This window comes from Mustelus asterias, chromosome 18 (assembly GCF_964213995.1).
Source record: "Mustelus asterias chromosome 18, sMusAst1.hap1.1, whole genome shotgun sequence".
NCBI lineage: Eukaryota > Metazoa > Chordata > Chondrichthyes > Carcharhiniformes > Triakidae > Mustelus > Mustelus asterias.
This window is the reverse complement of record NC_135818.1, coordinates 51,073,855-51,141,031: the sequence shown is the minus strand read 5'-3', so window position 1 is coordinate 51,141,031 and position 67,177 is coordinate 51,073,855. Positions and strand designations below refer to the sequence as shown.

Genomic DNA, 67,177 nt, shown 5'->3' with positions numbered 1-67,177 from the left:
GGGATCCCCACAGTGCTGCCCCTTCACCGCCCCCCCCCTCCCCCCATGGCCCAATCGCGGCCCTCACAACCATTTCCAGGCCAGCCCTGACCACGTCCATCCCAGAGCACCCCGATCTCCCCCCTCCCCACAGGAGGCAGACCCCCCCCCCCCGGCAGACACCCCCATCCCCCAGCACCCGTCTGCAGACCCCCCCCCACAGGAAGCAGACTCCCCCGGCAGACCACTCCCCCCTGCCCCCCAGATCGTTGGCCTCACAATGCAGAACAGCGGTGGGGACCCCCCCCCCCCCCCACCTGCCCCCCACCTGCACCAATTGTCCTCTAGGCCCTGCCCCCAGCAGGCCGCACCCCTTTTGGTCCCACCCCCTTGGCACTGTGCCCTAGACCCCACAGTACCAGGGGGCACAGGCTGGCACTGCCAGGGTGTCCATGCCCAGGGGGTACCACCCTCCCACTGCCCGACCCCCTGGGGAGCCCCGATTGCCCCCTTCACTCTAGCGGGGCCTCCCGCTAGTTCCCCGAAAGTGGGGAGCTAGTCTAAACCCGGCCGGAGTGAAATTGCACTGACGGGGTGGGAGATGCGAGTGGGCCTGGAGACCTCAGTCCCGACCCGATAATGACATTTAAATTACAGGAAAAATAGATTAAAATCACTTACCTGCTGTTCCCGCCGGTTTCCACTGTGGTCCAGACTGCACAGGACATCCGGTGCTTGGAGATGCGCGCATGTCGGGAACGCATGCACAAATCGTGCAAAATGGCCGACATGCGATTCTCCCGGGCCGACGCACCATAAAATTAGTGGGTTGAGATGGGAGAATGGCCCCCTTATTCTTCAGTATCCAATCCAATTACTAATCCATTTTTGACTTGTAATTTGTATTTCCAGGCAGTAGAGGGACCCCTCTCCTTTGTTTCAGATGTTGTCCTCTGTCCTCTGGTGGTCACAGATCGAAATGTCTAAATTCAACCAAAATCCAATTTGCAAATTGAGAATGGCGTTACTCTTCATTGTGATGTTTGCCTGTCATTACTGGTCGCTACATCCGCTAGAATAAGTCATTTATATTCCAATCGCCACCCTTTAGTTACTTCAGCCCATGCTCTTGTTCAGTTGAATGAACTAGGAATGAATAAAAGTTCACCTGTGTACCATTTAACATTGAGAAGCTAAATAATTGAACTTTGAGTGAAAGGATAATTGGGCATGAATACAACTACAAGATTGAATTCTCCTTTTCACACTGAGAGCACCATTGATGAGATAAGCTCTTTGATGCGAGATAATTAGGGGTTTTCACAGAGTAGGTGTAGAAGCTGCCACACTTGGAGCACTTGAATCATCACACGGCCTGGAAGAAGATCCCAAATTCTTGCACCTCATTCATTAAAATAAAGTTGATGAGTTGCCAGTGCTCTTCGTCAGAAGTTGCACATTGAGTGAATACATTGTTGTACATTGGGCGGCACGGTAGCACAGTGGTTAGCACTGCTGCCTCACAGCACCAGGGACCCAGGTTCAATTCTGGCCTTGGGTCTATGTGGAGTTTGTACATTCTTCCTGTGTCTGCATGGGTTTCCTCTAGGTGCTCTGGTTTCCTCCCACAGTCCAAAGATGTGCAGGTTAGGTGGATTGGCCATGCTGAATTGCCCCTTTGTCTCAAGATGTGTAGATTAGATGGATTAGCCATGAGAAATGGGCGGGGTTACAGGGTTAGGGCAGGGGAGGGGGGCCTGAGCAGGATACTCTGTCAGAGAGTTGGTGCAGACTCAATGGGCCGAATGGCCTCTTCTGCACTGTGGGGATTCTATGATGAATGGAATCCCTTCCTGTTCAGAAACGGAGCTTGCCCCTGATAGGGAATAGGCAAGGCCATGTAGGCAATTTATGATGTATTATTAATTAAAATATATAGATTTATGATCATAGTTTATGATGCTATGCACTCTGCAGGAATTCAGCAATGCGGACAAATCACACCCTCTGTTTTTAAACTGCTTGTCAGCCTCCTCACGGTATACAATGAACTATTCACCCCTCATAGACATCAGTGGGTGCGGAGCAAACCGATTGATACGTTAATATCCCTAGAAGAAGTTCAGAAGGAGTCAGAGGGATAAAAGTTAAAGGTCACGGCGACCATTATTGCTATTTGAGTGCAGTGTAGTGCCTGGCCAGCCCACTTGGGTTCCAATTCTCACTGCAACAGGCGGCATGGCTATGTAACTACCTCCCTGTTGAAGTGCAGTCACTTTACAATCTGCTGCAGTGACGGGTTTCTGCAGACCCACATGCTGTATGACGTCCTGCTCCTTTACCGCTGTGCGAGTCTTTGCTGCCTTCCTCACTGCTGCTGCTCCTCCTCCTTCTCACCTAGCAGCACCGAGTGGAAATCCAGCAACTGTCCCACGCTGAGTGATTCTGAACCAGAAAATTCAGACAATTAGTTGTTGCCCATTGGAAATTGAAAACAGTGTAATCGCCAAGCAGCAGTGAACTGGGCCCAAAGGTTACCCAAAAGCTGCATAGAAAACTAACCAAAGACTTATTGGTCTTTGGTTAGACCATGATGAATGGAGTTGAAGATTCCTTTAAGTACTGTTTTGGTGTGTTTGTTCATACGGACACCAGTGTTAGAAAAGGGTCCTGATTCAGCCACCAAGGATGTCTATCGAGTGCCCAGACCAGTATGCTACTGGTGATTTTCGGGTGTGTAATGTTGCACTCCTGAATTCGGTTTTGTGATGTACAGTTTGGGTGATGACAATGCGTGAGATATTATTGCAATATTTTAGTATGCTGCATTTTTAAGCTCCCCTCAGTTTGGTCTATCACTTTCTTTTTCGATGTGATCAAACGACTGGAACCTGATTTCTAACTCGCTGAAAAGATGGCTAAAAAATAATCAAGTGACCATCAGCAGCATGATTTTCAGTTCATTCTATGTTTGCCTGTTCTGACTGAAGAATAGGGAGCATGTGAATGCTGTTCATTCCACTGTATATAATGGGTTTTGGGCCATACTTCATGCCTAATTATTAATTATATATATATATATAAAACAGCAATATTTCTCGTGAAGTCAATTTGGAACAGCTGTCCATCATTGTAACATTGGAGGAAGCTGTATACTTTGCTACTTGTGCAGATGAGATTATTTTATTTGTAAGGACCACTCAATTGTCAAAAATAAAACCAACTAGTTTCATAGTAGTAGTTCTGTTCAAGAAGGCCCATCACCATTGTCTCAAAGCACCTGGGGATTGGCAATAGTTGTGAAAATCACCCACACAATCAAATAAAAGTATTTGAAAGGAAATGCAAGTACAGCAAAGCTAGAGTAAGGCGGCACGGTGGCACAGGGGTTAGCACTGCTGCCCCACAGCGCCAAAGACCAGGGTTCGATTCCCGGCTTGGGTCACTGTCTGTGTGGAGTTTGCACATTCTCCCCGTGTCTGCGTGGGTTTCCTTTGGGTGCTCCGGTTTCCTCCCACAGTCCGAAGATTTGCAGGTTAGGTGAATTGGCCATGCTAAATTCTCACTCTGTGTACCCAAACAGGTGCCGGAGTGTGTTGACTAGGGGATTTTCACAGTAACTGCATTGCAGTGTTAATGTAAGCCTATTTGTGACTAATAAATAAACATTACTTTAGTATGCTGAAAAGAGAGCCATGCTGCCGTAGTGTTCTGCCTTGCAGTCATCAGGACGGCACAAGAATACCAACTTCAGAGGAAGCAACCATTTATACTTCTTTGAAATTTGGTATTCTTGTGCCTGTCCTGATAAGTACATGACGGAGAGCTTCGACAGCAAGTTTCTGTTATCAGCAAATCCCAGGTTCTGTAGTACCTCATAACAAAGCTCTTAGTTGTTAAATTTTTTGACTCTAATAGTTTATCAAAACAATTCGAAAGGCAGTATCAGGGATAAAACTTCTCAAGTTTCTCTGATGCTTCAGTGAATAAATACACCACAGGGTTTATTACTGAAGTTTGTAGAGCAAGGAAATCCCTGCATCAATCCTTTGTCTGTGCTGAGTTAACTGATCTGTAGGAGTGCTACAATTTGCTTCAGTGTCCCAGAGACAGTGGGAGGAAGATTCAGCCATCGTTCTATTTCCTGATCTTTAATCTATGGCGCCTTGCTGGAAATTGTTTTTCCTGGAACAGAACAGGATGATGTTAGGATCCCAATGAAATATCAATTTCAGAAGATTTATCTTTCCATCCACACCCAACGCTGTCTTCCTTTGCCTATAAAAATCAGAGTTGGAAAAGTCTTATTTGCAATACCAACAAAGTTGAATAGCATGGGTGGGATTCTCCCATCTGAAACTATGTCCCATGGTGGGGACGAGAACGGGGAGTGTTTCCCACAGCGGGGGCCCATGGAAACCCACACCACATCTTCTGGCCCACACCTCATTAATTATGCACCCGGAGGTTTAACGCCAAATTCCATGGTTGGGTGCTGTTCATTATGTGCATTCCGCCGTTATATCTGGCTGCCATGTTTAAAACGTCCCCAACATCACTGACCCATCATCGAAGAAAGGAGATGGACCTTCCGAAGAAAGAAGATGGAGCTCTAGGAACATTCTGAGGTTGGAAGATGGACCTTCTCAATGTTACTGAATCTGGGAGAGCCACCTGATAGATGCTTCCCTTCCCCACCCATTGCTGTGGTGTTCCGGGATTCAGGGTTGCTGGCGGCCGCCATCCTGAACTTCAGCGGCAGCTCCAGGCATTCTTCATGTAAGTCCCGACATCTGCACGCCACATTGGCCCAGACATGTTCTGGACCGGGTGTGTTTACCCATTGGCACCATGGAGATTCGGGCGTGGGTGGAAGGTTCTAGTTGGGCCTTCATCTGCATCTGGCACGATGCAAATCATTTCATGCTGGCCTCCAGCAGGTCTCCTGATCTGCCATGGTGGACACCAGCGGAGGATCTGGCGGGAAATTCATGTCGGTGTAAAACTGAATTCAGCTCCGGGTGCCCCGCCTGCCATTGAACCCGCTGGCGGGGGCATGGGAGAATTCCACCCCATGTGTTTTTTAAAATTAATTTGTGGAACATGGGCGTCGCTGGCTGGCCAGCATTTCTTGTCCATCCCTAGTTGCCCTTGGAGTACAGTTCAGAGTCAGCCACATTGAGTAGCTCTGGAATCACATGTAGACCAGACCAGATAAGGACGGCAGATTTCCTTCCCTAAAGGACATTAGTGAACCAGATGGGTTTTTCCAACAATCATCAGTAGATTCTTAATTCCAGATTTTTTAAAATTGAATTCGAATTCCACCATCTGCAATGGGGGGATTCGAACCTGTGTCCCCAGAACATTAGCTGAGTTTCTGGATTAAAGGTCTAGTGATAATACCACTAGGTCATCGCCTCCCCGTGTGTGCACTTACCGCCTGTGGTGACATATGAACAATGGTAAGGTGTTGGTAAGCTGCAAATGCCACAGGAACTTGGTGGATAACTGCTTGAAAAATGAGAAAGAGTCTGAAAGACAAGTGATGGTCTTGGAAAAAATGAATCGCCTCACTGGTATAAAATATTGGTAAGAAGTCTCACAACACCAGATTAAAGTCCAACAGGTTTATTTGGTAGCAAATACCATAAGCTTTCAGAGCACTGCTCCTTCATCAGATGGAGTGGAAATGTGCTCTCAAACAGTGCAAACAGACAAAATCAAGTTGCAGAATACTGATTAGAATGCGAATCCTACAGCCAGCCAGGTATTTGCTACCAAATAAACCTGTTGGACTTTAACCTGGTGTTGTGAGACTTCTTACCGTGTTCACCCCAGTCCAACGCCGGCACCTCCACATCATAAAATATTGGCTCAAGGAAGGACCACCAGAAAGGCAAGGTTATGCATACGTCTTTCAAATTCAGAAATAATCCACCACAAATAAACTACTGATATTAAATGCACAGCGTACAATATAAAAACAAATAAACTATGCTCCTGAATCCTGTCAGTTGGACCTATTTGTAAGCTTTGGCTATATTCCTGCTGACATTAATGGAAGGACACCAATTAGGAAGAAATGAGAAAGTGCTGTACAGACTGGATTTTTTTGGCACTGTAATCCTGTTAAATTGATTCAAACTGCTTTTGATTTTTATTCATGTGTAGTTGATTTAGAGGAAGAAAAGAGATTTGGAATACGACCTATTAATCAGATCTGTAACATGGAGGATATAATTAGGAGTTTGTAATTTGTGTGTCTTTGATTATAATAAGCATGGGGGTGGAGGATGTTGACAGAAATTATAAACATGGAAATTATTGCTTGATTTGTAAGGTGATGAAAGATTAGTGGGACATATTTTGAATGGGTACATCATGTACAGAACGTTTTCCCTGTTGAAGCTGCACTGTACCAATTCAGTCAAGTGTGACTGGGTATCACTGTGCTCTATCTCCCATGCACATACAACATTACTTTGGGAAGTCAGCAAAATGCCAGTCATGTAGTGTAATGTTTTACAAAACCGGGGATATGGCTTCACCTAACTCAAGTTCAAAGTGTACAATAGTGCAGATAAACTTCATAAATTTGGCCACAGTATATCCATTATATCATTTTTGTTATTGTGCAGTACATTATCATCTTAAATTGAGGGCAATTTTGGCCTTCACTACCACTGGTTGCCCATGCCAGAAGGTTGGGTCTGAATCCCTTTATCCACTGTTTCTCTGTGGTGGTGAATTCAACTCTGTAGCTAATACAACCATGCCATTTTGAATTCTCTGGGATGCTGGCACAGTGGTTAGCACTGCTGCTTCACAGCGCCAGGGACCTGGGTTCAATTCCAGCCTTGGGTCATTGTCTGTGTGGAGCTTGTACGTTCTTCTCGTCTCTGTGTGGGTTTCCTCCCACAGTCCAAAGATGTGCGGGTTAGATTGACTGGCCATGCCAAATTGCCCCTTAGTACCCCAAGATGTGCCGGTTAGGGAGATTAACGGGGTAAATATGTGGAGATACGGGGATAGGGTCTGGGTAAGATGCTATGTTGGGGAGTCGGCGCCGTCTCGATGGACCGAATAGCCTCCTGCGCTGTAGGGATTCTATGACTAGCTTACAATATACCATAAATTACATCTGCCCCTCTTACGCTAATGACACTATCCCCAGGATTTGTCACTCAGACTGTACCAGTCACTCAGGAAAAATGTAGATTGAGTTGTTGATCTGAATTTTTCAGAGAAAAATGATACATGGTGCAAAAACTCAGCACCGCCTTAACTCAAGAACTGGAATGTTTCCCTTTGCCCCATTCAAATTGTGTTGTGCATTGTGAATTTACAGCCTATCTGGTGTCCTAGGATGGAGTAGAGATTTATAAAACCTTTTTTAGGCAATCTACTAGTGACAAATAGGTATTACATTCCCAGACTTTGCAAAAGTAATAGCAATAGGGAGTCAATACTTTGTTTTATATCAATCCCGGTTTTTAGTTTCTTACATTTAATTTGATGACTCTCAAGATCCTCAAGCCTCTGCTACATCAACGCAGGATGTCATGAGAATCTTGCCTACTTTAATATGTCGTAAATGAAAATTTAGACTGCTATTTATAAACTGGTTTTAATTCAAAAGCAAGTTTTGAGGCAAGTACAATATTTTATTTTGTGGTACTCGATGTGAAAAGTGACCCACCCAATCCTTTGCCCCATCTGAGCCCCCACACCTCCACAACCCCATACCTGACCCCCCCCCACCTCATCCCCTCACCTACACACACTCACCTCATCTCACTATCATAGAATCATAGAATCCATACAGTGCAGGAGGAAGCTATTCGGCCCATCGAGCCTACACCCTATCCCTGTAACCCAATGGCTGTCAGATTGTCAAAGAGGTCAGTAAAGCTGCTGATGCTTGACACTCTTAATGAGGTGGGGGGGTCAGGTACGGGGTTGTGGAGGTGTGGGGGCTCGGATGGGGCAAAGGTTTGGGTGGGTCACTTTTCACATCTAGTACGACAAAATAAAATATTGTACTTGCCTCAAAACTTGCTCATCCTTCAACTTACCCCACCTCCTCGCCTTTTCCCTCCAGATGCCCCCATTCCACACACTTGCCCTATTCTCCATACCCCACACACTCCCCATCCCTTCACTTCACACCTCTCACTCACAGCCACTGACACTCCCATCCCCTCAACTCATGCCTCACCCCCTTCATCTCATTGCCTCACCTCACTATCATAACCCCCCACATACTGACCCTACCCTCCACCTCCCACACACTCCTCGCCCCCTTACCTCACCCTCTCAGCCCCACCCCGACTCTCGCACCTCACCCCCCCCAAACACCCTCACCCACCCCCTCGGCAAAACCCAATCCCCTCAGCTCACTCCACATCTCCCATCCCCTCATCCACCTCACCTCACCCGCACCTCCTTCACCTCAATTCACCCCCCTCCACAGACTCCCACCCCCTCATATTACTCTCCATCCCTACCTCATCCCCCACACACTCCACCCTCTCAACTCCTTCACCTCATTCCCCACCCTTTTACCTCGCCTCAACCTTACACACCCATGGCCCAATGTATCCCACCCTCCCAATCCCCTCATCCCATTCCCCACCCCTTTATCTCATCCCCCCCAACCTCGCCTCACACACCCATGGCCCAACTTACCCCACCCTCCCGATCCCCTCACCCCATCCCTTTACCTCACCCCCCTCCCAACCTCACCTCACCCCCCCACACACCCATGTCCCAACTTACCCCACCCTCTCATTCCCTCCCCCCCCCCCCCCCCCCCCCCCCGCCACCCCCACCCCCACACACATCCAGCTATCAATTAGCTCTAAAATGATCAAGGGATTTACCAGCTTTCGATCAGATTTTCGGTTAAGCACACACAGTTGATGCTTCTAACCTTTGGGTACCTTGTGGGTTTTTTTGGGTAGGTTTTTCAAGATGGGAACCATGGAAAGGTGCCGAGGATCACATGCAGCAATGCAGCCACTCACTAAACCTCAGCTGACAAACCGGGTTTTAAAAAATCAAAATTCTCAGGTTGACGGCTCCAATTTTTAAAAGTAAATAATCTCTCAGGTCTGGCTTCTCATTCTGGACTCAGTTACAACATGGTGCCTGCCTTCCCCAGCCCCCCTGGGCCTGCTGTTTGGCACTATCTGCACTCCCCCCTCTCCCGGGTCCTGCCCCTGACTTTGCTGTGGTTATAATTTGGAGAACTCTCCTTTCATGAACTCATTTATGCTCAAAATGCACATTATTTCATGATTTAATCGTGCAGCTGCAGAACAAATCACAAATTCATTGGCAATGACCTTAACAAGAACTTTTAATCTCATTTTTCGCTAATCTGCATAAATTCATTTATGGACAGAAAGTTATCTGCAGAGGGGTCCAAAACATAGGCAAGTGGACCTTTGAGGTGAAAGGACTGGGGGATGAGGCAGGGCTTTCCACCTACACTGCACTATTTTTAACCTATGTCTAATTGTTTGCTAAATTGGCTGAAGTTAAGAATGAAATCCTCAATATATTTCATAGAGATGGAAATTTGTTCTATACCCTCCCAACAATTCCACATCCGTGCCAGCTGTTAGCCTTTCAATCTGTGTCAGCTAAGCAAAATCAATCTTTTTCACAGGCATTGGATACTATCGGTAATAATTCAGACCATTTGATGGAGTTGTCAGAACCAGTTAAGTTAAAGGGTGGTGTCCATCAGATATTCACAGAATCCTACAGTGCAGAAGGAGACCATTCAGCCCATCGAGTCTGCACTGACCACAGTCCCACCCTGACGCCACCCCCCACAACCCCATGTATTTACCCTAGCTAGTCCCCCTGACACTAACGGGTAATTTAGCATGGCCAATCCACCTAACCCGCACATCTTTGGACAGTGGGAGGAAACCAGAGCACCCGGAGGAAACCCACACTGTCATGGGGAGAATGTGCAAACTCCACATAGACAGTGACCCAAGCTGGGAATCGAACCTGGGTCCCTGGTGCTGTGAGGCAGCAGTGCCAGTGTGCCGCTCCATATTAATTTCTCCTATTGTTTGATGCATACAAATGTTTCTTTTGAATGAGTTGTTTTGAGAGTTAAGTGTGTTTATTTAGGGGACAATTTTGGTGAAAGGACCAAAGCTTGTGTTATGTGACTGCTGTGCCAATCATGTCGGTGCTAATTTTGTTTGTTAATTGCTGACTATCACAATGTGAACTTGCCTGGATCTGCTAAAGCAGACGCCTGCGGGTTTAGCACTCAAAGGTGCATTAGGCACAACTCTCGTGTGGCAGTATTTATCAGCTCCTCACACCCACTTTGACTGAAGGTGTGGAGTATTTTGGCTGGCAAACAGCAGCAGGTTTCAGATTGGCTCAGGGACTGAGAAATGGTGCACTGGATTTCAAGCACAGCACCAGAGGTCCTGGTGGAGAAAGTCCGGACAGGAGGATTGTCCTGTACCCGCGATGGGGAATTAACCACCTCCCGCTCGAGGAGCTGGTGCTGCTCTGCCTGGGCCCATGTTTCATCACATTTTTCTTCCTGATCAAGAGAGATCCCGAGTAAGATTTTTAAAAATACTTTTCCAATTCAATCAAATCAAGTCCAATTCAGAGTCTCAACAAGTTGGGACATTTCCGATCAAAGCTGACAAGACAGGGCATGCAACCCTTTACCCTGTCTTTGGCCTGATTTACATGAGCCAAGCTGATTGGAGTAGGCAGACATCTCCGCCTCCAAGGCTTGATCTCATTTGCATCTTAGCCAAAAGGCCGAGATGCCGCTTTTAAAAATTGCTTCATATGAAAATGAAGCTTAAACGCAACCCAATGACCTCAACCAAGTGTAGCATCAGCAGACCACACTTGATCTTAGCCAAAAGGCTGAAAAGTGATCCCAAGTAAGATTTTTTTTTGTTACTTTTCCAATTCAATCAAATCAAATCCAATTCAAAGTCTCAACAAGTTGAGACATTTCAGATCCAGGCTGACAAGACAGGGCGAGCGACCAAATCACCCTGTCCTGGGCCCAATCTACATGAGCCAAGCTGATTGGAGAAGGGGGAAAGGTTCCTCCTCCAAGGCCCGAGCTCATCTGCATCTTAGCCAAAAGGCCGAGATGCCGCTTTTAAAAATTGCTTCATATGAAACATATGAAGCTTCAATGTAACCCAATGACCTCAACCAAGTGCAGGCAATCCATACTACACTTGATCTTAGCCAAAAGGCCAAGAAGCAATAAGTGATCCCGAGTAAGATGCCAATGACAAAAACACTCACATTTTCCTGGTGACTACTATAAGGTGTCCAACAGGGCAGAATAACACATCACTTACTCACATTTGGAGAAGCCTTAGAGAGAATATCTGAGAAAAATGTTGTTACGGTGTTGATGAAACTTTAACCATGTGTCTCAGATAGTCTCCTGATGTTTTTCAAAAGCCCTCTTCAAATTTCCAGTAGCAAGGGAAGAATAAAAGGTGTATTAGATTTAATTACCATTCAAATTCCTCAACAATGATTTGTTAACTCCCATTCAGCTGCTTGCTGTTAGGAAAGCACATTAGACCAAGTACTAGCCACCAAAATGCCATCCAGCCTTGTTATTGAGCGCTCACAGGCAATTTAAGTGGAAACCATGACTCAGTTTATATCCGTATCGCCTCCGAGTCAGGAGGTTGTGGGTTTTAAGTCCCGTTCCAGCTCTTCTGTTTAGAAATCTAGACTGATGCTCCAGTTCAGTACTGAGGGAGGGCTGCACTGTCAGAGATGCTGTCTTTCAGATGAGAACGTGGTGAAACCGAGGCCCTGTCTACTCTCTCAGGTGGCCATAAAAGATCCCAGGGCACTATTGAGAAGATGAGGGGCTGAGTTAACTCTGGTGTCCTGTCAATACTAATCTTTCAGCTAAGACTGAAAAAAGAGTTGAGCTGGTCATTAGCACATTGCTGTTGTGGGAGCTTACTGTGCACAGATTTCTTGCCATGTTTCCTATATTTGAGCAGTTACTATATTTCAAAAGCACATCATTGGCTGTAAAGTGCTTTGGGATGTCCAGACGTCATGGAAGGTGCTATAAAAATGTGAATCTTTCTTTTCAATCAGCACCTCAATGATTCTCTGGGTAATTATCGCGCTCCGAAAGCTAATGGTATTTGCTACCAAATAAACCTGTTGGACTTTAACCTGGTGTTGTTAAAACTGTTACTGTAATTATTCCTTGTGCAAACTTCCACGTCAAAATCTCACCAGCATTTACGCCAGCTGGATCTTATGGTCCCACCGATGGCGCATCCTGCCGCGGATTTCCTGATGGTGAGGAGTGTGTTCAACAGGAAACCCCGTTGACAATGGCAGGACCATAAGATCCCCGCCACCAGTGACTGGTGCACCGCCTCCCGCCGCCATGAAACACACCGCAGAGTGGGAGGAAAATCCCACTTCAACTCTTTTACCAAGATGTTTGACAAAGTGGTTAGAGTTCTTTGAGGATGTAACAAGCAGAGTGTGTAAAGAGAAACCAATAGATATATTTGAACTTTCAAAAGGCATTCAATAAGGTGCCACTAACGGTGTTGGGTGTGATGTCCTAGTCTGGATAGATTCTTTCAGGTTGTATCACAGCTTGGTATGGCTGCTGCTCTGTCCAAGACCACAAGAAACTAGGTCGTGAATGTAGCCCAATCCATCATGCAAACCAACTTCCCATCCATTGACTCTATCTAAACTTCCCACTGCCTTGACAAAGCAGCCAGCATAATTAAGGACTCCACGCACCCCGGACATTCTCTTCCACCTTCTTCCGTCAAGAAAAATATATAAAAGTCTGAGCTCACGTACCAACCGACTCAAGAACAGCTTCTTCCCTGCTGCCATCAGACTTTTGAATGGACCTACCTTGCATTAAGTTGATCTTTCTCTACACCCTAGCTATGACTGCGACATTACATTCTGCACTCTCTCATTTCCTACTCTATGAACTGTATGCTTTGTCTGTATAGCGTGCAAGAAACAATACTTTTAACTGTATGCCTAGGCATTTGGCAATAATCAAATCAGAGGGTTGGCTAACTAACAGGATACAGAGAGTCTGGATGAATGGTTCATTCTCAGGTTGGCAAACTCTTACTAGTGCCACAGGGATCAGTACTGGGGCCTCAACTACAATCTATATTCATTTATCGGATGAAGGGACAAATGTATTGCAGCCAAATTTGTTGAAGACACAAAGATAGGTAAGAAAGCAAATTGGGAGGAGGACATGAGAAGTCTGCAAAAGGAGATGGATAGTTAAATGGGTGGGCAAAAATTTGACCGAAGGAATAGAATGTAGATGTGAGGTTGTCCACCTTGGCAGGAAGAATAGAAAAGCAAATCATAGAATCCCTACGGTGTAGAAGGAGGCAATTCAGTCCATCGAGTCTGCACTGACCACAATCCCACACAGGCCCTATCCTTGTAACGTCAGACCTGTTCCCCATAACCCCAAGTATTTACCCCGCTAATCCCCATAACCTCACATCTTGGGACACTAAGGGGCAATTTAGCATGGCCAATCCACCTAACCTGCACACCTTTGGAGTGTGGGAGGAAACCGGAGCACCAGAGAAAACCCACACAGGCACAGGGAGAACATGCAGACTCCACACAGCCAATGACCCACAGCTGGAATTGAACCCGGGTCCGTAGCGCTGTGAGACAGCAGTGCTAACCACTGTGCCACCCCTAAAATTAAATTTAAATGGAGAGAAACTTATGCTGAAGGCAGTTCAGAGAATGCTCACTTGGTTGATTCCTGGCATGAAGGGATTGTCTTGTGAGGAAAGTTTGAACAGTTTGAGCCTGCACTGATTGGAGAATGAGAGGTGATCTTATTGAAACATGTAAGATTCTGAGGGGGCTTGACAGAGTAAATGCTGAGGGGGAGTTCCCTCTCTTGGGGTATCGAGAACTGGGGGACACAATTTCTTTCCTCACAGCTCTGCAAAGTTTCCCTTTTCAAGAATGTACAAGCCTCTGGTCAGCTTTTGCTAGTTTTCTAGGTTAGCATGTATACTTCTATTTTTATCGTACTCCTCACTTTCAAAGTACTTTACAATGAAAAGGTAAAACATTGGGTGCCAGACTTGAGGGGAAAAAGGAAAATAGACCAGAGGTGAGGCCAAAGATATAGTGCAAAAGATGTTCATGAGCTTTTTCAAAAGTAGGAGCTGCAAGGCATGGGATTTATTTATTTATTATTGTCACAAGTAGGCTTACATTAACACTGTAATTAAGTTACTGTGAAAATCCCCTCGTCACCACATTCCGGCACCTGTTCGGATACACTGAGGGAGAATTTAGCATGGCCAATGCACCAGACCAGCACGTCTTTGGACTATGGGAGGAAACTGGAGCACCTGAAGGAAACTCACACAGAGAAGGTGACGTCACAGGTGGAGAAGGTGGTGAAGAAGGCATATGGCATGCTTGCCTTTATAGGACGGGGCATAGAGTATAAAAGTTGGAGTCTGATGTTGCAGATGTATAGAACGTTGGTTCGGCCGCATTTGGAATACTGAGTCCAGTTCTGGTCGCCACACTACCAGAAGGACGTGGAGGCTTTGGAGAGAGTACAGAGGAGGTTTACCAGGATGTTGCCTGGTATAGAGGGGCTTAGTTATGAGGAGAGATTGGGTAAACTGGGGTTGTTCTCCCTGGAAAGACGGAGGATAAGGGGAGACTTAATAGAGGTGTACAAAATTATGAAAGGGTGAACGGTGGGAAGCTTTTCCCCAGGTCGGTGGTGACGTTCACGAGGGGTCATAGGTTCAAGGTGAAGGGGGGGAGGTTTAACATGGATATCAGAAGGACGTATTTTACACAGAGGGTGGTGGGGGCTGGAATGCGCTGCCGGGCAAGGTGGTGGAGGCGGACACACTGGGAACGTTTAAGACTTATCTAGATAGCCATATGAACGGAGTGGGAATGGAGGGATACAAAAGAATGGTCTAGTTTGGACCAGGGAGCGGCATGGGCTTGGAGGGCCGAAGGGCCTGTTCCTGTGCTGTATTGTTCTTTGTTCTTTGTTCTAGAACGTGTAGACTCCACACAGTCACTCAACCCAGGAATCGAACCTGAGTCCCTGGCGCTGTGAGGCAGCGATGCTAACCATTATGCTAATCACCGTGATGAAGGGATTGATTTTTAACTCCAGTTAAGGCCTGAAGCAGAAGCGGGCAGGCACTAAAAATAATGCCATTTGTCACAAAGGTGGAATTGGGAGTGGGGGCAGTGACCTGCTCACAAGTGCCAGCCAGCTGATTGGACTTGATAAGGGTCACTTAAGGTCAGTTAAAGGAGCCAGTTGTTTGCAGGCTGCTCTTTAAAGATCCAACCCCACCCTCCACCCTTGATCTGCAAAAGCAGAGGAAAGGAGAGAAGGCACCCTCTCCCTCACTTATCTTCTGGTGCATCCGGCTGCTGCTTTCAAGCTGGAAGACCACCTCTTGACCCTCCAGCTTCCAGAGACTGCCCAGTGCTCTCAATTGGACAGCAAGGCTGCCCCCTGGTGGTTAATTGGCTGCTCTGGGGAAAAAATCACACAGTGTGAGAATTTGTCCTGTTTGAACCTGACGGCAGGGGTCCCGACGCAGCCCACAGAGAAAAACCTGTCCCAAATCTCTGAGAGGAGCCTAGTGGCTGAGCGAACAGCCACTGATGCTGAAGTGGGGAAGGTGGGGAGGGCCAGAGGGAGCAGACAGTGCAGGTGGCAATGTATGGCTGAAGGAGATCACTGAGCTAGGACAAAACTTTGAGCAGAAGAATTTCAAATCAGAAGGAGTGACCAGACGACTTTTGGAAATACTGTACAGAATTACATAGGGATTTGAAAATCATATTTGACAGTGAAGCCGGGATATACTTTAAATTAAAACCTAATTTGTTTCTGATTCTTGCCAGTCATCTGCTACCTCACCCAAATTTCTTGCTTGAGCTAAATGATGAGTTTCCTTGGGCTGTTTCGCAGTGAGGCCATATCCTGTTCTTTCCCGATGTCGACACATGGGTATTCTCAAGAAAAGATCAGTAGACAATGATAGCAGGACACTGGTTGATTTAAAGCCCCCACCCTTCCCAGCTAAGCTCTGCTGTGACTAATTGCAGCAACCCAATTACTCATGTGCCTGTCAGCAAGGCTGGGATTTGCAAATTGTGTTTCTGGAGGGCATCACTGAATTCTGCTGCCCTCTGGGACGCGATACAATTTTCAAAGGAAGGGTAGGAGGTAGTGAAGGGGGAACCCTCTTGCCTCCAATCTATGGCTAATTAAGCTCCTTGAGGAGTTTGTTAATGGGTCAGAAGGGAAGTTTCAAGGTTGATGTCATTGAACGCCAACAGTCTGGTGCACATTACTGCACAGCCATTGGGTTCAAAGTGCGCAGAAGTTCATAGAATCATAGAATCTCAACAATGCAGAAAGAGGCTATTTGGCCCATCGAGCTTGCACCGACAACAATCCCACCCAGATCCTATCCCCGTCACCCCATGTATTTACCATGTTAGTCCCTCTGATACTAAGGGGCAATTTAACATGGCCAATCACCTAATCTGCACATCTTTGGAGTGTGAGAGGAAACCAGAGCACCTGGAGGAAACCCACGCAGACACGGGGAGAACGTGCAAACTCCTCACAGTTAGCCACAAGAGGCCGAATTGAACCCGGGTCCTTGGTGCTGTGAGGCAGTAGTGCTAACCTACCGTGTCACGTATTTTTTTTAATATTGAAAGATTTTGGGAGCTGGTGGATCTTGCACTGGATTGTGTGCCTGCTTTATCTTCCATTTGGCCACTTGTGTGCTTGATGAGGCTGCTGGCCCTTCGTGTTATGGCTCACTTTCTTCTCTAAGGCAGCAGAGTCCCCAACATGGCTACCATATGCCGTTGCCGCTCACACTCAGCAGACACATCCCACCTCCTGGTTATGCTTGGCATCACTAATTGGACAACAAGCTCACTTCTGCCCCAAATAAGGTATTTACATTTCAAGATGGAGTCACATAAGCAAGGCAGCTGCGGCATGGGTTTGGGACCCGGAGATTATCCGGGCATCAGATTCCTGACCCCGATTTTAAAATAAAGTTCCAAGTAACTGAGAACAGATCAGAATTTGCACTTTTGGGGATGGCGAGAATGATGTATGAGGAGAGATTGACTGGGTTAGGATTGTTTTCGCTGGAGTTCAGATGAATGAGGAGGGATCTCAGAGAGACTTAAAGAATTCTAACAGGACTAGACAGGATAGATACAGGGAGGATGTTCCCGATAGTGGGGGAGTCCAGAACCAGGGGTCACACTCTGAGGGTTCGGGATAGACCATTTAGGACGGAGGTGAGGAGACATTTCTCCACCCAAAGAGTGGTGAGCCTATGGAATTCATTACCTCAGGAAGTAGTTGATGCCAAAACATTGAATGTATTCAAGAGGCGGCTAGATATAGCACTTAGGGCAAATGGGATTAAAGGTTATGGGGTGAAAGCAGGATTAGGCTATTGAGTTGGACGATCAGCCATGATCGTAATGAATGGCGGAGCAGGCTCGAAGGGCCACATGGCCTCCTCCTGCTCCTATCTTCTTCTATGTTTTATAATGTAATTTTGTGGTGCCTTTATAATTAGGTGGTTGATGAATGCAGGAAGGCATGCCAGATGTAGCATCAGACATGCCTAAAAATGTCAACCTGTGAAGCTACAATACAGGACCACTTGCGTCCGAACAGTGGAAGCTGCATGTGATAGACAGAGCTAAACAATTCCACAAGCAAAGGTCTACACTCTGCAGTCTTGCCACATCCAGCCATGAATGGTGGTGAACAAATAAACAACTCACTGGAGGAAGAGGTCCCACAGATATTCCCATTCACAATGATGGGGAAGCACATCCGTGCAAAAGACAAAATTGTAGCATTTGCAACAATCTCCAGCCAGAGGTGTCGATGATGATCCATCTTGGCCTAGTCCTGAAATCCTCAGCCTCACAGGTGCTAGTCTTCAGCCGATTCAATTCGCTCCATGTGATATCGAGAAACAATTGAAGCACTGGATGCTACAAAGTCTATGGGCCCTGACAACATTCTGGCAATAGTACTGAAGACTTGTGCTCTTCACCTAACAGGATCTGTATCCAATCTGTCTCAGCACAGCCACACCACTGGCATCTAACCAGCAAAGTGGAACATTGCTCACGTATGCCCTGTCCAGAAAAGCAGGACAAATCCAACCTGGCCAATTACCATCCACCACTCTTCTCTCAATCATCAGCAAAGTGGCGCAAGGGCTCATTGATGTGCTTTCAGGTGACACTAAGGCAGTAATAACCTGCCCACTGATGCCCAGTTTGGGATTCCCCAGGATCTTAGCTCCTGGCCTCATTACAGCCTTGGTCCAAACATGGACAAAAGAACTGAACTACAGGGTTGAGATGAGAGTCACTGCTCTTGACATCAAGGCTATATTTGACAGAGTTTGACAATAAAAAGCCCTAGCAAAACTGAAATCAATGGGAATTAGGGGAAAACATTTCACTGGTGGGACTCACATGTAGCACAAACGAAGATAGATAGTTGTTGGAGTTCAGTCATCTCAGTCCCAAGATGGTGTTGCTGGAGTTCCTCAGGGCAGTGTCCTAGGCCCAACCACCTTGAGCTGTTTCATCAATGACCTTCCCTCCTTCATAGGGTCAGAAGAGGAGATATTTGCTGATCATTGCACAGCGTTCAACACTAATCAAAACTCCTCAGAGACTGATGCAGTCTGTCTATATGCTGCATGAGCTGGACAATATCCAGACTTGGGTTGATAAGTGGCAAGTAATATTCACACCACACAAGTGCCAGGCAATGAACATCTCCAATAACAGAAATTTTAATCATCACCCCATGACATTCAATCACATTACCATCACTGAATCTCCCACTATCAACATCTTGGGGGCCACCACTGACCAGAAACTGAACCAGACTGGCCATATAAACACTGTGGCTACAAGAGCAGATCAGAAGCTTGGAATTCTGCGGAGAGTTACTCACCTTCTGACTCCCCAAATCCTGTTCACCATCTACATGGCAGAAGTCAGGAGTGCAATAAAATTCTCTCCACTTGCCAGGATGAGTACAGCTCTAACAACATTCAAGAAGGTCAACATTGTCCAGAACAAAGCAACTCCCATCAGACAACTTAAACATTCCTTCAACATTGTTGAAATACTTTAACTATGGTCCCTGAATTTTACTTATACTGCTATTGTGAAAATTAAATAAATGCAAAAAGCCAACATTTTAGTGTTTGTACCGCATTTCTAGTAACAATTCCAACCCCCATTCCTGCATGGTCATCTCAAAAATATCCCAAGTTTCTAATCTTGGGGCCCCTTCTTACCCTTGTTGCCTTTCCGTAACATAATCAATACATGTAGCGTCAGTTTTGAAGCTGATATGTGATTGAACTCTTAGGAATTTTCCCCTTCCGCCCGTCACAGGAACTGTAGCGGGCAGGGGACGGACCATGCAAAGGTCCTTGGACCTCGGGCGGGATTTTCCGGTTTTGGGTCGAGCGTGGCTGGAAAATCCCGCCCTTCCTCTCTATCTCTGACCTTAGCTACACAACGTTCGCTGTCAGACTTTCCAATTTTCAATCATGAATGAGCCATAACCTCTTCAGTAGGCATTGGCAAGATGGAAATAACCCCAGTTTTCTCTCAGCAAAAATTAATCAGCTTGCCCCGACTCCGGTTTCCTCACCAACTGCTCGCCTGTGCTAAACCAGCTGGTGTGCAACTTTAGTGTCACCATACAGAGTCAAAGATGCTGCCAGACCTGCTGAGATTTTCCAGCGTTTTCTCTTTTGATTGGAACACTGAAGGATGTGGTGGTATGGTGGTGTTGTCACTGGGAGAGGGGAGAGATACAAAAGGGGCAATTTTTTCACACAGAGGGTGGTAAGCTGCCAGAGGTAGTAGTAAAGATGAGTACAATGTTGTCTTTTAAAAAGCATTTAGATAGTTACATGGATAAGATGGGTAGAGAGGGATATGGGCCAAATGCAGGCAATTGGGATTAGCTTCGGGGTTTAAAGAAAAGGGCGGCATGGACAAGTTGGGCCGAAGAGCCTGTTTGCATGCTGTAAACCTCTATGACTCTACTTGCTTTTTCTCAGTGCTGTTTTATTATTTTATTTATCTACATCCCTTTTAAAGGTTATTATGGATTCTGTATGTGTATGCAATTAAATATATATTTTATATATTTCTATTGATGAATAACTAGGCTGAATAAATTTACAAATCTCACCAAAATGTTAGATATATATAGATATATAATAGATATTTATGTATATGTGTATTGCCTAACATTTTGGTGGTATTTGTCTACTAATGTTCAGCTGCTCTGTAATTGGGAGAGGGAGAAGGGAACATGCAAGGGCTGAGGAGGATGTCTCCTTGCTCCATTATCCCTCTCGTGCTCACTGACAGATCCCTGTTAAAAGAGCTGGAGAGCTTTGCTGCACTTCAGCGAGATGCTGAACAACAGAGGCGAGGTTTTCTTCAATCCTGCTCAAGACATTTCGAGTGTATAGGTGGGTGCCTCACAGCGCCAGGGACCCAGGTTCAATTCCCGGCTTGGATCACTGTCTGTGTGGAGATTGCACATTCTCCCCGTATCTGCATGGGCTTCCTCTGGGTGCTCTGGTTTCCTCCCACAGTCCAAAAGATGTGCTTGTTAGGTGCATTGACCATGCTAGATTCTCCCTCAATGTAACTGAACAGGCGCCGGAGTGTGGTGACTAGGGGATTTTCACAGTAACTTCATTGCAGTGTTAACAGAAGCCTAGTTGTGACACTGATAAATTTTAAACTTCATTGGTGAGAGCTGGTTATCACATCTGAAGCTCCTTGCAGGTGGTGTGTTTCCATGTTGGCACTCCAGCTATCAGGTTCCTGGCTCTGTTCTGACACTTTAACAATGCTTCCATTCTGACGCTGGCAGGGTCCCTTTGAATAATGGAGCTGAAACAAACAGTAGCAGGTTGTCATCATGCCCACTCACACTAATTGCTTGTGAAATTCGGAAGTCAGGTGCAAATGCAGTGGCTGAGTTAAAAATCCAGTGGAAAATGCACTGCTGAAACTTCTGGGTTCCTGACATACTGTGGACTGGGGTGAACACAGTAAGAGTTTTAACAACACCAGGTTAAAGTCCAACAGGTTTATTTGGTAGCAAATACCATCCGAAAGCTAATGGTATTTGCTACCAAATAAACCTGTTGGACTTTAACCTGGTGTTGTTAAAACTCTTACTGGGTTCCTGACATACTGCCAGCCTCCCCTGTCATGAGTGGGTCTGAAAGCTAAAATTCAGCACGTGGTGACTTGTTGCACTGCACTACATTATCTGTAGGTAGTACACATTGCATTAAAATTATGAAGGGGTTTGATCAGGTAGCCATAAAGAAGATATTTTTATCTTCTGTGGGAAGTGGTGTTGCACTGCGATTGGCGCTGAGACCTCAGTTCACCATTTATCTAAATGGATTGGGACTCAGAATCGGAATTACAATGTGAAAACTTTTAGGTGCTATTAAATTGGGAGGTACGGAAGGAGATGGCAACAAAATACAAGAAGACTTAAAAATCTGGCAGATTGATTTTGATGTAGTTGATTGCGAGATGGTGCATTTTATCAGGAAGATTAAGGGGGGCCATATACAACTTGGAAAATTTGAATCTAAATGGAGGAGAAGACAAAGGAATCTAGGGAAACAGATGCACTAATCAGTAAAATAACAACACATGTTAACAAAGTCATAAAACGTGCAAACAAAGCACTGCACCTCACTTTTAGAAGAATCCAAAATCAGAGAATTTATTTTGAACTGACACGGAACCTGAGTTTCGACCACATTTGGAGTACAGTGCACTGTTCTGGTCTTTCCCTGTGTTTTATACAGCACTTGATTTTGTTTTGTGTGATTGTCCTAAACTTGCTATACAACAAGTTGCTTTCACATTGCACCTGAACCATGATAAAAAAATCTCAAGGTGTTTCACAAGAGCAGAATCAGACAAAATTTCACTCCAGGCTGCATAAGGAAATATTGGAACAGTTTATTCCAAGAGATGGGTTTCATGGAGCTTCTTAAAGGAGATAAGACAGGAAAAAAGGGCGGTCTGGTTTAGGCTGGGAATTCCAGAACTAGGGCCAAGACAGTTAAGACAGTTGAAGGTGTGAATGAAGGGAGAAAGGAAATCCGGCACGCACAAGATGCCAGTATTGGAGGAATTCAGAATTCTCAGGGGCTTGTTAAACTGGAGGAGGCTACAAAGATAGAAAGGGAAATGCTATGGAGGGGTTTCAACCGAAGACTTTTAAAATGGAGGTATTACTGGGCTGTGGCTCAATGTAGGTCAGTGATCACAAGAGGATGAATGGAATGCTGCTAATCAGGTTGGGCTCAAGTTTATGTAGGGTGATTTGAGGTTGGCCAAAAGTGCATTAGAACAATCAAGTTTGCAGGTAGCAAAAGCTTGGTTGAGGGTTTTAGCAACAGATGGCGTGAGACAGCCATGTTATGGAGGGAGAATTAAGCATCTTTGGTGATGGAGATGATATATAGTCGGAAACCCAGCTCAGGGTTTAATAGGATACCAAAGTTGTGTGTGGACTGTTTCAGCATGGTTCAGATAGTGGCCAGGGAGGTAAATGAAATTTATGGTTTTGGAGTGGAGTTTGTAGTGGAGTTCCAGACTTCTGTGTCTAGTGTGGAGCATTAAGTTGGTCTGTAGCTGAAAAAAAATCAATTGTCTCGTTTTTCATTTTGGTTCAAATGAAGCCTTTAAACATAATGATTTCAGCCACTTTGAATTTCTGAATAAATATGTGACCATACAAATAAACATATTAACACTTCATATTAAGTGGTTTAATTACTTAGTCCTAAAGTAAGGAAATTCATGTTAGAAGTTCTGTGAGAACTTATCTCCTCAGAGACCTGTCTCTCTTCATAGCTTTTAGATTCCAGTTCAGTTTTTTGGGCAGAGTTGGAAACTTCCGCTGAACTTTGAACACCAGACAAATGTTGTCTGAAACACTAATGTGCTATAAGAGAAAAACTTTTCACTTTAGCTCCAGTACTTTAGATGGGCCTAGCTTAAAGATCCCAGTGGTGGGGGTGGGGAGAGCGATGGGGACAGGTTAGAGCGGCCAAGATGGAGAGTTAATGCGGGGGGATTCTGATCTTGGGGGCTGATACCAGTTCCCAATTTACATGAGCCTGGCAAGGACACGGGAGGCTACCATTCACCGCAGAACAGGGGCAGTATCAGTCAGCAGTGGGCTAGCTTTGTCTTCTCCTTCTTGGCAGGCATGTTGGAGAGCTAACCTATGGGATTGTGGTGTACAGTGACACAAAAGGAAACGTTTCTCTCCAGGATCTGATTCAATGCGAGATCAGAAGCTCTCAAAGAGGCCAGTTGATTAACTGCAGTGTCACATGTCTATATCAATAGATCTCTTCTCTTCACCTGCCCTGTCACCTCTTCAACCCCTGCCCCTTCAGCCGTGGCAGAAGTTTAAGACAATTTAAATGTTCCACTCCCATGCCCCATGGCACACTCCCCTTTAATTGTCCCTATCCCTTTAATTTTGCATTAGAAGGATATTTTGATCTCCTGCCAATGGTGTATTCACTGGAACCAGTGAAGCTTATGTGGAATTGTGAACTAGAGCTCAAGTACAGTTAGTCACAGAAGTTGAATGCTATTTCTAGTTTGGCGCTTCTTAAAGCAATGCAAGCTAAAATAGAACAGGTTTACACTTGAAGATGAAAATCTTGCCCTATTTGAATCCTTATTCCAGGTTTAGAAAATTATTCAATAAAAAACGAGGTAATTTTGAAACAAGCAGAAAACCTAGGCGAGGATTTTGAGCCTGTCTTTTGGGTGCTAAGAATTCTGTTTGGGATGCAAAATGGCATTTCAGATGCATATGCACACTTCAGAGATGAAGTCTATGGATGCTATATTGATGAAGTTATTACCACATGCAAAGTTACCATCTGCCACAAGTATGCAATGTTGATTTGACAGCAGTGCTGCCTTTTTGGTGCTCAGTGCTCCGGCCAATCTTCTCTCCTAACCTTACACAGCTAAACAGGCATTCAGCAGCTGAAAATACAACCCCCAGCAGTGCTATTTAATGGGATTACTGGTGAGTTGCTGGTTGATTTCTTTTAGCTGTTGGTACAACTGAACAACTTTGGATGCTTTTCATAACTGTTTCAAGTTTCAAAAGTCTACAACAATTGGTATGGAGGGTAGTGACTTCAAGGCTTCTGCACAAACCAGTTGTTCCAGGTGCACTAATAGGCTTCCTTTTGGAATAGCACATGGCTGATAATTCTGATAATGGCCAACTCTGTCTCCTCCATAGGGGTTAGAGGTTGCAGCTATGCCTCTTTCCCTCCTGTTAGTTCCTACTGCCTACCATTGTGTACCACCTTGTCCTGCAAGTGAGAAATAAGTGTGCCAGAGATTGTGATGCAACCTGTTAGGGTAGTGAGGCTGAATGGCTGGCAGTGTGTGCCAGCTGTAAGGTGTGGATCTAAGGCAGGCAGCAACACTAAATGTGAGGGCAAGGTAAAGCATATAGATGATGGTATGATTTCTGAGTTAAAGAGATTATTGATGGGTGAACGATGGTGCATTGAGGAAAAGCTGAGACTAGTGGTGTAATTGGGAGGATATGACATTTAAAAATGCATTCACTGACCTTGATCAGTTGTGTGAGTTCATTGAACTTCTTGCATCCAGGTCCTCAGGGCTGGACTCCTGGCAGTGACCTCCATGCTTGCCTTTTTTATCATTTGTCTAGAGGGACTTAACCCCCTGTGGATAGAGGATGTTTCTTCTACTTTTCACCTATTCTACTGTGACTTTCACAGGTAACCCAATATGGCAAAGCTTGCAGTGAGCAGGCCACCTTAGGGAGCTGTATTTTAAATCTAAATACTATAATGGTGATATGGGAAAAATTGAGTCTCACTGGTCAACTCAGACGCTGCGACAACGGATGAATGAACACCGCTCGACAATCACCAGGCAAGACTGTTCTCTTCCTGTTGGGGAGCACTTCAGCGGTCACGGGCATTCGGCCTCTGATATTCGGGTAAGCGTTCTCCAAGGCCGCCTTCGCGACACACGACGGCGCAGAGTCGCTGAGCAGAAACTGATAGCCAAGTTCCGCACACACGAGGACGGCCTCAACCGGGATATTGGGTTCATGTCACACTATTTGTAACCCCCACAGAGTTTCACTGGCTGTCTTGTCTGGAGACAATACACATCTTTTTAGCCTGTCTTGATGCTCTCTCCACTCATGTTGTTTTGTTTCTTAAAGACTGGATTAGTTGTAAGTATTCGCATTCCAACCATTATTCATGTAAATTGAGTTTGTGTCTTTATATGCTCTGTTTGTGAACAGAATTCCCACTCACCTGAAGAAGGGGCTTGCAGCTCCGAAAGCTTGTGTGGCTTTTGCTACCAAATAAACCTGTTGGACTTTAACCTGGTGTTGTTAAACTTCTTACTAACTCATAGGCCCACAGGCCCATCTGCGCCAGTAACTCAGCAGGCTGGGCTATGTTGTAAAGGTTGTTTGGAATTTCACAGAGAGGTCTGGAGGCTTGAATGGTTGAACATAAACCAGTTATTGTTAACCCAAAACTCCAAGGTGCTGCCATGGGTGCTGTCTATGTCGGCTCCTTCCAGACTCTTCTCCTCATAGTCTACTATCATGTAACTCTCTACATCACTATATGGCTGGCAATGTTCTCCAATCTCACTTTAATCCTTATTCTGCTGGACACACTTAGCGTACAGACTACACAGAGATTTATGGCTTGCTCCATATGTTAGAAGAATAGAATACAATAGAATCCCTACAGTACAGAAGGAGGCCATTCGGCCCATCAAACCTGCACTGACAACATCCCACCCAGACCCTATCCCTGTAACCCCATGTATTTACCCTGCTAGTCCCCCTGACACTAAGGGATAATTTAGCATGGCCAATCAACCTAACCTGCATATCTTTGGCATGTGAGAGGAAACCGGAGCACCCGGAGGAAACACACGCAGACACGGAGAGAACATGCAAACGCCACACAGATAGTCACCCAAGCCGGGAATCGAACCTGGGTCCCTGGCACTGTGAGGCAGCAGTGCTAACCACTGTACCACCTTGCCACCATGTGGGACAGTCTGTGTGCCTTTGAAAACTCTGGAGGGTTTGTGTAGTTGAGAAGTTATTTTGTATTATCTTCCAGTTTGGAGTTCAAAGCAGGCGTAGCTTAATCATTGTCCCTGTGTCAGCATTGTTTCAATGGATCTATGTGTTACCAAGCTGGAGCTAGTGGAAAAATCCACAGACCTCCAATTTCATGATTGAACTTTGAATTCTTGATGTCTAGGCTAAACCTCCTATACTAGCAGAACTTTCCAACATTTACATTTTTGAACCAGATACAGTAACTTAAGTAAAATGTTGCCATCTCTTCAAATTTTAATTGTTGCACTTGCTTTTGTTTGATTTCATGGAAGACTGTGCTAGAATGTACATAACACATTTTATGACCTCAGCACATCCCAATGCACTTTACAATTGATTAATTACTTTTGAGGTTTAGCTACTATATGTAGAGACAGCAGCTTAATCTATTCACAATAAGATTAAACAAACAGCAATTAAGTGAATGACCAACTTACCTGTTTAATGGTTTTACTGGGGGGTGAATTTTGGACTGGAGACGAAGGGGTAGATTATCCAGCCCCGCACGCTGTAGGAATCATTGCGGGCAGGACAGACAATTTGACGGACCATTTAAAGGTTCGTTGACCTCGGGCGGGAATTTCTGGTCTTGGGGGGGGGAGGGGGGCGTTAGTGGAAAATCCCACCCCAAGAGAAGTCCCCCTGTCTTGGAAAGAGCGCCATGTGATTTTTTTCTCCATGTTAAGGTGTTAGGGATCTGTACGTTTTGCTCTACGCAACAACATTTTTATACTGCCTTTTGTCATAGTCCAACTTCCCCAAATACTTAGACAGAGCGTGACCAAACTACGTAAAGAGGACAGGTGACTGACAGCTTGGCCAAAGACTTAGACAGGATTTTTCAGCCGCGCTCACCCCAAGATCGGAATCCCGCCCAAGGTCAACAGACCTTTGCATGATCCTCTCCTGTCCTGCCTGCTATGATTCCCGTGGCGGGCGGGACGGGAAAATTCCGCCCCTTAGATTTCAAAGGGTGTCTTAAAATAGGAAAGTTTTCTTATTAGTGTCACAAGTAGGCTTACTGCAATGAAGTTCCTATGGAAATCCCCTAGTTGCCACCCTCCGGCACCTATTCGTATACACTGGGGGAGAATTTAGCATGGCCAACGCACCTAACCAGCACGTCTTTTGCACTGTGGGAGGAAAATGGAGCACCCGGAGGAAACCCACGCAGACACGGGGAGAATGTGCAGACTCCACACAGACCGTGACCCAAGCCGGGAATCAAATCCAGGTCCATGGTGCTGTGAGGCAGCAGTGCTAACCACTGGGCCACCGTGCCACCCCTGGAGAAGAGAAGAGATTTTCCTGAGCATTGAGCTGAGGCAGTTGAAAGCATGTAACCATTGGTAGAGTGATGAAAGTTGGGGATGTACATGAGTAACGGGTCGCCCGTTTAAGACAGAGATGAGGAGAAATTTCTTGTCTCAGAGGGTGGTGAACCTGTGGAAATGCTTACCACAGAGGGTGTTAGAGGATGGGTCATTAAGTATGTTCAAGGCTGAGATAGATTTTTAATCAATAAGGGAAGCATGGGTTATGGAGAGAAGGCGGGAAAGTGAAGTTGAGCTTTATCATCAGATCAGTCATAATCTAATTGAATGGTGGGGTAGACTTGATGGGCCAAATAGCCTACAGGAGATTTATAAGTACTATACAAAGCGGAAGATATGATATATACACTTATTTGCCTGGTGTATGTATCTTAAAAATTTCTAATGCCGCTCATACTATTATCTCAGTTGGTACCTTAAATCTAATATAAGACCATATGGGATGATTCAGAGTTTAACCACTCGCAATCCATTTTCACCTGAACTGTGAAAGATTTGAGAGATTCGACTGCTTTCTCGTCAAACCATTCAGATTTCTAATCCGAGTTGGTTTTTCCATCGCGTCGTTGTAGTCAGTTAGAAATCTGCTGCAAGACCCAATGGTGGAAGACATTTTAAAAGCCTTTTGCAAATCTGCAAATTCCAAATGAGCATGATCAAAGTGGAAAGAGTACAGCTAGGATACCAAGAGAGTGTTTTCAAAAGGATGGCTCAGGAAGTGTGAGAAAAGTTTCAGTTGCCTAGACCAGAACAAAACTGCAACAATGTAAAATATTTCCAGAGTCTGCTGTGAATATCTCTTGGTCGCTGAACCAGAATCCCACATGGATTTACTCAGAGACGAGGTTTCCTGTAATGTTTCCGGACCTCTATCTTCAGCACTCGAGTTAACGGATGTCAAGTGAGTTTAACACTATTGCCAAAGCAAAAGAAAGCAACATCCTGCCATCAAGTGGCCATTTGCAGAAAAACAGCAGATGTGTGAAAATTAAAGACAGACTTCTAATAAATTTTGTCTTTGCTAAATTTCAATATTTAAGTCCTTTGTTAAGCACGACACAATTAATGCTGTCCTTATTGTGTTCTGTAGTCTCACTTACGTTTCATTATTTAGTTGTTCTAAGAAACCTCTCTGGTGGTTTCCGATCTGGCTATGTAGAGCTTGGCAATAAGCCTTCAAATGAATACAAGCCTTACTGTAACCAGATTTAGTTCCTCTTACTTGGCAAGGTCTGTACTCCTGCTGATTGAAGCTTCAAAGCAAAAATGCCATTACATCTGGAGTTCTGCCATAAAGCACCAACATGCTGTCAAGTGCATCGACTTCACATCACTCACACAATCACTGTCAAATAAAAATGTTAACATATCACAATGCACCTGCTTTTTAGATAAAAAAAACTCCTTTGTCGCAGTTTGACACTTTTCATTACTCTACATTTTTTCTTCTTTGTTTCCTATACATCTTTAATATCTGTGATGTTATCATTTATTTCAATTCAGTAGTAAGCCAGGCTTGGAGTGACATGTGTTTTATAAAGAAATCAACAGATAAATGAAGGCATTTTGCCCCTGTCACTTTCTCTACTGGAGGGAAGCATCAGCAAACACACTTTCAATCATATCTCATTTTGGTCTATTTATAAATGAACATTATAAACGCTCTTATAGGGGCATAGGGCCTCGGAGCAGGAGCAGGCCACATAGCCCTTCTAGCTGCTCCGCCATTCAATGTGATCATGGCCGATCTGGTTTAAAATTTATTTATTAGTGTCACAAGTAGGCTTACATTAACACTGCAATGAAGTTATTGTGAAAATCCCCTAGTCGCCACATTCCGGCACCTGTTTGGGCACACTGAGGGAGAATCTAGCATGGCTAATCCTACTCACCAGCACGTTTTTTGGACTGTGGGAGGAAACCCATGCAGACACGGGGAGAATGTGCCGACTCCGCACAGACAGTGACCCAAGCCGAGAATTGAATCCGGGTCCCTGACGTGAGGCAGCAGTGCCAACCACTGTGCCATCACATCGTGCTGTCCTTTTGTGGTCTCAGCTTCATTTTGCCATCTGCGTCTCAAAACCCGTGATTTCCTTGTCTATCAAAAATCCTCTGACATTGCATTGAATACATTCAATGACCCAGCCTCCACCGCTTTCTGGGGAAGAGAATACCACATACTAAACACCCTCTGAGGAAAGAAATTCTCCTCTCCATCTTAAATGCTAGACCTTTCATTCTTAAACTATCTACCCTAGTTCTAGTCTCTCCCATGAGTGGAAAAATCCTCCTGGCCTCTACCCTAAAAACTTCCCTCTGGATCTTATATGTTTGAATAAGATCACCTCTCTTTCTTCTAAACTCCAATTGGTATAGGCCCAACATGTTTAATCTTTTTTCATAAGCTAAGCCCCTCATCCCAGGAATGAATCAAGTGAACCTTCTCTGAACTATTTCTTATGCAATTATATCTTTTTTCAAATAAGGCGATCTAAAACTGTACACAGTATTGCAGATGTTGTCTCACCAAGGCCCATTACAGCTGCAGCGTAACTTCCCTATTTTTATATCCCATTCCTCTTGCAGTAAATGACACCATTTGCCTTCCTAATCACTTGCTGTACCTTTATACTACTTTTTTGTGATTAATGCACCAGGTTCCTCTGTATCATCAAATTCTGCAATCTCTCTCCATTTAAATAGGATATTACTTTTTCTAATCTTCCTGCCAAGGTGGACTAGTTCACATTTTCCCACATTATACTCCATCTGCTACATCTTTGCCCACTCATTTAACCTCTCTATATTCCTTTGCAGGCTGTCTACCTTCTCTTGACAACTTACTTTCTCATCTCACTTCGGCAGCACATACACTAAAATTGGAACGATACAGAGAAGATTAGCATGGCCTCTGCGCAAGGATGACACACAAATTCATGAAGCATTCCATATATTGGGGCAGCACAGTGGCACAGGAGTTAGCACTGCTGCCTCACAGTACCAGGGACCCAGGTTCAATTCTGGCCTCAGGTCACACTGCCTGTGCAGAGTTTGCACTTTCTCCCCGTGTCTGCGTGGGTTTCCACTGGGTGCTCCGGTGTCCTCCCACAGTCCAAAGGTGTGTGGATTAGGTTGATTGGCCATGCTAAATTGACCCTAGTGTCAGTGGATTAGCAGGGTAAATATGCGGGGTTATGGAAATAGGACCTGATGGGACTGTGGTCGGTGCAGACTCGATTGGCTGAATGGCCTCTTTCTGCGCTGTAGGGATTCTATGATTCTTGGTGCCATCGGCAAATCAGTTCCTTCATCCAAGTCATGGATATAGATTGTAAATAGTTGAGGCCCCAACACTGATCTCTGTGACACTCCACTAGTTACAGCTTGCCAACCTAAAAAAAGATTCATTTACCCCGACTCTCTATATCCTGTTTGCTATCTAATTCTTCGATGCTAATGTGTTATCCCTACACCATATAATCTTACCTTGTTTAGCAACCTTTGATGTGACACCTTATTAAGTGCCTTCTGGAAATCCAAGTACATCACATCTACAGGTTCCCGTTTAACCACCTTGCTTGTTACTTCCTCAAAAAACTCTATGAAATCAGTTAAATACAATTTCCCTTTCACAAACCCATGTTGACTCTCCTGACCAGTCTTCCATTTTCATCCTACGTAAACTTGAGCTTGTCCAAAACTCTGTTGGCCGTATTCTAACTTGCATCAAGTCCTTAAACTTATCGCTCCATGTTTGATGACCTATATTGTCTCCTGATCTGGCAACTCCTCAATTTAAAAATTCTCACTTTTGTTTTCAAATTTCTCCATGGTCCCATCCATCTCTATCCCCGTCTCTTCCACCAACTCGACAACTCTCTGAGATGTCTGTATCCTCCACTTATGCACCCCAATTTTAATGACTTCACCATTGGGAGCCATGCACCTTTAGTTGCCTCAGCTATAAGCTCTGAAATTCCCTCCCTAAACCTCTCCACATTTCCATCTGTCTCTCCTTCAAGACTCTCCCTAAAACCAAGCTCTTTGATCAAGCTTTTGATCATCTGTCCTAATATCTCCTTCTTTAGCTTGGTGTCAAATTTTGTTTAATTATGCTCCCCTGAAGAACCTTGGCAACAACTAAAAAGTTTGACCCAAAACAGGATTGGATGGAGAGAATTTGTCCATGGCTCCATTAGGGAGTGTAAAGACTAAGTAGCAGAAGAAGAACCTTGGGACATTTTACAAACATTTAAAGTGCTCGACACATGCAAGTTGTTGTTTACACATCATTGGTCACATTTAAATTTGTGATGTAAATGTACATCTGGAAAAGCCATTTAACATGAAACATCCGAGATCAATCCAGATGCTTGACTGTTTATGTAAATAGACCATTGCAAGTACAATTTAGAAATCATGAAGCTCTATATTAACAAAGCATCGACTCATATCGTAACAGCCGCTCATGTCAAACATCCCACACAATACTAATTAAATGCCCATGTGGGGAGTGTTTGATAATTTAAGGGCTGCACTGTTGCGTTAATATTGTATTGCAGTGTACATATTTGTTAAACTTGCTGGTTCCAATATCAATAAATGAATTGATTCAATCTTTTAAAACATCAAGACACAATTCCTTTGCTTTTGTTGGCATTATCTTGAATGATCTAATTCAAATGCCATGAAGTACAAATTCATTCTGTTGATTAATAACAAGACCTTTGGCCACATATCACACCAAGTTCCCAAAATATGTAGTTCAGTTCACCCCTTGCAGCTACAATGAAATCTGCAACATAATGATTTTTTTAAACTTTAATCGAATTGCTGCTAGATTACTAAGCTAAAATAGGTTGACTCGGTCATGTCATTCAATGTACCATATGGGTCAAAGTTTTAAATGTTATACCTACCACAAACCTTCTTCTCACAGGTGGTCTGAATTGGCTGATACTGGTCTTGCAAGTAGATTTAATATTTCATAAGGACTGCTCCATCTCATGCCTATGTTATTGACACCACATGGAACTCAGGAAATTGGTTCTTTCTGGGAACAGTTTGCAGAAATATGCAGCCTGTTGGCTTCTTTCTCATGGGGTGCATTAACAGAGAGGCTCACGATTACTAGTAATGATCCTTCTCCAGATGTTTGCAGCCTTTTAACTCTGGCTTCAACTTCATTCTGAAAAACAACTTAGACAGGATGGATTCTGAGCAGATACATTACCCTAACTTTATAAACTTTGACTTCTTGTTTGAGAGATTCTTTCTGATTGGAGGTCCCGTGGCGCAGTGAGTAGCATCCCTGCCTCTGAGCCAGAAGCTCTGGGTTTGAGTCCTACACTAGGACTCGATGGTCAACGAAGCTGCGTTCATAACGCAGATTGCCGAATTTTCCTTCCAATAATTTAAATGGAAGAAATGTTGAGTGGCATACTCTCTGACTTGCAAAATGTTCTAATACTCTTGTGGCCCATGCAATCCAGTGTGCCTGGCCACCGTTCCAGGAAAACCTACCTGCCAGTATCAAGCCTAAAACGTAACAGGATTGTAAGATTCTTCATTTGCTTCCAGGAAACAAGAAATCAATTAAGACATGTTGTCCTAATGATATAGCGAAGGCACAGCCTGGTGTACTATCAAGTTAATAATATCAAGACCAGGTTTCATTTCTGATCTGCGCTGAGTTAGTTGACCTCAGACTAGGCATCAACTGAGATGGTGACACGGTTTGTTTTAGTGTTCCATGGGCTAAGGAGGAGAAAAGCTTCCAGTACTTAAAACGTCAGTTGATCTAAGACCATTTTGTTTCTCACAGTCAATCAATTGACTTGCCTTCCTGTCATAAAATGGTTTGATACAGAACACCTCACATTGCCAGTGATTCAGGTGTTCCCATCCTATTCCAAATATGACAACTGCTGCAATAATAAAGCAAACACTGAGCTGAAATTTAATATTGTGTTATTAACTGGGTAATTGAATAACCTGTCAGTATTCAGCTGGGTAGTCACTGAAAAATGCAGTCCCAGGACACAAAGTCCATTTTATATGGCATTAACACATTACTTTGCAAGAAGCTAAATGCATGCTTAACCAGGAACTTTTATCACTCTCTTGTTGATTTATGGTATTTAAACATTCAATTTAACTGCATAAATAATTTGGAAAAGTACTAAATTGCTAAAATAGTTAGCACAGTCATAAATTAGTGCTTTCCTTCAGAATATGCCTGTGAAAGGCCCATCCATTGTAACAAATAGGAAGCAGATTTAAAAAAAGTTTTTCCATTAAAATGTTATGATGATATCACCTGCATGCTTGCAGTAGAAGTTATATAACATGAATCATTCTCTGTGTCACAGAATACTCTGACTTGTTCTGAATGGATGATTTTTCTAATGGCTTATTGCCATTCATAACTAAAAACAGAGTATCAAAAGTAGATTTTTGCATAACTGAATGATCATATAGACTCCAGTGTGATATGCAACAACGCTGGAAATACATTTTCGGCATGGAGTGCTGGTGAACTACAGTGAGAATGGTTAACTCACATCATTGTGAAGAGCTCAAATTTCAATTGGTCAACACATGATCAAATTACAATTAATGCTTTTCTTTTGTTCTTAAACCTCCAAATTCTTTCATTACCCCCCCACCCCCACCCCACCCCACCCCCCCCCCGCCTAAAGGTGCTTACACAGCTGAGATGTGGTTACATTGTCACCCTCCCACTGCTCCCTTGCCTAAATGTAATTTTCTTTGTTGAGCACAGTCATTGAGCACTGACAGTCCATTCAATTTCAAGTGGCATCTCAGCGGAGCCTGGCCTTGTCTCCCTCCACCTGACATTTGCTCCTATGCATTTTGTTGGAGTCACTCGATGGAAATTGGACAATGGAAACTAATCTTTTGAAACTCTGGGATGCTGAGGGCAGTTGCCATCCTGGCCAAAATGAGCTAACTAAACACAGACCAGGGAACGAACCTTCAACAACCCTAGTCCTTACACTTTGATCCCACACTCCAATGCATTTGCTACCTGAGCCATCAGAATGAGGAATGCATCTGCTTTTAGACTCAATCCAGTTCCTGTTGCTGAGTTCACTTCGGCCTGGTTGGATTTGAACATTTTGTGCTATTTAATGTATTATGTGTTCTGTGGTTTATCAGTTGTCTACAACAACTGCTGGAAATAAACCCTGGGGTTTGGCATGCTTACAGCAATCATTTGCTTCATGGTTTACATTTCTGTTGTAAATGAATGTCAGTGACAGTGCCAACATTCATAAACAGTACATCTCCTGCGATGCCATGAAATGTGTAATGTTTCTCAATGTATTAAAAACTTAGAATTTTGAGAAACCTACAATCGATTTTCATGCAGAGAACTTTATAAAGTATCACAACCGAAAATAACAGATTGCGTGATGGTACATGTTTGCCTTTTCTCCGTTAAACCCTTTCTTTCATACACTAATCAGAACACTGTGCAGTATCCTTCATTTCAGATTTTGTGGTTTAATGTTTAGGACCAGAATTATTTTTAAAGTCTCAGTAATGACTGGAATTACAAAATTGTAATCAGTGCGAAAGGATGCAGCCTGTTTAGACTGAAAAAAAATAAATGTGGTGGCCACATGTATTCTCATCTTTCTGCTCAAAGATTATAAGGAAAGATGCCGTGCTAAGAAGTTATAGAGATACAGAGACCACATACCAGCTTTAAATCAGCAAGCAGCTTCCCACATTCAATAAATGCAGGGTCCGTTATATTTACAAAATCTCAGATACCACACCACTCCAATGTGCTTCACATTTACATCTGTACCTATATCCTTGAAAGTACTTACATTATATATCAAAAATTTACATCTAAGATGTTTTTGATTTGAGAAAAAAACGTATGATTGGTAGGTATGGCAATATAAATAAATATTGACAACTTAAAGACTCTCTGGGTCCAATTTTAACTCCAGCCCAGTTTTTGAGTAGATGCGTAACGGTTTGAGTTAGAAGCTCACCTGCAGATTCAGAAATGAAGCCCCGGGTATTATAACTCCCAGCTCTGATTTAAACCCTGCTGGCCAATTTCTCATCATTTAGGCAGTTAAACATCTCTCCACATTTCCACCTGACCAGAAATGCTCAGCAGCAACTGTCTATAGGGGCTGCCCTTCACTAAAATGGCTGATGACACCCTCTGTAACCCCACCATCTCTCAGAGGCTGAGAGGTGATAACTAGAGCCATGCTCCCACAAAGATCATTCAGGTGATTATAGGGTTCTTAAAATAAATGTTTCTTGATATGGAGAAATTCAACATTCCACAAATATAAAGTTAGCTTGCCAGCCCCACTAAGAGCCTTTAGCAGTATTTATGAAGTTCACTTACCAGTAAAAATCCTGTTCAACCAGATATAATATTTTGCAGTGTTTATGAGGGGAGACTAACAGCGCCAAAGCGGAAGTTCTCATGAATTGAATTGATTTGGTCTGGGACAGTCTCAATGGTACACACTATGGAGAAGCTTGGAATCACTGACAGCAACTTCTGGATTTCTGTGTTATTCTGCAGATGTCAGGCTCCAGAGGTTGCTGTCAGTTTTGACAGGTTAATGATGGTGAATGTTGACAGTTTCGCTGTCACTACTGCAGCAAACTCTGGGCCAAAAACTCAAAGCATCAGGAGAACTGCTCAGGCCCAGCCCATGGAAACTGATAGCAAACCCTTCCACATTAACAGTCCTGGGAATCTCATTCACCACTCCCATAATCCTCAGTCTATCCACCTGATCCATCAGTCTATCCACCTGATCCATTAATCTATCCGTCTGGTATACCCAGTCTATCCATCTGGTACACCAGTCTATCCATCTGGTATACCCAATCTATCCATCTGGTACACCACTCTATTTATCTGATCCATCAGTCTATTCCTCTGATACACAAGTCTATCCATCTGATACATCAGTCTATTCATCTAGTATAACGAAACTATCCCTCTGGTACACAAGTCTATCCATCTGGTACACCAGTCTATCTCATCCACCAGTCTATCCATCTGGTATACCCAATCTATCCATCTGGTACACCAATCTATCCGCCTAATCCATTAATCTATCCCTCTGGTACACCCAGTCTATCCATCTGGTATACCCAATCTATCCATCTGGCACACTAGTCTATCTCTGATCCATCAGCTTATCCCTCTGGTACAACATCTGATCTAGTTAGGTGAATGTGCCAAAATGTGGCAGATGGAGTTTAATGTGGATAAGTGTGAGGTTGTCCATTTTGGTTGGAAAAATGGAAAGGCAACTTATTATCTAAATAGAGAGAGACTTCAGGGTGCTTCAGTGCAGAGGGATCTAGGTGTCACAGGTACAGCCGGGAGTAAGGAAAGCCAATGGAATTTTGGCATTTAAAGTTAAAGAAAGAAAGTATTAAAGTAAGGAAGTGTTGTTGCAACTATACAAGACATTGGTGAGACCGCACCTGGAGTACTGTGTAGTTTTGGTCCCCTTATTTGAGGAAGGATCATAGAATCCTACAGTGCAGAAAAAGACCATTTGGCCCATTGAGTCTGCACCAACCACAATTCCAACCAGGCCCTATCCCCATAACCCCATGCATTTACCCTAGCTAGTCCCCCTGACACTAGGGGCAATTTACCATGGCCAATCCATCTTTGGACTGTGGGAGGAAACCGGAGAACCCGGAGGAAACCCATGCAGACATGGGGAGAATATGCAAACTACACACAGACAGTGACCCAAGCCAGGTCCCTGGCACTATGAGGCAGCAGTGTTAACCACTATGCCACCGTGCTGCCCATGTAATGACATTAGAGGCAGTTCAGAGGCTGTTCACTAGGTTGATTCCAGAGATCGGGGTTCATCTTATGAAGAGAGATTGAACAGTTTAGGCCTATATTCTCTAGAGTTTAGAAGAATGAGGGGAGATCTAATTGAGGTATGCAAGATGCTAAAGGGGATTTGTAGGGTAGACTTAGAGAGGATGTTTTCTCTTGTGGGGCAATCCATAACAAGAGGTCATAGTTTTAGGATAAGGGATAGAATGTTACTGAGAATGGCCATGGGGAAAGTGGAAAGAGTTAGCAATGAGAGGCTGAGAGGGTTGACTAGACTGGCTGAAGGTTGGAAGTTGGCTGAAGGTGCAATTGGTTGCGGTGCATGAAGGAATGGAATTGATAAGCAGCCACCCCGCTGATAGAGGCCACAGGCCTGCTAGCTGCTGACCTATCAGCTCTTGATGTCCCTCTGCGTTCCACTGTTTCCTGCTGCAACTGGATGAGGGGCAGAATTTGAGGGGCTCTTTTCCTTGGTGTTGTGCGATGCCCCTCCTGCAGAAGGAGAAGGAAAGAATTGCGAGTAGCCACCAAGGGGGCATTTGTTTGCATGGGGCATGTAGTGCCCAGGTTGAAAGGGAGAAGAAGCAAAATGCCTAGGAGAAGGAATGGAAAGTTGTGACATGAGTGAGTATTGAGGAAAGAATCATGAGAAGATTTGCAGGTTCTGCAATTAACACCAAGTGAGAAGAGTATGCTGTTAGTGGAAGCAATGTAGATAGCAAGCCAGAGGTTGTGTTAGGAGTGGCGGTATGGTGTATGGTCTTGTGATTTATGACGAGGGATGTGATGCAGGGATGGCAATTGGTCTGAATGCTGGAATGGGGGACAGTGGTGCGGAGCGGCAGGGATCAGGTGCAATGCAGGAGAGATGGAAAAAAGAAGCTGAACTCAGCTTTCCAGATAACAAAAGCAAAATACTGCAGATGCTGGAAATGTGAAATTAAAAACAGAAAATTCTGGATATACTCAAGAAGTCAGGCAGCGTCTGTGGAGAGAGAAACAATTGATGACCTTTCAACCTTTCATCAGAACTGGAAAGTGAGAAGTTGTCAACCTGTAACTCTGGTTGGAATTTTCCGGTCGTTCATGTTGGCGGGATCTTCCAGTCCCACCGATAGCCGAGGGTTTCCTAGCAATGAGGAGTGCATTCAACAGGAAACCCCAAACCAGAAGGTCCTGCCACCAGCCAATGCCGGGTCGCCTCCACCGCCATGAAACATGTGACGGGTTGCGTGGAGAATCCTGCCCTCTGTCTCTCTTTCTCTATAGATGCTGCCTAACCTACTAAATGTTTCTAATAATTTCTTATTTTATTTCGCTTTTGCTATCTTGTGAGGTCATTGAATCTCTTCCTACACTGCCCTTGGGGCAATGCTCTCACATAAAGAATTTAAGAAATAGGTGCCAGTGTCAGTAATTTGGTGACTGTAATCTTGCTTTGCCGTTCAGTAAGATCATGGCTGATCTGATCATGTTCCAATTTACTTTCCTGACGCCCTTGATTCCCTTGTCGATCAAAAATCTGTCTAACTTGGCCTTGAATTTATTCAATGACTCAGCTTGCACTTTTCTCTGGGATAGAGAATTCCAAACGTTAATGATCCTCTGAGAGAAGAAATTCCCCCTTCTCTGTGTTAAATGGGAGACCCCCATTCTGTTTTAAAGTCTCTGATCTCATACTTGGCAGAGAATTCAGTGGATGGGATTTTCTGCCATCCCCACAATGGGTGTTCTGGTGGCGGACGTTGACTTGCCATTGTCCAGCATTTTGCATTGTTCGCTGGCCATGCTGCCAGGAACCTGCCGCAGACAGGTCGCCATCGGTGGGACTGGAAAATCCGGGGAGAACCAGAAAATTCAGCCCAGTGAATGGGCCAGTGAGGGCGATCTTGAGCCAACGCTCGCTGTCCGTGAGAATGGCGGCGGGGGCTCAAGATTTGGCCAAACCCGGGAAGTCGCGGAACTCACCAGTGAGATCGCTAGTTCCGATTTTTGCCGCCTCTCGCCAATGATGTAATCAGGTTCACGCACATAATGACAGTGCCAACTTGGCAGTGCCAACCTGTGCCAGGAGGCAGCGCCAGGGCAGATCCCAGTGGGAGCATCATGGGAGAGGGGATCTATTTATTTGTGGTGGTGGGTGGGAGCGGAAGTGGGAGTTAGGGCTGCCAGCGATGCTGTTTGGGAGATGGGGGGGAGTGGGTGCTGGCATTGACTGTGTGGGTGGGGAGTTGGGGGGAAAGGGGTCCAATGTTCGGGGTGCAGGGTGATGGGCTGCTGGCTCCGATTGTTGGGGGAGCACGAATGGGGGCTTTGATTGGGAGGGGGGTGGTGCTGGCTCCAATCAGCAGGACATGAGGGGAGAAATGACAGCACCGATTGGGGGCGGGGGGCTGGGGAGGGTGGTCCCTGAGACCCCTGTGGTGGCGGGGAGATCATTGTTTGTTCTGATCAGGGTATCCTGATGTCAGTGCACTTGAGCTTTGTCAGTGTGTTGAGGCTCTGCCCCCTGACTCACACCCAGCTGATTTTTGTGGTGGATTGTGGTAAGATCTGGGCGGCATGGTAGCACAGTGGTTAGCACTGCTGCTTCACAGCTCCAGGGACCTGGGTTCGATTCCCGGCTTGGGTCACTGTCTGTGTGGAGTTTGCACATTCTCCTCGTGTCTGTGTGGGTTTCCTCCGGGTGCTCCGGTTTCCTCCCACAGTCCAAAGATGTGCGAGTTAGGTTGATTGGCCATGCTAAAAATTTGCCCTTCGTGTCCTGAGATGCGTAGGTTAGAGGGATTAGTGGGTAAATCTGTAGGGATATGGGAGTAGAGCCTGGGTGGGATTGTGGTCGGTGCAGACTCGATGGGCCGAATGACCTCTTTCTGTACTGTAGGGTTTCTATGATCTGGAGAGAAAACCAATGTGTTTCTCTGGAGAGACAACAGGCCGTTTTTCTTGCCGGAACCAACACTCTGGCATTTTTTGGTAAGACTATCTGACAAGGAAGTGTTTGAAACACAATGCTAATGGGCAGCCAGATTTGTAAAGAGAAAGCTGTGAGGTCTTTCACCAAGAGATCAGATACACAGGAGGAACCGTTTGAAGTCACCCTTTTTAAATCAAATAAGACAATGTACTGTTGGTGCGACATGTTCTTCCTGTGAAGATAAACTGTTTTATCTGAACTAAGTGAAACTGATCATAATGACCGCGCATATATTCATCAATTGTTTGCCCAGTCCTTGAGAGAGACTGAAGCAGTACATGTGTAACTGACTCAGGTACCTGGCACAGGTCACAAGAGGATAATATCCTCCCAACCCTGGACCACAGTATTGAGCAGGCAGCTTCAGAGCATTGTGAGTCAACTCACACAAAGGTAAGATGCTCAACCCTCTTGCAGATCCGCGGAACCTGAGAAAGAATCTAAAGCAGACCTGAATTTGAAACAAGCACCTTTACTATATAAGCCTCCGGGGAGCATTAATATGAATTTAAAGCAGTAACTCAATCTCAGACTCTGTTCAATTTCATAAACTGCTTGAGCTTTGCTGCTGCAGTTTATGATGTCATTACAGCTGCTCAAATTCCAATCATGTAACTCACTGCCAGCTACCTATAATTACATATTCACTTCATGACAAAAAAGGCCATTCATAAGTTCAAAAATATTCCTAATGTTAGTAATTTAAGGACTATGATAATAATGCTGCAGAATACAAATTATCATCTTCTGTTCCGGCTCTGCAAAAAAAAATACACAGCAATATAGACCCCGGAAGTATTTTTCAGAAGTGCATTGTATATAACAAATATCTGTAATATTTTAGATAAAATACGTGGTGATATATACAAATTTGGGGGAGTCCAAATCTGCATTTCTTCCACCAATTTTCTCTTTTATAGCTTCATTGTTAACCTTTCCAAAGAGTGTTGGCAAGTTTTTTCCACCACTTAGGCTTTTACAGATAAGCCTGGTCCCATTCTGTCCCAAAGTAACAAGGGTCCCATTGGGCTGGTCATTGTTAATCATAGAATTAAAGAATCCCTACAGTGCAGAAGGAGGCAATTTGGACCATCGAGTCTGCACCGACAACAATCCCACCCAGGCCCTGTCTCCGTAACCCTCATATTTAACCTGCTAATCCCCCGAACACTAAGGGTCAATTTAGCATGGCCAATCCATCTAACCTGTACAGCTTTGGACTGTGGGAGGAAATTGGAGCACTTGGAGGAAACCCACGCAGATACGGGGAGAATGTGCAAACTTCACACAGTCACCCAAGGCTGGAATCGAACCCAGGTCCCTGGCGTTGTGAATCAGCAGTACTAACCACAGTGCCACTCTTAAGATGCTGTTTGGTCTGTGCTGTGACATGACAATACAAAGTTCAACACAAAAACACCAAGATTATTTTTTTAAAATACAATAAAAGGTTAGTGCTCTGATGGCCGAGGTGCCTTGCTATTTTTTTACATCTGTCGCACCCATGTGTTCTTACACCTTCAAATTCAACGGGCAGGATTTTCCACACCCTCCCCCACAGCGTGTCTTGCAGAAGCGCCCTCCCCATGGCATGTCTTGCGGAGGCGGCCCACCATTGGCCGGCGGCGGGATCTTCCAGTCCCACTGCTGCCAACGGGTTTACCCGTGGTTCGTACCCTTCACTGCAGGGGAAACTGCGGCGGTGGGGATCACTGCTGATGGGACCAGAGAATCCCGCCATTGGGAACAGCCGGAAACCTTCAGCCAACATCTAATTGATGTACAATTACCTATTACGACATAGGTAGATATGAAACATTATATCAAAAGACATGTTTGGATAAGCTCACTCTACTTTGAGTCAAGTATCGGTGCACCCTTTTATTCTCAAAAGAGGTTAAGAAAATAAAGTAATGCCACGGTGGTTAAACATGGTTTAATTAAATACACTGCGTTCCTTGCCACTCTTTAATTTTGTTTTGCAACTTCAGAGCTGTAATGTGAAAAAGTAAAAGTGCAAACACATGATGTAAAAAAAATGTTCTATGTGAGACAGATGGGCTGACATGGTTCATTGCTTCAGTAATGACTAGTTCCTGCAATAGACTTTTGAATGGACTACCAAATTCATACTGGTGAATGGAAAAAGTCTGGGAGCAATATGGAGCTAATGGGTACAATCAGAAAAAAATGTGAAACAGCAAATTCCACAAAGAGTTGCGCAAAGTTACTATTTCCATAATAAGAAACCCATGGAATGTACGTTGACATTGTGGTTTGGTCAGTAATTTGATGAGCAAAGCTTCAGGAAAAAGGAAGTTAGTGTTTTGTCGCAAGATGTGGTTATGATCTTTAAAAAATAAATCTCATTATTCCATTCAAAATCCATGACTATTTAATAAACTTGCAACTCAGCACGATGATCATTTTCCCCTCAGTTCTCCCTTTTCCTTCCCTTCTCTGCTAAAGGTTTTGATATTAGCTGGAGTACTAGATGGACGCTGGCAGCTAGCCTGAGGCATGCTCCTACACTTGTGATTCCAGAAAGATAGGAAGAGCAGAAATCAAATATTTGCAGAGAGGCAGGAAGGGAGCAGGGCGGTAGACGTAATGGTTGGGAAACCAGGAAATATGGGTTTTATGTAGACCCTGCAGAATTTCACAACAGTGTCTGATTTATTTTCCTGGCCACAGCCAGCCAGGGTAAGAGGTGCCCTGTTTTTGTTTGGTGAACTCACCTCTATCTTTGAGGCTAAATGCCAATTCTCCTACACATCCCGCTTCATCTCCCTGCACCATGATCCACTATCAATCATCAAGCCACCATTTTCCAGACAGTCTCTTCTGGTGATCTTCCCATCTACATCCCTGACTCTGTCAATATACCTTCTACCAGCTTGATGGTTTCCAGTTTCCTATTTCCCATTACTAATCCACCTAACCTACACATCTTGGGACACTAAGCGGCAATTTAGCATGGCCAATCCAGCTAAGGTGCACATCTTTGGACCGTGGGAGGAAATCGTGGGAGCACCTGGAGGAAACCAATGCAGACACGGAGAGAATGTGCAAACTCCAGACAGACAGTCACCCCAAGGCCGGAATTGAACCCGGGTCCCTGGCGCAGCGAGGCAGCAGTGCTAACCACTGTGCCACCGTGCGCCCACTGTGTGACCTCCCTGAATGGCTCAATACCACGGCAAGGTAGTGCTTTTACCCTCAAAACCATCAGAATTTGTGCAAGGAATAGGAGTAGGCCATTTAGCCCATCCAGCCTGCTCCACCATTTAATACAAACATGGCTGATTGGATGTTTCAATGCCTTGTACTTGTTGTTTCCTAAGCATAGCACCCACAAGCATGATATTCTTCACCAGTTGTATCCTGATAATGTTTCCCCTGTCTATTGCATTTATCACACTAGCAGTGTATTTTTTATTTTCAATTGTTTATTAATGATATAATTAATGTTAATTCATAGGGAATTTTCCTTTGATTCTTGATAAACTTTGCAAATAGTAGAACATGTCGCCCTAAATCTGCATAGAAAACATGAAGACATTAATCTCTTTAGCAGAGACATGCTTACCAGACCATGATATCAAAGGACTGCTCTGGAATACAGTGGTTAGAGTTTAACATTTTAATTGCATCAAGTCCATGCACCAATTTTAACGCTCGGTCCTTCCCCTGCTTAACGTGCTGGAACACACTACCCTGCACGGGGTACACACGCATGGAGTTCCCCAACCCAAAGTCCATCACACTGCATTATCCTTTAATCTACCCTTATCTATATTAAAATACATCTGCCAGATCTGAGTCTGCTCTGCTGTCACATTTGGATCTGCCTGCAATTTATTTTTCTCATCTATGATCCTTACATCCACACATACCTTTGCATCATTCCCAAGGAGCTCATGATGAGAAACATCCACGCAAGCATTGACACTTTCACCAAAGATGATAAATAAATCTCAGTGCAATATTAAATGATAAAGTGCAAAATAATATCCGTGGAGAGAAAATAAGAAACACCTGGGCAGCAGCTTCTTTCCAATAACACTGATCACTCCTCGCAACAATCGGGGTTTAATAACAGCAAGATATTTGTAATATTATCATTACTTTAAATCTCTGAAATACAGTAACAAGTTTAACAACACCAGGTTGAAGTCCAACAGGTTTATTTGGTAGCAAAAGCCACACAAGCTTTCGGAGCTCCAAGCCCCTTCTTCAGGTGAGTGGGAATTCTGTTCACAAACAGGGCATATAAAGACACAGACTAAATTTACATGAATAATGGTTGGAATGCGAATACTTACAACTAATCAAGTCTTTAGGATACAAACAACGTGAGTGGAGAGAGCATCAAGACAGGCTAAAAAGATGTGTATTGTCTCCAGACAAGACAGCCAGTGAAACTCTGCAGGTCCAGGCAGGCTGTGGGAGTTACAAATAGTGTGACATGAACCCAATATCCTGGTTGAGGCCGTCCTCGTGTGTGCGGAACTTGGCTATCAGTTTCTGCTCAGCAACTCTGCGCCGTCGTGTGTTGTGAAGGCCACCTTGGAGAACGCTTACCCGAATATCAGAGGCCGAATGCCCGTGACCGCTGTAGTGCTCCCCAACAATCTCTGAAAGATCAGAGGTATTCACATCGTGTGTGACAAAATGAAGCAGTTTCTATTTAAGTACAGTATACTGTGATAAGATAATGGTTTATGGTTGATGCAGTGTGTAATATGTGGGATTGTGGGAATAGGGCCTGGGTGGGATTGTGGTCGATGCAGACTCGATGGGCCGAATGAAGGGTATAGATAGGGTGAACAGTGGGAAGCTTTTTCCCAGGTCGGAGGTGACGATCACGAGGGGTCACGGGCTCAAGCTGAGAGGGGCGAAGTATAACTCAGACATCAGAGGGACGTTTTTTACACAGAGGGTGGTGGGGGCCTGGAATGCGCTGCCAAGTAGGGTGGTGGAGGCAGGCACGCTGACATCGTTTAAGACTTACCTGGATAGTCACATGAGCAGCCTGGGAATGGAGGGATACAAACGATTGGTCTAGTTGGACCAAGGAGCGGCACAGGCTTGGAGGGCCGAAGGGCCTGTTTCCTGTGCTGTACTGTTCTTTGTTCTTTGAATGGCCTCATTCTGTACTGTGGGGATTCTATGATTCTAAATATCTTTCTGGCCTATTTCTTCATCCATTCCGTACACATTTGGGAGGCTATCCTCAAGATGGTGAACTTTGCAGGGTGGGTGGGTATGAATGTTCTTGGTATCCACTACATTGAAAAGTCTTTTTGCAGCCCTCTGACCTCCAGCTGATAAACCTCGGGTGACAGAGATCTCAGGCATGGGCATCTCTGCATCTGTATCAGGTGTCCGCTCTGCCCATAGATGACCAACCCTGGGGTGTTTATTCATTTTTGACGCTTAGCCAGGTCACATGGCTAACTCTCCGAGAGTTAGTGCCATTCTCCAATAGAGAGGTTGGTGGCTGTGTTGTTATCAAATACCAACCACAGAGTATGTAAAATGAAGCTATTTTCCACATGTGTCACCTGAGTTATATCTGATTCTGATAGTTAGTCATTATAAAGCTGTCCTGTGTTTCCCATGGGGTGAAACTGTAGAGAACAATAAAGAGCTGGGAATGATTACAAGGTAGTAATCTAATCGAGAGGTTGAAGTGACCTCATGAAAAGCCAGAGATTAGATTACGACCTCGAAACCTGTTTTCATTTATAATATATATATGTATAGTATATATATATATATATATATAGTTTTAATGTTACATGGGTTTTTAATTATGTTTGTGACAGCTTTTGTGCCGGCAGATGTGAACCCTCAGCGAAAATCCTATTTCTCAGATAAGAGAATCAGCCATCCTGATATCATTCCTGAAGGTTTACTGGAAAACAATCCGTATCTGTTTCCCAGGAGGTTCACATTAGAGGCAAATTTATCAGTTCACTGAAACAAACTTTTGAATTTGACCCAATGATGCTGCCACTAGTATAGGAATCACCTGAATTGTTGCTTGCCCTCCCCTGATGGGAGCTAGTGGAAGGGTTGTCCTATGTGCAACTGAGCCCCATATATACAAGGGAAGTGGAGGAGGTCAAGTTTCAATCTCCATTCTTCCGAGCCAGGTCTTCCCAATGAATCAATGAGCTTAAAATTGTCCTTGGCGACCATATGTAAAAGAGGAGGAAGGAAAAAAATTAATCAGTCAGAAATCAACTCACCTTTCCCACTTCCCTTCTGTCCCCCTTAACCCTCTCCCTCCTTTTAAGCTCTTATACCCTGTTCCAAACCATGCTTTAAATTGAAAAGGACTGGATGGGCAACAAGGATTAGATGTAATCACTTCACACAAAGGACTCTAGCTGAGAAAGGAATTCACCCAGCCATAATCTAATCAAGTTGCCCCTGGAATCCACTAACCATAACCATATTTTGGTCACTGGTCAGTTGGAGAAAGAAGATCATGTGACAAGCCAGCTGATCCTCTTTTGTGTTTTAAAAAACTGTTTTCTCTATATCAGACAGAAGGAGAAAAGGTGCCAAGGTATCATGACTCCTGTATGGACCACCCTCTCTCTCCCCATCCAACTTGTAAATTTGAACCCTGTCTACTGTTTGACTATTCAGGTGCTGCAGATAGAGATTTTTAAAATCCACCCAGCAGCTGCTATTTCCGAAAGAAAAGATAAATCATTCATCAGCATATTTAAGTTGGTTCAACACCGAAACCAAAGAGATCACTGATCTTAGCCTGAAACCATCCCAGTCATCAAGCTACAGCACCCATATACCTGTAATTTTTTTTATCAGACAGTGTTAATGAAAGCCTACTTGTGACTAATAAATAAACTTTACTTTAACTTTAGACTTGTGCCTTGTAGATGGTGGATAGGCTTTAGGAAGTCAGAATCTGAGTTACTCACTGCAAATTTCCAGCCTTTTCTTGTACCCACTGTATTTATGTGGCTGGTCCTCTTCAGTTTGTGGTCAATGATAACCCCCAGGATTTGATAGTAGGGGGTTCAGCAATGGTAATGCCATGTGATGGGGAGATGGTTGGATTCTCTCTTGTTGGAGATGATCATTGCCTGGCACTTATCAGCCAAGCCAGAATAATGTCCCGGTCTTGTTGCATATGGATGCCTGAGGAGCCATGAAGGTTGCTGAACATAGTGCAGTCATTGTGAAACATCCCCTCTTCTGACCTTATGATGGAAGGAAGGTCATTGATGAAGTACTTGCCTGGATGAGTGCAGCTCCAGCAACACTGATGAAGTTTGACCCCATCCAGGGCAAAGCACCCCGTTTGATTGTACTCCCTTCAACAAACATTCAATCCCTCCACCACTGATAAGCAATGGCAGCAGTGTGAACCATCTATAAGATGCACTGCAGAAACTCATCAATGTTCCTTAGACAGCACCTTCCAAATGCACAAATACTAATGTCTAGAAGGACAAGAGCAGCAGATACCTGGGAACACCACCACCTGGAGCCATACCCATTTGAGTAGATCAGCTTTATCTGTGTAAAATTTGAAAGATGTACCTATTTCAATTAGGTCGTAAATGCCAGTCTATGTTAAGGACTCAATCTATGTCCCCAAATTGCCGTCAGAGGATTGGTTACTCCATGATTTAGTACTGATTTGATTTGATCTGATTTATTATTGTCGCATGTATTAGTATACAGTGAAAAGTATTGTTTCTTGCGCACCATACAGACAAAGCATACCGTTCACAGAGGAGAGTGTGCAGAATATAATGTTACAGTCATAGCTAGGGTGTAGAGAAAGATCCCCTCCAAGTCACTCAGCATCCTGACTTGGAAATATATCGCCATTCCTTCACTGTCACAAGATCAAAGTCCTGGAATTCCCTCCCAACAACACTGTGGATATACCTACACCTCAGTGACTGCAGCATATTGAATGGCGAAGCAGGCTCGAGAGGCTAGATGACCTACTGCTCCTATTTCTTATGTTCTTATCTCACATAGCCACTATAATTGTCATTGATAATATAGCTGATTTATATCTCAGTGACAGGGCTATCTCTTCACTTCCTGTGTATATCCTATTCCCTCTAACTCCACTTCCTTTCGCATCTGCCCTAAGCCTCTTATAATTGAGATTTCAATCTCCAAATTGCTTAGCCTTTGAACTTCCATGCGCGCAAAATACTTCTGCAGCAGTTGATTTGTTTATCAACTTCCTTAGCTCCTCCTCGCCAATAAAATATGTTCTCTCTTCCAAACTTGCCATTCCCAATGGTGTAACTCCCATTTTAAGTGCAGAGAGTGCAGATTTGAGTGTATCTGGCATACAAGTGGTTTAGTCATTCATCACTAGATCTGGCTAGACCACATCAAGCTGCATGGAAACAAGATTGCTAGCCAATTCCTTCCATACCATCAGCCATCCCAACCTGGATGTATTTCATTGTTCCTTCTTCATTGCTGAGTGAAAGTCCTGGAGCTCCCTTTCTAACAAGATTGTGGGAACATAGAATCATAGAATCTTATGGTGCAGAAGGAGGCCATTCGGCCCATCGAGTCTGCACTGACCACAACCCACCCAGGCCCTATCCCCAGAACTCCATACATTTACTCTAGCTAGTCCCCCTGACCAGCAGCGGATTTAGACTTGGTGAGGCCCTAAGCTATATAAAGCTTGGAGGCCCCTTGCTAAAAAGTTACACCAAAAGGTCTCACAAAGGTGCATCCAAAACAGGACCTTGGGTCGCCACAAAAAAATTAAAGACATAATTATGCCTTTTAATTATTTAATAGCAAGGTATTTAAAGTGAAAAATACAAATTATTTTCAAATGAATGCATTTACTGATTACATATTTATCATTTGGCTGGCTTGGTCTCTCTCATAGATTTTGGTAATTTTGGTAATTTTTTGAGTTGCTCTTCAAGCTGGTGCTTTCTTTTTCTTTTCTGGTATCCGCTCTTAAATGTTCTCTTCATTGTAAACCTTCTGAAATTTTGTGAGGCCCCTGTGGATTGTGAGGCCCTAAGCTGTAGCTTGTTTAGCTTATGCCGAAATCCGGCACTGCCCCTGACACTAAGGGGCAATTTAGCGTGGCCAATCCACCTAACCGACACACCTTTGCACTGTGGGGGGAAACAGGAGCACCCGGAGGAAACCCACGCAGACATGAGGAGAACGTGCAAACTCCACACAGACAGTGACCCAAGCTGGGAATCGAACTCGGGTCCCTGGTGCTGTGAGGCAGCAGTGCTAACCCACTGCAGACTGCAATGGTTCAATGAGGGGGCTCACTCACCACCACATTCCCAGACCACATCAAATGCTGGCCATGACTCCTCATGAATTCTCTTCCTCACCTGAACGCATTTGTGTCCTCTAATATTCACTCTCACCTTTTTGTATGGAGCAACCTACATTGTAATAGGAGGCAACAAGTGGAAAATAATGAAAAGTGTAAAAATTCAGCAAGATGGAAATATAAATGCAAGGAAAGACTTGACTTGAAACAGGAACCTCTGTTTAGAGAATACCCACTTGAGTAGATCAGCTTTATCTGTGTGAAATTTGAAAGATGTACCTATTTCAAGGGACACTTCAGCAGTCACGAGCATTCAGCCTCCGATCTTCGGGTATGCGTTTTCGAAGACGGCTTTCGAGACACACAACAACACAGAATCACTGAGCAGAAACTGATAGCCAAGTTCCGCATGCATGAGGACAACCTCAACTGGGATCTTAGGTTCATGTCACACTACATGTAACCCCCACCATTTGGCCTGGGCTTGAAAAATGTTACTAACTGTCCTGGCTTGAGACAATTCATACCTCTTTAACCTGTGATTATCCTTCTCTCCACTCGCACTGTCTGTACCTGTAAAGACTTGATTACCTGTAAAAACTTGCATTCTAACCATTATCTTGCTATTGTGTCTCTGCCTATATATGCCGTGTTTGTGAACCCACCTCTCCACTCATCTGATGGAGGAGCAGCGGTCCGAAAGCTCGTGATTCAAAATAAACTTGTTGGACTTTAACCTGGTGTTGTGAGACTTCTTACTGTGCCCACCCCGGTCCAACGCTGGCATCTCCACATCTATTTCAATTAGGTTATAAATGACAGTCCTGTGGACTCAATCTGTGTCCCCAAATTGCCATCAGAGGATTCGTTACTCAATGATTGAGTACTAGCACCCCAGGAAGAACAGATTGGTATTGGAAGGGGTTTGCGCAAACTCATCATAACTGCACCAGGGCTGAAATGTTTAAATGTACAGTTTACATAGATGAGTGCTACAAACAGGCAGAGCAAGTTACTTGCAGGGAATGCGAGAGAGGGTTAACCTGTGTAACTGCATCCCAACATATGTTGGACCCCCTCAAAGAAGAAGTTAAAAAACCAAAGGGCGGAAATGCTTTTACAAAAGAAGGATGTCAGAGGCATGTACAACATAATTCAAAATGAGCACAAGTTGAAATGAGCTTAATTCATTCAGTCACTGAGTAGCAGTAGCAAATGTGAACTCCAGAACAATGGGCCACTGCAAACCACAACTTACCCTCGTCAGGAGCGAGTTAAACATTTTTCTTACTGATGGTCTTTTTGTGTTGCCGCTGATAATCCAAAGCCCAACCCTGCCATGTAAATGGGGTAATCAAAGTTGCTCTTGTACAGCTAACCAGCCGCTACAAGCCTATGAGATGTGACATAGACTTTGCAGAGATTTAGTTAAACTTAACTGAATTTCCTTCCTGATTGAAATTAGTTTCTCATGAGAGATAAGCAGAGAATGTCCCTTTGATAAAACAAATAGATAAAGAGAGAAATGGGTAATGTTGATGCAAACGGGTTATTTTGCTTGGACTATGAGCACAGAACTACAGAAGTAATACCAACATTAACAAGCCTCAAGCAAGACTTGAGATTAGAAGGAATTGTTTTTCCCAGGGAGCTGTAAGTTTCTGGAACAGAAAAAAAAATGTTATTGCTGTTAATTAACTCTTAAAAAGTAGAACTGGGGGAACAAATAATAAGGAATGAATAAGATTTAATTTTATAATAAGTACAGATGGAGATAATTGAATGCTGTTTGGAAGATGATGGCTTCTCAACAGCTACTGCATGGAAATGCCACTTTCTACCAAGACAGTTAACCTCGGATGTTACTTGGAAGAAGTAGATATCTTGGCGTTTCACTTGATTTTACTGGTTTGAAGGGGGCAAGTGGGAATAAACTTTTCAAAGTAGAAAATACACAGGAAAATGACCAGCAACAGAAGAATGAGCCCCACTCCAAGGCTCCAGTTGTTACTATCACACTACCTGTAAACACCAAGGCACAGGCACTATGACCTCCAGCCAACACACAAAGCTCCAAGACAATGCTGGAGCTAGGAACTAGCGACTATCAAATCGTTATAGTATACGTCAGTAAGGCACGGAGACACATGAAAGAACACAGAGTCACAATAAAAGCCAAACTGCAAGGTGAGCCCACTGATGAGGAGCATCCAAATGAAAGGAAGAGATACTTTCTACTCCCACGAAGATCATGGCCAACTATATGGTACAAGGAAAACCAGGTTTGTAACATAAATGAACAGAGAGAGCACTTTCTCTGGAAAGAATGGGACAAGCCTGTGGCCCCTGAGCAGAGTAGATGGGGAGTTGACAAAGAGATATTCAACTCCGAAGTACATAAGAAGTGTATCAAAAGAAGAAAATCAAGTGCCAGAAGCATAGAGAACGATCTTACTTTTCGTTCCACCGGTTGATGGGTGGGGTGAGCTGGTAAGATTGCGCAAGAGGTGAAAAATTGGGTTTGCGCCCAGTTTCTCACCTCTCGCGATCTTACCAGGCCCAGATTGCGGCGAGATCAGCCACGCACGCAGGAAGGGCACAAGGCTGATTATAATATATAAATCAATAGTGATGTTGATTTAAATATTATTAGTGAGCCCAGGACACCATTCTCTGGGCTCACTTGCCTTAGCGGTCTTGCTGGTGAAGGTGCCCATCAATGAGGATCATGTATGGTCTCCATCAACGGGGACTTGACGTGATGGCCTCGCCTGTAGGACCAGAGGCCATTGAGGCCCCCCGAGTGGATGGGGTGGGCAGTGCCCCTTGGGCAGTGCCAACTTGGCACTGCCAGCCTAGTACCCTCATGGTGCCAACCTGGCACCCTGGCACTACCAGCCTGGCACTGCCCACCAGGTGCCGGGCAGTGTCAAGGGGGCAGGGACTGAGGAGGCGGGGCCTAAGGGGAGGTGGGTGGGGGAAGCTGTGCACTCTGCTATGGAATCAGCCAGTGGGGATAAGCTGTGCAATCTGCAACCGGCTTCGGTTGGGGTGGGCCAGGCAGGATGGGGGTTGATGTACCGGGGGTTGGGTGGCAATATCAAGGAGGATGGGGGACCGATCGGCCAGGGGGCCCGCGATTGTGGGGGTGGGGAAAGGCGGGCAATATCCAGGATGTGGAGGTTGCACAGAATGGCGAGATTTGTGCACGCGTTATTGTGGCCTCTGCTGTGAGTAGCTGTCTTTCCGGCAAGCTTAAGCCCCACCCCCTCCTCCTATGGGTGGGAAACAGATTGTGCATAATTTTTTGCACAAAGTAGCGTAGGATTGCATTTTCAAACTCACCCACAAAATGGATCTGAAACTCTCCTGTTTTCAAGTTTGGCCCTTAGAAATTTTTTGGAAAGATCACCCCCATAGGTTACAGCTCAAGACTTTGAATCAGCAAAGGTGTCCAAATCAACTGAGCCAACAACTCCTCCAAATGTGACTTGACCAATGTCTGGAAGAATTATCAAGCCTCCAGACAATCTGAATTTAGTAAGTCAGAGATTTGAGGGGAGGGATAGCACAATTATAATGTAAATATGTTGGGTAAAGACTTGAAAGGCAGTGTAGTGTAAGAGTACCTGCCATAAAAAGGGTTAATGTGGGACTGGGAAGCAGCGCCACCTATAGTGTAGGCAGGTAGTATTGAGGAGGTGGGGAGGCTGCAGAAAGATTTAGACAGTTTAGGAGAGTGGTCCAAGAAGTGGCTGATGAAATTCAACGTGGGCAAGTGCGAGGTCGTACACTTTGGAAAAAAGAATAGAGGCATGGACTATTTTCTAAACGGTGACAAAATTCATAATGCTAAAGTGCAAAGGGACTTGGGAGTCCTAGTCCAGGATTCTCTAAAGGTAAACTTGCAGGTTGAGTCCGTAATTAAGAAAGCAAATGTAATGTTGTCATTTATCTCAAGAGGCTTGGAATACAAAAGCAGGGATGTACTTCTGAGGCTTTATAAAGCACTGGTTAGGCCCCATTTGGAGTACTGTGAGCAATTTTGGGCCCCACACCTCAGGAAGGACATACTGGCACTGGAGCGGGTCCAGCGGAGATTCACACGGATGATCCCAGGAATGGTAGGCCTGACATACGATGAACGTCTGAGGATCGTGGGATTATATTCATTGGAGTTTAGGAGGTTGAGGGGAGATCTGATAGAAACTTACAAGATAATGAACGGCTTAGATAGGATGGACGTAGGGAAGTTGTTTCCATTAACAGGGGAGACTAGGACGCGGGGGCACAGCCTTAGAATAAAAGGGAGTCACTTTAGAACAGAGATGAGGAGAAATTTCTTCAGCCAGAGAGTGGTGGGTCTGTGGAATTCATTGCCACAGAGGGCTGTGGAGGCCGAGACGTTGAGCGTCTTCAAGACAGAAATTGATAAATTCTTGATTTCTCGAGGAATTAAGGGCTATGGGGAGAGAGCGGGTAAATGGAGTTGAAATCAACCATGATTGAATGGTGGAGTGGACTCGATGGGCCGAATGGCCTTACTTCCGCTCCTATGTCTTATGGTCTTATGGTCTTATAAAGAAACACATGACCTGAGACTGGGGTCAGTCATGGCTAAGACAGAGACCTGTGTAGAAGCAAGCATGGAGTTAGCTCATAGCTTGGGCTATACCCTATATATGTACATAGTTACGTGTTATCAATAAACAGTTAATTTTCAACCATACCAGACTCAGAACATCTTCCTGAGACCTACTGAACATACAACGCACAATGTGTGCATGAAAGGGTATAGTGCCTGATTTCACTGTGGACTAAACTATGTTCATATCTGCCAACATCCATACAAACTGCAATTCATTGTGGCATGGTGTACTAGCACTATTGTAATGGAAAATGTTCAATTTAAGGTCACATCATTAAATTAAGAGTGGGTTGAATTTCTAAGGAGGAAGTTAATGACAAATGATTTTAAACTTAATTTGGCAAGTTTTGTTCCTATTTTGATTTGAAGAAAATAGTACAATCATATAATTCAAAATGCACGACAACAACAATTTGCATTTGTGCTGCACCTTTAAGGTCGTAAAACATTCCGTGGTACTTCAAAGGAGCGTAATCAGACAAAAACTGTTACCTAGTGAAAGAAGGACGCACTAAAAGCTTAGTTGGAGAAGTAGGCTTTAAGAAGTGTTTTAAACGAGAAGACTGAGATAGAGAAGGACAGCGGGTCTAGGGAAGGAATTCCAGAACTTAGGACCCAGACACCTGAAGGCACAGCGGCCAATGTTTGGGTGAAGGAAGGCGGACTTGTTCGCAACTCCAGAACTCTTGGAGCATGGTGGAGCTGGTGAAGGTTATGGATATCAGGAGGCACATTGCCATGTAGGGGTTTGAACACAGGAAGAGAATTTCATTTTTAAAAAATGTTATCGCTTGTGTAAATCAGCAGCATAAGTACTGAGCATAATTGTGCTAGTTTTTCTATCCCAAGGGTTTCCAGGAGTTTTCCTTTATGGTGGCATTTATTGTGGTCAGATGAAGGCTGTGATGGTCAGTGAGAAAGAGAAGATGTGGAGTTATTTATGAAAGAGGAATTGGGGTTGGAATTATTGGGTTGAGTTCTTCAGGGGCAGACCGGCCAGAAAGGGGCTGCCTTGATTTCCTCTTCTCCTCCTCCTCACCTGCGCATCTGTGGACACTAAGGGATGGCCAATGCACCTAACCTGCACATCTTTTGACTGTGGGAGGAAATCGGCGCACCCAAAGGAAACCCACGCAGACACGGGTAGAATGTGCAAACTCCATGGGGACAGTCACCCAAGGCCCGGGTCCCTGGCGTTGTGAGGCAGCAGTGCTAAACACAGTGCTGCTCTCCTCCTCCTCATTTTCCTGATCCCCAGCAGGTGGCAAAAACTGCCCTTCAAGATGCCTAGAACGTACAGCATGCAGCAAACAACAACACACTTGACACCCACTCTTCCGAGTACCTCAGGGCTCCTCCAGAACGATTTAGGCAGTAAAGTGTTGTTTCAGCACACCAAAGATTTGCATGATCACAGCATCTTGCAGCAGCATAGCTTTCAATCACACGCAGGCTGAGCACATGTCCATCAGTTGCATAATGGAGTCATTAGCCATGCGGTCAGTGAATAGCACTTGTCAACCAGTAGCTACCCTTCATGGTGACTCACATTCAGCTGGCACAGTGGATTGTCACAGAATGAAATCAGGATGACTGCTGCCAGGATACTGAGCATTGTCCTGCATGATCTGTGTATGATTACACACCAGCTAGATGTTGAGGTAGTGGAATCTCTTTCAGTTTCAGCATTGCAGAATTACCGAGCTGTGCCCACAAAGTGATGTGCCCGCATTTATGGCATCCTGCACTGTGGCGAACACTGTAAACATAGTGAGGCTGTGTACTTACGTCACTTGTTCCTCTGTAAAAGGAGAAATGCCCTCAATGAATAGAGAGATTTAATGATCTCCCTCAGGCAAAAGTGGACAGTAAACTGCAAGCTTTTGGAAAAATCCTCAACTTCAAACTGGAAGAAGTCATTCAGATAAAGGGACATGTTTTTGCTCACCTTTACTGGCAATGTTGTTCTCAGCCTGCTCTGGGTTGCTTTTGTGGTTGCAGCAGGTGGCAGATTTCAGCCAGGACCACCTTACTGAAGTGCAGACACCATGTCTTCTCCTCTTAAAAGAGTCCAGGCTTTGGGACTATATGTGGATCCTGACTCTGATAGTGTACGAGTTCTGACTGCCTGTGCATTTTTTCCAGAGAAGTAAGGCACACTTGTGAAAATTAAGGCACCCTTTGGGATTGTTAAAAGTAAGCAGAATGTGAAAAGTTTATAAACTTATTGGAACTGTCAAGCTGTCAAGGAATTGTCAAAGCTGCCAAGAACTGTCAACCTGTCAAAGAACTGACTGTCAAAGAATACTAGGTGAGTTGGCACAGAGGTATGGGCAAAGGTTAGTGGCTACGGGGCATGCATTGGCATAGTGAGCATGATGAGCCATGGAGGGGTGAATGATGGGCATGAGGCAGCATAGGTTGGCATGGATGGGTCATGGGGAGTGTGTAAGGGGGCGAGGGGTTGAGGTGTGAGGGCTAGAGGTTTGTTTTTGAAATCTTTTAAAAATAATTTAAACAAAATGCTGGAGCACAGAAGTAGGCCTTCCGCCCAGCCCGCTTCCACACCCAATAGCCTCTGCACTCATTCCAGGCATGGCAGGCCCATCGTGCAATCTTGTCCACCAGCACCCCAACCTGGGACAAAAAACCTCAACTGCCGTTGGCCATTTTTAAAAGTTGAGTTCACCCAGAGACTTCTTCGGTCTCTGCACACCTGACCCGCTATGAAAATCTGGGCCAGAGCTCCAAAATGGCACCATTGACATCAAATCAGTATGACACTGACTGACATCATCATCTGCCTGCTCTGCTTACTTCCAGTGGCCATTCACTGTTCTTCACTCATGTTCTCAGCAATATGGCATCTGGTGCAAAACTGTACGCATGCATTGTGGACACCATTTTGAACACCATACAGGACTTGTAACATCCAAACAATGGACTCTGCTGTGCTGAACCTTGCAGCAAATATCCCTTCTCAAGGTCGGGATCCTAAAGCTTTACTACCAGTGTCTAGCTGGGGCACATGTGGGAGACTATTGAGTTAATGTATTTCTTGTAACAAGTTGAGAAATTGCTATTTACCGGGAACCCCATCAGATTGAGGAATGTGCTGCTGCTGCTTCGCCAGAGGTATTTCTGTGTGGGTGTTAAATGATGGAGAAAGTGGGTCAGAGCTCAAAACATATGTTGAATTTGACAATAGATCATTGCTTGTTTTCCCATGAAGGCCAGTTTTACAAAGCTCTTCTGTGAAAGCCAGTGGAATGTTTGAAAAATGATTTAAAAATAGGTACATCACTCAAAAGGTATTTTTAAAAATTGAGGCCTTTATCATACAGTGAGGCTTTATCATTTTGCACGTAACACACGCCAGGCTGAAGGGCTGTAGAGCATCCATGAAGCTATTCTGCAGATTTAGTTAGTAAACTTGGCTAATCTGTCAAAATATTGTAGAAATAACAGTAGAAATATTGATACCTTGATACGGGAGATGTTGGCTTTCGTGATTTGAAGGAAGATGATTAAAGAGTAAACTGGAGAAATTATGAATGGGAAACAGTACAGGGGCGATTCACCCAAAAAAATTCTCAGTGTCGAATTTGCATAAAAACTGGAGTAAGTCACATTGTTTTTTTCAATGTGAGTTCCACTAATGAATCTCCCACACTCTGTGCACTGCAGAGTGCACCTAGCGTAAATCAGTCCAAAAATAAGTGGACGGGGCCTGGTCCCGCTGGAGAGGCCGGCAGCATAGCACTGAGCGGACCACTGGCCATGTGCCAAGCTGTCAGCGCCAAGATTGGCGCACGTGCAGTGGCCCCGCACTGCCGGCCTCCCGATTGCTGCCAGCCCTGCGAACACCGCATCGCCAACCGTGCAACCCCTCCACAGCCCGATTGCTGATCCTCCGGATGTGTCCAGGCCAGCCTTGCTCCCCCCTCCCCCAGCCCGCATCGATCTCCCCCTCCTCCCCCTCCTGCAGCTGGCAGCCCCAACCCCTCCCTCTGCACTCCCCACCCACCCACCCACCCACCCACAGGCACAACCTCCCCAGCAGGCTGACCCCCCCAGCCTGATGCCCAGTCTTGATCGCTGGCTCAGTCTGACTGCAGAGCGGCAGCGGGACACCCCACCCGCACCAACCGCCCCTCCAGAAACCTCATCCCCATTAGGCCCTGCTCTCATTAGACTCCACTCCTTTGGAACAGCCCTACGCCCGGTGGTCAGTTCCAAGGTGCCCCCAGGCATTGCCACTTTGCCCCTTGGTCAGTGGCAGGGGTTCCAGGCAGGCACTGCCAGGCTGGCAATCCCGGGGGCACCCCCCTGGTGCCCGAACCTCTAGGGGGCCGCGATTGCCTCCCCTTCACTCCAGCGGGGTCACAAGTAGGCTTACGTTAACACTGCAATTAAGTTACTGCGAAAATCCCCCAGTTCGTTACATTCTGGCGCCTGTTTGGGTCAATGCACCTAACCAGCACGTCTTTCGGACTGTGGAAGGAAATCGGAGCACCCAGAGGAAACCCACGCAAACACGGGGAGAACATGAAAACTCTGCACAGACAGTGACCCCAGCCAGGAGTTGAACCCGGGTCCCCTGACACTGTGAGGCAGCAGTGTTAACCACTGTGCCGCCCAAGAATGTGTATTGTAACAAGAATGTGTATTACTAAAGCAACCTCTGGTTCTTGTTACGCCAATTAGAACAAAGATACGTTAATTAAAATGACCAGTAACTGTGATAAAATTGTTCCAAATCTTGCTTTTATGAATCCAATTGAAGATGTTGTAACCTTAGAAATTCAAAAGTTCTTGATGCCACTGATATTTATGCGTAAGGTCCAAATAACACTACAGATGTTGCTGATCCAATGGCAAAGCCAAAGGTGGCAGCAGGGAGAATTCAAGCCCACTTAATCTCTATGACCCCGTGGTGGGGTACTTTACAAAGCTATTGAAGACCACATTCTCAGCTGGGGAATCTGTGGCAGGCTTGTGTTCCCACTGCCATCTTTGACTGCGCTGCTCAGCTGCTTCGTCTACAGTCAAGAATTTCTGTTTTGCAAAACGGAAATTCCTGATGACACTAGGGTTTTAAAGGCCATGTGTCACCAGAAGTTTGTGGCTGCAAGCCAAATTCTCTTGTTCACAAAAAATTAATTGCACGCTGATGTTACTGCTTACAAGAGTAGCCGGTTCATTAATACCTTGACCCAGGTGCCAGCGAACTGTGTTCCGCCGGGGCTTTTTTCAGCTGCAAATCAGTTCAGCTCTTGCTTTTAAAAATGTCTGTAATGTTCAATGTTAAAAAAAAAAGAAGTGGCAGATTTAATCTGTCTGCTTTGATGTTATTAAATTGGCTGCTCGAGAAGCAACGTCAGCCTGCAAAGAATTTAGTGATTAGCAGTTTCTGGGTGGAAAGCTTAAAGTCCAGACAAGACTTATTTTACCAAAATCAAAATGTTAAAAGTTTATTTTATTGGTGTCACAAGTAGGCTTACATTAACACTGCAATGAAGTTACTGTGAAAATCCCTGAGTCGCCACTCTCCGGTGCCTGTTCAGGTACACTGAGGGAGAATTTAGCATGGCCAATGCACACCCAACCAGCATGACTTTCGGACTGTGGGAGGAAACTGGAGCACCCGGAGGAAACCCACGCAGACACAGGAAGAATTTGCAGATTCCGCACAGTCAGTGACCCAAGCTGGGAATCGAACCCTGGTCCCTGGCGCTGTGAGGCAGCCGTGCTAACCACTGTGCCACCATGCCGCTCCTACCTGATAACTTGCACTGTCATTGACAAGTTCCTGCACAAATGTACAATGGGACGTAAAATGTTCAAAACTGCCACAAAACAATTTGATTTACATGACCACGTAGCGTTGTAAATTCCACCTGTGCATCCAAGATAATAACGCTTTGCTAAAGCAACTGAAGGAGTCAAAATAAATTCTTCCTCATGTTTTACGATTTTCTTTGTTCTCTGTCTTACCTTCTGAAGGAGGTAACTGGTGTCAGAATATAATTTCATAAGTCCTGGTAGCTCTCTAGCATCACCTAAAGGGTCAGGCTTTATGTGTACCTGCGGACAGTACTGAGGTATTCTGCAGTCTTTGGACATAAAGTATTATCTGACTTAAGAAAATCAGGTGGGGAGGAATGCATCCTCTTAATGGGACTAATCTGATTTTCCATCCACTTCAAAGAATAGGGTAAAAAAACATAGGTCAGGCTTTTGTAAAGATGTGCAATCCATTCGATAGTTCACTTTATGTCTTGCCGGTATAAATGGAAAACTAACCTAATACGCAGTGGCAGGCTTGAAATGATAGAGAACAGAACTGTCAACCATGATCCTGCCCTTGTTTAATGCTCATTATTATTAATGTCCTGAGAAAGCAATGTTCACATTTCTGGCGGCCCACATGTAAAACTGATGTGGAAATCTATCACAGTTTCCATTTCTGTGGCCATTTGTTTTACTAATGAGTCACAGATAAGCTGCTCTCCTTTCTGCTTTGGGCAGGAGCGCACGATAAAGGGTTAGTTTTCCGAGGCAGTCCCATGTTGGTATAAAAATGGGGAATACTAGAAACACGCAGCAGGTGAGACAGCATGTGCGGAGAGAGGTTGGATTAATGGTTCAGATCTATGATCCTTTGTCAAGAACAATCCCATGCTGAATTGTCCGTCAATAACAGAGATAATTCAACCACAGGACGTGCAGTTGATTTGTGAAGATTCCAGGAAATGGTCCATTCATTTGCAATTTCTGGTCAATCAGAAGATAGCTAACAGCTTGGGTGCTGCTGTGAGAAGGCTGGATAAGCGCGTTGGTGAGATGACGCAGCCCTGTTTGACCCCAGTTTGCACTCGTATTGGGTCTGTGATGATTCCGTTGGTGAGGATCACGGCTTGCATGTCATAATGCAGCAAGCGGAGGGAGAATGGTATCAACTTTCTGTGGACAACCAAATTTGAGGAGGATGTTCCACAATCCCTCATGGTTGACAAAGTCGAAGGCCTTTGCAAGATCGCAGAAGGCCATACTCAGAGGTTGATGCTGCTCCCTGCACTTGTCCTGGATTTGTCCATCGTGTCTCTTGATGGGTAGAAGCTGCACTGAGACTCAGGGAGGAGCTCTTCAGCCTCTTCTCACCTTTCCTGTGACAGAGAGTAGGGAAATCTCTCTAATTTCCGCAGTTGGACCTCTCCAAGTGCTGCAGGAAATGATGATGAAAGGATGGACAGAAAGCATCAAGGACACACATGTTGCTATGAGAGAATTGGGCATCCAGAGATAACATGATAGTACAAGATGGCATCTTGTACAAAGCAAGTAGAGTCATCATCCCTAAGGAGATGAGAAAAGAAATGCTGAAGCACATCCAGGTAAGCCATCAAGGAATCGAGCCTAGTCTGAGGAAGGTAGGAGAAGTGCTTTACTGACCAAACATGAACAATTAGATTAAGGACCACATCAACTAGTACAGTGCTTGAAATGAACATCAAGCTGTGCAAGTTAAAGGTTTGCTCATGACATCTAAACCATGGATGAATCTTGGAGTAGACCTTTTCTCTCTCGCAGGAACTGATTATCTCACCACCCTCGACTATTATTCAGACTACTGGGAGTTAGACAAACTGATGTCAACGATTACCAGAAATCGTGGAATGCCTAAAAGCACAATTCAGTCATCATGGCATTCACAACATTGTGATGAGAGACAATGGCCCTCAGTTCACAAGAGAAGAATTCGAGCACTCGATGAATGATTGGGAAATTCAACACCACACACCATCTCCACACTACCCCCAGTCAAAGTGAGAGGCTGAGGCAACAGTGAAAATTGACAAAGCAATCATCAAAAAATCAAGTTGATACAGCACAGATGGATCTTAGAGTGGAGAAACACACCTACTGAAGACATGGAAAATTGTCCAGCAACTAATGTCATGCCATGCCAAAACTACTCTTCCAAAATCGGAAAACAAATTGAAGCCAGCAGTAGTAATAGGAGTGAGTGACAAAATCAAAGTGAAATGACAGAAAGCAAAGGTTCCCTTTGATGAAGCTGTCAAATTGTTGCCAGGGTTGAGAATTAGAGAGGCGGCCAGAGTGCAAACATTTAACACACTCGAAATCAGCCCACTTGGCAACTTTGAGCCTTGTCACCTCGATCATGAACGGTGAAAGCGAATGACCAGATATAACATTATAACTGAACGCACATACAGAGAAGCTGCTCCTTCACAACAGACAGCTGATGAGGAAAAATTAATTTCTCCAACTGCACAAGGAACAAATTGACCATCAGACTCAGAGGCCAACTGCTGCCCAACAACTAATGCATCAGCAGCAACTCTTGCCATGGCAAAGACATTCCTCAGAGAGGCAATGTCACCCCAGGAACCAGCAGACATCCAGCAACCCAACAATCCACACTCGTACCATTAAGAGACCTGAAAGCTTTAAAGATTGTGTGTGCAATGCACGTGTAGAGACAAACGGAAGTGAGAGACTGGGATGCGCAGTTTTCTCTTCCAGAGGTGACTTTCTTTATAAGCTGTTAGATGTGGGGAACTTGCAAATGCAACTGACAGTATGTGCAACATGTATTTAATTTAAAGGGGGATGTTCGCAGAAATGCCTTTGTGCATTGTGTCTTGTCACAGTCATATGACCTCTGAGACAATCTTGGGTAAAACAAAGCCTTTGAGAAAAAGCCATTTTTACCCACAATATGGAACAGAGACCAGTTAAGGGAGGGATTGACTTCACTGAACCTGAAATGTAACAGACTGTCTGTTGTAACAGAAACGTTGCATAGATTCCATTTAGGATCATAGAATGGTTCAGCATAGACCCTTTGGCCCATCCTGTCTGTGTTGGCTCTCTGCAAAGGCAACTCACCTATTCCCATTCCCTCACCTTTCTTGTCTTGCACTTCTTTTTCTCTTTGGACAATTATCCAATTCTTTTTTGAAGTCCTTGATTGACTCTGCTTCCAGCATACTCTCGGGCAGCGCACTCCAGATCCTAACCCCTTGCTGCATACAAGAACTTTTCCTCATGTCACTATTGCCTTTCTTATCAATCATCTTAAATCCAATAAAACCTGGGGAAGTGAGAAAAGTTTGCAGATCAGAATAGACAACGAATAATGCAATTAAAGGGTTTTATTTTAGTGTACTGTGTTTACCAGTCAGCATTTGAATTGTACAGAGCAGGATCAGGCCATTCAGTCCCTCAAATCTGTTTTATCGTTTAATTCGGATGTGATTGCACTAGAAAGGGTGCAGAAGAGATTCACCAGGATGTTGCCTGGACTGCAGCGTTTCAGCTATGAAGAGAGGCTGCATAGGCTGGGGTTGTTTTCCTTAGAGCAGAGAAGGCTGAGGGTGGACCTGATCAAGGTGTATAAAATTGTGAGAGACATAAAAAAAATAGATAGGAAGAAACTTTTCCCCTTAGTAGAGGAGTCAATAACCAAAGGGCGTAGATTTAAGGTAAAGGGCAGGAGATATAGTGGGATTCGAGGAAAGACTTTTTCACCCACAGGGTGATGGGAATTTGGAACTCACTGCCTGAAAGGTTGGTAGAGGCGGGAATCCTCACAGCATTTAAAAAACATTCATATGAGCACTTGAAATGCGATAGCGTGCAAGGTTACGGAGCAAGTGCTGGAAAATGGGATTAGAATAGATAGGTGGTTGATGGCTGGCGTGGACAGATGGGCCAAAGGGCCTCATTTTGTGCTGTAAAACTCTATGACTCTAGATTGTGGCTGATTTGTTCCTCATTTCTATTCACCTGCCTTTGATACAGATCCTTTGATACCTTTATCAGTTGACAACAGTCGAAATCTCCATTGAATGAGCATTTACAGCCTTTCGGGGGGGAAATTCCATATTTCCACAACTTTTTGATTGAAAAAGTGCTTCCTGACTGCATGCTTAAAAGGTCTAGTTCTAATTTTGAGATTGTGTTGCCTTGTTCTGGATTTCGCCCGACAAGAAGCATATAGATTCATTCCATCGTCTGTAGGAGGCAGCGAATATAACAGTGGGGCTGGCATAATAGCTGCCCGGGTTAAGAGAAAAGAAAAAAGTTGTTAATGGTCACCTGCCTCTCCTGCTAAAACTACATGTGTGCATTTGGATGAAGAGAACGTTACACTTCAGATTGATACAGTTCTGGGTGAATGTCCTGCTCAAACACACTAGTGGTGAATTTGATGAGCTACCAGAGTGGAATCCTTACAAGAAGTCAACATATACAGGAGCAGAATGAATGAGTGGAAGAAGAGTGTTTGGAACCAAGTGCCGTGTCATGGAGTGAATGGAGAAAACAGAAAGAAAGATGTGGAATCTTCTGGCCGTTCATGTCAGCGGGATTTTCCAGTCTCGCTGCAGATTTGGCTGGGCGCCAAATTTTCCTCTTCGTTTGCAGCAGCAGCGGGGTGTGAATGGCTGGAAAATCCTGGCCGTGAAGTTTACTGATTATAATGGTGATAAATGCAGTGCATCCAACCCACACCACCCACTCCACTAGCCTGCTCCCCTCACAGAAGGTCATTTTAATCCTGCCTCTAAATCTAAAATCCTGGCTGGTGAAACTACCAATCCCACATTTAATTTTGCTTTTTAAAAATTCCGGATGAATTAAAGACAAACGTTTTTTTTTACTTGTTCATGGGATGTGCGTGCCAATGGCAAGGCCAACATTTTTGCCCACCTCTAATAATCGCCCTTGTGGAGGTGGTGGTGAGCCACTTTCTTGAACAGCTGCAATCCATGTGGTGGGTACTCTATGCTGCAGTTAGGTAGGGAGTTCAAGGATTTTGACTGAGTGACAGTGTAGGAGTGATGATTTATTTCCAAGTCAGAATTGTGTGTGATTTGAGGGGAACTTCCAGGTGGTGGTGTTCCCATGCACCAGCCGCCCTTGTTCTACTAAGTGGTAGATGTTATGGGTTTGGAAGATGCTGTTGAAGGAGCCTTGATGATTTGCTGCCATACGTCTTGTAGATGTTACGTATGGTTGCTGCTGTGAGCTGGCGATAGAGGGAGTGAATGTTTAAGGAGGTGGATAGAGGTCTGATTAGGCAAGTTGCTTTGTCTTTGATCGTGTCAGGTTTCCTGGGTGTTGTTGGGATTGCACTCATCCAGGCAAGTGGAGATGATTCCATTGCATTTCTCGCTGGTGCCTAATTGTAGATAGTGGAGAGTCTTTGGGGAGTCAGGAAGCGAGTTATTCACTACTTCATTTCCAGCTCTGATCTGCTCTTGTAGCCACAATATTTACATGGCTGATCCAGTTCAGTTTCTGGTCGATGGTAAACCCCAGGATGGCAATGGTGGAGGATTCAGCGACGTCCATGCCGTTGAACATCAACGTTGGATTCTCTCTTGTTGGAGGTGGTCATTGCCTGGCACTTGTATGATGTGAATATTACTAATCAGTCCAAGCTGGAATGTTTTCCAGGTATTGTAGAATGCTTGATGCTTCAGTATCTAAAGAGTCACAAATGTAACTGAGTACCTTACATTCATCAATGAACATCCCCAATTCTGACCTTATGATGGAGGGAAGTTCATTGATGAAGCAGCTGAAGATGGTTGGACCTAGGACACTACTCTAAGGAACTCCTGCAGCAGTGTCCTGGGACTGAGATGATTGACCTCCATAACAACAACCTCTCTGTATGTGCCAGCTATAACTCCAGCCAGTCCCCCTGATTTCCAATGATTTCAATTTTGCAAGGGCTCCTTGATGCCACACTTGGCCATATGCTGCTTTGCTGTCAATGGCAGTCACTCTCAATAAATCCAATTGGCTGAAGACTGGTATCTATCATGCTAGGATTTCAGGAGGAGGCCGGTATGGATCATCCACTTGGCATTTCTGGTTGATGAGGGTTGCAAAAGCTTCAGCTTGATTATTCACTGATGTGCTGAGCTTCCCCATCATTGAGAATGGACATCTTTGTGGAGTTACTTCTTCTAATTAGCTATTTAATTGTCGACTACCATTCAGGACTGGATGTAACAGCACTTCAGAGATTTGATCTGATCCATTGGCTGTGGGTTCGCTTAGCTCTGTGTGCAGCATGTTGATTCCATTCTTTAGCATTGTTGTCATCCTGTGGTGGAGTTTCACAAGCTTGGGGTCTCATTATTAGGTGCCTACTGCTGATCCTGGCACACTCTCCAAATGCCTCATTGAACCAGAGTTAGTCCCCGGCTTGATAATAATTATGAATTGAGGGATATGCAAGGCCATGAGGTTACATATTGTGGTTGAATACATCTCTATTGCTGTTGATGACCCACAGTGCCTCAAGGCTGCCCAGTTTAGAGCTATCATTCCATTTAGCATTAAGGTATTGCTTCTTAAGACAACACAATGGTGTGTGTTCTCAGTGTGAGAATGGGAGTTCACCTCCACATGAGCTAAGCATAGGTCATTCCTACCTAGAGTGTCATGACAGATGCTTCTGCAAAGGGTAACTTGGTGAGGATGCGGTCAAGGGGGTTTTCCTCTCTTGGTGGTTCTCTCACCACTTGCAACAGGCTCTGTCTTGCAAATATGTCCTTCAGGACTTGGCAG

The 67,177-nt window shown here is 44.6% G+C and overlaps 2 non-coding genes across 2 annotated transcripts; one reads left to right on the top strand and one right to left on the bottom strand.

The window, feature by feature from the left end:
• Nucleotides 1-11,071: 11,071 nt before the first annotated feature.
• Nucleotides 11,072-11,261, bottom strand: LOC144507377 (U2 spliceosomal RNA). Its single transcript, XR_013500079.1, has one exon. It is a non-coding gene; the product is annotated as a U2 spliceosomal RNA (small nuclear RNA).
• A 19,300-nt stretch (nt 11,262-30,561) lies between these two features.
• On the top strand, nt 30,562-30,673 carry LOC144507386 (U6 spliceosomal RNA). Its single transcript, XR_013500084.1, has one exon. It is a non-coding gene; the product is annotated as a U6 spliceosomal RNA (small nuclear RNA).
• The last annotated feature ends 36,504 nt before the right edge of the window (nt 30,674-67,177 follow it).